Raw genomic sequence first — 68,845 nt, 5'->3', positions numbered from 1 at the left:
ATATGAATAAATGTGAATGAAATATGCCTACAACTGACCAGAAAATTATCAAAAATAAATAAATAAAGGAAAGATAAATAACAAGAAAATTACCAAGAAATTACCAAAAATGTGGGGGGGGAGAAACATTTAAAAAACAAACAAACAAAAGAAATACAGGTAAAAATAACATGAAAATGACACAAAACTTACCTGAAAATTGTTTTAAAAATTAATTAAATAAATAAAAAATTAAAATAAATAGAAATCTAGTATATTTTGTTCAGATGTGAAATAAAACCTTTCAACAGAGAAGGAGAATATTTTAATTAACTGAATAATAATCAAATGAAGTAATGTTTATGCTGGCAGGCGGTGGACCGTCTAAACACAAAGGTCATTTTCCATACTAGCAATTAAATTGAAGTCTTCTGGAAACAAGCATGTGATCAGAGCATGCACGCACTAACAAGGGAGCCGATTGGTGTAATTGGTTACTGGCTGCCTCTAAAGTCACAGGTAATTAGGTGATTGACTGGGCTAACGCTACAGACAGACTTAAAGTGACTTCACACACACACACACACACACACACACACACACACACACACACACACACACACACACACACACACACACACACACAAACACTGGATGACTCTATCAAAATGTTCAGTGATGGCAATAAGAAAAAATCTGCTGACTGATAACCACTCAGAATTAAAATGAATTTTTAAAGTTTCCAGATACAGCATGAAAATGGTCAACTAGGACTTGTAATGCAAAAAAAAAAAGAAAAGAAAAAGAAAAAGAAAAAACAATGTGATGACGTGAATGGCAAAGTTGCAGTTGTTGGCTTTTGACTTGACAGAGGTGAAATAGTTAACTGTATAAGTTTGGGCTGGGACTACTGTGCAGTGATTTCGGCACGTTGGAGTGAAATCTGAGCGATGTGACCGTGTGCCGTGTCGCCTTGACAAAATATACAACACAAGCACAATGTGTCCCACAGACTGCGCTCAGATACACACAGATGCACAAAGTTCACCCAGTGCCACACTGCAAGGCCTACAACATATTTCAGATGAAGGATTGTATTGTTTGGAGCTGCTAAGAGGTCAGGGGTGAACATCTGCAGAGGGACAGTTTCCATTGCATCAAGTGTCCTTGGGCTTCATCTCCAACCCCCTGCCAACCCCTCACCCTAAGTTCACCCCATCTGACACACAGAGAAAGAGAGAGCAAGAATAGAGGAAGAACTTGAAAAAAAAGAAAAGACAGTGTTGAAACAGAGAGAGAGAGAGAGAGAGATCATCCAGTGTATGGGTGGGTGATGGGGTTTTTCCATGTGCACATGTCCCGCTGAGATAAGTGGGACAGCTGGACAGAGAGGCGCAGTGTGGCGGCGCAGACAGGCAGGTAGGCATGCATACTGGCAGGCATGCACGCAGACAGAGAGGGAAGCCAAAGGCAAGACTTGGTCCAAGTCTGATTTGGAGCCCTGCGGCCTTTTTCAGCCTCCCCGGCACCCTCCTCCCCGCCCCCCGCCCTTAGCCCCCTTTGTCATTTGTGTTTGTTTTGTCATTTGACCCAGATAAAGACCACACTGTAGACGAACAGTTCCCAATTTCCTCAACCAAGCATCACATTGTGCACCGCTTTTTTAGCAGAGGCTCACATTAAAACCAGTTGAAGCCTCTGAGAAAAAAAAAACATTATGGCCTTTTGTAAGTGCTATGTGTAGCTCTTTAACATTGATAGATTATTATAACAAAAGGCCTGAGACATTAGTTTGATTACTATAAACAAACAAGAGTGGTAGCACTAATGCATGTCTGTGCATTTGACATCATGCGCCACTGGGTCAGGATTTGGAGGGAAATCTGTTGAATTGCTTTACAGCACAAAACAGGAAGAGGAAGCTCCTATTCCAACACAAACAAAGAAAAGGATTTAAGATTTTCTTGTGATGCACAATGGAGGAATGAGTGTTCACCCTTTTCAGAAAAAGAGAAAACAAACACACCTGCAGCAGCAACAGGGTTTATGGGAAATATTTCTTAATTTCAATAAACACTGTGCACCAACAATAACCCAGGTAGGAGGCTACATCGCCAAACTAATACCAGAGTTTCACAGTTAACCTTTAAGCTGCCAGGATGAATAACAATGACAAAATTCACTCTCTCACTCTGTGTGTGTGTGTGTGTGTGTGTGTGTTTGCTCAGCTGTAAGCACTGTTCTCAGCAAACAGCCTCTCACAGCCTCTCACACTCCTCCTTTAATGTGAATGTTAATGGATCCCAAAGGGAGGCACATTACAGGAGAATGCATTTGCTCGAGTGATCCTGTGTTGGAAAGTGACTTTAGCACTGCCAAGGAAAGGTGTGACTCTCACTCACAAAGCCTCATACAAAGAAATTAATGTTAATGTAAAGAGCGCTGGAAAAAGACACCCCACTTATACATGCCTGGAAACTGTAACCCCGTAGGTCAGTGATGTAATTCCTGTTTTTATTTGTGTTGTGTATGATGTCCTCTGTCAGACATTTGATGTGAACTGCCTGGAATGCAGGACAACCTTCAGAAAAAGCTGACAGGAAAATATTATGTCATGGGCTCCTCCACAATCACTGTGGCACAATACCATCTATTGACATCCACCCACTGAGCTCTCGCCACAAAATTCACTATTGTCCGGACGTAAAACGCTGTGCTACGCTGGGTTTTAAACCTTTTTCCTTTCTTTTTCACATCTATCCTTCCTCCTTGCATGTATCCATTTGCTGAGATTATGATTAACTAATCTGAGACTCAAGACTGATGCAGTAGTGAAAGCTCAGACTGGTCCAAATTTAATTAAATGGCTAAAATGGCTAAAATCAAGTTATCTTTTACCTTTATCAATATCTGCTGGCAACCAGTGGGAATTGCAACAACACTGATACAAGTTTAGAATTTATGATTTATGCTTTTTCACATTTTCCCCAAAACAAATGAGTGAGCTAACTCAGTAGTTTTCAAAGTGGGGTGCAGGAACCTTCAGTGGTCCTTGAGGTGCTTCCAAGAGGTCCTCAGGAAAAACAGAGATAGTTTAATTTCATTGTTATTAATTTATAAGAAATTGTTATGATTCAAATGAATGTAGTATGATATCTCCACCATTTGCTACTTTGCTACACAAACAGCATGTCAGGGCAGAATCACTTCAAATGGGAGTCTGCAGTTTAGTAAATGTCAGCTGAGCTTCAGGAACACAAAAATTTAAATACCCCTGAGCCAGAATGCCTGGTGAAAAAGTAATATATTGCAGTGCAAACTGTTGCAATAATAATACTGTTTTGCTATATGCTTTTTTAGCTGGACAATGAAGCTTTTCCATCAAATTTAGCTCACTCAGTATGGGTGAGTACGGGCCAGATCATGAGTTTTGAAACCCAGAAATCTCAGAAGATGATGAAGTAATCCTTAGCCTCTGGTATAGATCAACATCCATATGAAAGTGTGTTTGCAGCGCCAACGACAGTCACAAAACACTCGGGCACGCAGCAACACACCCACACTGCCTGAGAGAACGGGACATGGATTAGAGGTGCCATACATGGCATTTCACATGGAGCATTTCCCAGCAGCCGTTTTGACCTGAAATAGCAGGGTAAACACAGGTGTTAGTAATTACATTAATTAAGGTTACATTTAGGTGTAAGAGAGCCAGGGTCCTACTGCTGCTCATGCTGGCTCACTGGAAAGACTGGAAGGGAACCTTAATTAATCCCATTAGCAACACATGGGTTTACCTGCTATTGCTGGTCAAAATGCTTGCCGTGAAAAAAAGTTTGTTGCACTAACAATGTGAGAGAAACTGACCTAGAAGAAACAAAGACACCTGAAGATTTTAGATTCATGCCCTTGAGGAGCCATAATACACCCAGCCACCAAAGGCTAAAATGCAGTTTCTTCTCTTGGGCATGTGTCGGTGTGATTCAGTGTGAAACACATTTAGAGAAACAGTAAGCCGACTGTGTTGAAGCTGCATGGTGAGGGTATAACACATCTCATGCCACCAATGCCAACTGTGTACTCAGCAGTCTTAAAATTGCAGTAGGCAAAGCAGCAGCTTTTACTGGAAAGGTTAGGGTTTGTGGGAAATTCAATTTTGCAGTTGATTTTCCAATTAAATTACTCAGTAACTGAGAAAGTCAGAGTCCTAAAGTCCTGTCCAATCACTCCACTTGAAGAAATTCTGAGGAAATTCCACATCAAGGACTTTAAATTTGACTGGCACAGAGCACAGGCCACACCGTCTGCACATCTGCTGCTATAGGATCAATAGGGCCCTTAAATATAAGAGTTGTGAAGTTTTTACACAGGACACTTTTGACAAATAGGTTCGTGCTTTACTGAAAAGTGTGTGTGCATGCATGTGCCCATGTGTGTGCAGAGCTGTAGCTGGCTGCCTTCAGCTGCAAACAGCAGAGAGGACATAATTTTGGAAGCCACAGACTCAGACCCAACACAAACAAGCAAGCACACACTCATACGCACACACACACACCAGTATGATCTCATAAAATTTCACGAAACAAGCATTAAGTCTCAAACACAGACTACGTGTTGCTGACCCTAATTATGTAAAGACTACATTCCAACACCACAAACTGAATTATATAACAATAGCATGATCAGGAGAAGCCATTTTCAACTGTTCATCACGTTAAACAAATTAGCTCCTGGTTAAGTCCAGGCAAGTACACGAACTTTGGTTAAGCTTAAGGCAACAAAAACAACTTCATTTAGAGCCAGGCAACTGAAATGATTTGGTTAAGGCCACGGAAAGGCTTTAGTTGTGGTTTTATGAGAAACCTAAACATAGAAAGTCTGCTCACAGTAGAAATCTTGGTGCTAGAAGCTGGGAATTGAACTCTGGTTGTTAGAGTTGAATGCAAAAGCATCCACCTCTCTCCACAGCCTCTGGGCATTTACTTTCTACTGCACTGTTTCCTCCACTTCCGCCTGTGTCAGAAAATCCTTTTGTGGTGGGAATTGTTTTTTTCAGCTTTTGTGCACAGAGCACATACTTGACGGCGTGCATGCTCATTTGACAAAATTACAGATTAGCCTGCACACACACACACACACACAGGACAATGTAATTTCAACCTCCTCCTACAATTGCTGCACAGTTACTGAAGTTCAACTTACTCTGTTCACTGTCAAAATCAATTCTTGATGTTTCAAACAGACTGGCAAGTACATGACAGATCTTTAGCGCAGACGTTGAGATGATTTTGATGACCAGTGGGCCAAACTCTCAGAAAGTCGGCCCTTTAATGTTAAAGCCAGAGAGGTAGGCAAAATCAAAGTGAAACACTGTTGACATGCCCTGAAACAGACTGTCCCTGTGTGTCCTACTGGTGAGGTGATTACTGGTCTGTCTCCCTCTGTCAGACAGTCTGCCAACTAACGAGCGGCCGAGGCGGCCATTAGCTTGTATCTTGCATCTCACTTTCATCTCTGAACAGCGGAGTGCAGCGCTCACTGAAATACCTCCTGATTTATCAGTGGAAGGAGTCGAGATGCGGTGAATGACCACGGGCTACGAGGGAACATGAAAGACACAGCAGCTCTGGTACACTGCCGCCGATCATGTAGATGTGCATGTGTGTGTCTTAGAGTGTGTGTGTGTCTGTGAGAGAGAGGGGAGGGCGAGCAAGGGAGAAATGACTGACAGGGTTGGTGAAAGGTGTGACCCACTGTGTGTCCATCAGTCCATCCCATTTTCCCTCTCTCTCTCTCTCTCTCTCTCTCTGACACACACACACACACACACACACACACACACTGCACTGTACAGAAATATGTCTCTTCTTTCACTGTGGCTGTTGCCAAAACACTCTCAGGATGGAGCAGCAGCACAAGGCAGGCCTGAATAGACCTACAGTGTGTATTTCTCTACTGTTTGGTGTAAAAGGTGACTGTGTCATCAGAGGCACACAGACAAGGCTTCTTTATATATAACAATTTCTTATCTACCTTATAGGGTTGAGAGAATTTGCTAGTTTTCATACAGTAAATCAATAAAATCTAAACTGGATTATTTTAATATAAAGAGTATAAAGCATTGATTTGACTATTACTGAGTAAAGCCATACTTCACAATCCTCCATTAGCTTTATTTATTTAATATTCCAGTGATGGACTGCAGCCTCATGCATACTAGTGTTTTACTATCAACCAGGAGACTCAACTATTTGATTTTTGAGTTACCTGATGTAAAAACAAGATAATATACCAGTTATACCTGAGGCATGTGTGCTGTGTGAGCTCAGTTTCCTATAATAACTTACACAACACCGGTTTCAGATGCATGTAAATACTTTATCTGAAATAACAGCGTTAAAAACAGCATGCATGTAACACAGTGCGGACTCTCTCCCTAATCAAATGACGTTTTAGAGATGCTCTCACTACACACAAGACTGTCTTTGTGTGTATCCTGCCGCAGAGCATAGATAGAGCCGAGCAGATACACAGTGATGATGATTCATAGATGAGATTTAACACAGTTAGTTACCATGGAAATCGTTCACCCAAACAAGAAAACAGTAGCCCGGTGACCTTTCAGCATTTCCTTTTTAACAGATATTAATGCAACTGATATGATCATTTAAGATAATATAATACAAGATAAGATAATTTGAGAAAAGATAAGATAATTTAATGATGCAGTACATACGCACATGCAGTATCTGTGCATGCGTAACAGTAACAGGTGACAGTTTAACTGGGAGTGAGGCATGGTGGTGAGTGACAGTCAGTGGAGGTGTTAGAGGTACTGGGTGCTGTGGTGTTGTGGAGTCTGAGGGCTGCTTATACTTTGAGGCATGTGGCTGGATGAGACTGGCTGAACGCTGCTGAGCCGCCTCAGCTCAGCATAGAGATGAGAGGGGCTGTCCATGCCAGCTTTCAGCTTCCCTCTCATCCTCATCCTCTCTGTCAGCACCTCCAAATGACAGTAAAAGCTGTAAACCTGAGTTTCTTATAAAATTAGGTCGATCCAATACTGGTTTAATTTCCTCTGTGCAAAGCAACAGCAAAAGAAGAGAAAAAAGCGTTTATTTTCCTCTATGCAGTAAAGTTAGAAACTACACCAGCCAATCACATCATGGAAAATACGACATAATTTTCAACTGAAAAAAAAGTCAAAAGACGCTAGAAGAACTTTAAAGTTTCCAGTGGCTGATTCTTTTTCCCATAAAAATCCAAAGAGCTGACCGTTACACACATCCAGCATAACTCAATGACACCTTTTACAGTTGGCTCATTGTGCCCAACTGTGTTCAAATCAAAGTCACTCTGGCAGAATGAACGCATTCCAGTGAGGAGGCCGTTCCAGTGAGGGCGTTCAGGCCCGTAATATAACTGAAGACCTTTAGGTAGAGGCTCTTTCATACAGTAATGTGCAATGCTCCTTTGCCAGGGTCTGAGCTCATAAAACACTAAATGCAGCTTGGTGGGAGTTTTATTCCAGCGACATCAGAGACCAAATAAGGTCAACATTATATGTGCCTAATAACTCAAGCTTAAGTTGATATTGTACATGGCTGAATGCTCAAAGATGTTAAAACTAGAATATGAGGATTTGGGCAGCTGAAAGTTGTATGGAAACAAATAGGAACTGTAGAGTATCTGTGAATATAGTCGAGCAAATAAAATTTCAGGCTTTGCTGGTCATCTCAGGAGACCATGGCAGGTCAACGAAAGTATGTTGTCTCAGAAGATTACATGTTTAATATTGGGAACAGCTGAAGTTCTAGCAATTATTTAATGCAGTCCCTATTGTTGAAAAGCAAAGATTCAACAACCCATAAAAAGACAATGTGGCTGATATTGTGTATCTAAGGGAGTCATTGCCAGTTCATTGTCTAATGCAAGCTCAACAAGGACTGATATTGTAAACAGTTAAATAACGTGAAAAGGTTGTACTGTACAGGCCAGTGTCTCGCCTAAAACAGGCTCCCACTGCGCTCACCTCACAGGCCTTTATATTGGCTAAACATGGGCTCCTTTCAGAGCAACTCAACCAGCAGCAATTCAAAGTGAAGGGTTCTGGAAGCAGAAATATGAGGGGTTTTTTGGGGGGACAGGGTGATGTTTTGGGCGCAGCAGGAGTAGAAACTCAAGCTGAAGTTTAGATGGATGACGATCTTCCCAAACCGCAGAGAATTTAGCCTCGCCCTGCAACCAGCAGTCCGTGAAATGTGATGATTCTACTAGACATAAGAGACTACTAGATCTACTGTATGTCTGACCCAAGGAGATGCAGAGCTTGCTGCAGCTAAGTCCACAGATTGCACTGCTCTCATACAACGGGTCTCAATGAAGTGTTTCATTTCACACTTCATATAGAAAGCCAGAGATAAATCGAGTAAAATGTTATTAAAGCTACTGTGCTAAGACTTACCTTGGTGTTATATTTCAAATGATGATTGCAAAGTGCCTTCTGCACATCCACTGCAGTCGTGACTCCTCCTGCATGCAAGTAGCTAGCTAGATGTATACTAAAACATCATAAACATGCAGGGGAGACGTTGATAGAAATGCTAGAGCACATGAGATGCAGCTGTAGAGCAGAGCAAGAATGAGAGATGTTGTGTTTTAGGCAGAGCATGGACCTTTTTGAGGGCAGCCATCATTAATGTCATTAGTGACACCTGAGTTTACCCTGCTTTTCCATGTCAGAATGGCTGCTGTGAAAAATGGCTACTGATATGTAAAATTTTACTTCTGTTGTAGTTTCAGTGCAGCAACTTGGTGTCAGCTTCTTTACAGCACATAAGAGCATAAAATCTTGGTTGATATGCTAACCGGCATAACTTATCAAACTCTCTCAGGCTTATGTTAAAACCATGAAGAACCCTGAAAACCATGTGGGGGGAATATAAAAACAAATCCAGCCAGGGAACCCACAGCTCCAAAATGTTAACCAAACTGTAACACTCTATTAGCTATAGGTTATATCAATCGATGGAAAAAAGAAAAAATGCTGAGTTTCAGTGAGTTCCAGAGCCTTGCTCAAGGGCACATCAACTATAATAGAAACCTCTCATTCACTACCTTCACTCACTGGTTTGGGGATTTAAACTCATGACTTTCCAGTCACAAGCTCATCTTTCTAACCTTCAGGCCTCTGTCTGTCCTAAATGTGAGGAACTGTGTTCAGTGCAAATAATAAGCAACTAGTGTCAGCATCCTCCAGATACACTTTATGTTTTGTTCTGTCACTGATCACTATGAATGTCCATAATACATTGCAAATCAGTCTCTTCATCTTCTTTGACTAAGTACAAAATGTGTAAAAAAAAGTCAAATCTCTATCACACACACAGACACACACAGTTGACATCAACCCAGTCATTACTCCATGTGCTTTGGAGAAGGCCAAAATTTCAAAAACAAATCATAAAAATTGCCCAAACCACTTTTTCTCAATCTCTAAACACACTGCATCTGCATAAACTCATACAGGCACACACACACATGCAGACATATCTGTAAACATCCTCTCTATACAGAATGGGAATGGCCCTGGAGCGAGTGTGTTCCCAGCCTCACTTCAAAGCTCGCTGTGCCCCCCCCGCCCTCTCCTTCTCAAACACACACTCCACGTGGAGTGTGGAGGGAACCTCAGCATTACCATACAAACTAAACACTCCTTTTCACACTCCGGTGCAGCGTTTGACTAGTCTGCCACTTCCTACTACCTCACTGTACACACACAGCACACACACTGCATAAAGAGGATACAGGAAGCCAGCTCCATGGCCAAACAAACAAACCGTCTCTCTCCTACAGAGCTGTATAAGAAGAGCCTCTCAGCAGGGAGGAACTAAATCAAAACCACAGCAACAGGCAAGAAAATGGGTGGGGAGGGGAGGGGAGGGGAGAGGGACGAAGATGCATCCTATTATGTGACCTTAATGGGTTTGGGAAAGGAGAGGATGGCTCCTGAAATGGAGTACTGAGCCACTTTGTTGTCATTTAAGGTTGTGATATAGAGGCAATGGTGATGTGATCTTACTCTGGCCCCCACTGAGGGTGTGGTCACTCATCCCCATAGCAACAGAAGTTGGCCAGGTATCATGGGCTGCACTATGCAGCCAGTTTTCAGCTGCTGACCATCATCCTCTCCTGCCAGCTCTACAGACTGCACTGGTGACCTCTAGTTGGTCTGTTGGTAAGCAACTTTTACCTTGAAAGCCACTGGAGCTGGCAGACAACTGTGCAAAAAGGCCCTAATAGCCACCAATAACAGCCACTGACAACAGCCAATAAGCATTCAGACCAGTTACATTTTCCATTTGTGCCATAAAGCCACTCAGCAGATTTGTCCTGTAAAATGCAACTAAGGGACCAGCACAGACTGCCAGTCCTCTCAGCAATGGTCCTCTTTGTTAATGGTAACTATGCTAATGTCCAAAATTAATTAACTAATGATTTGTTGACATCAAAATACTTCAAGTAGCCTATAGCTGATTAACCAAATATCTGATTTTTGTCCATTTGATAGGCGATGTCTCAATCTGCCTTTCATTTGAGGACAAATTCAAGCTGCTTTTCTAAGGTTCACTCTGATCACAGCATGGAGACAGGTTGAGACTCAGTACTGATTCACATGAAAGACCAAAAGGACCTGGACTTTGTAAAAGCACCTAACAGTACACTAATATGTGGGCACTATATGGTCAGTGTGCTGCAAAGACTTCCAGTTTGGCTTTTTGAACTGATGACAATAGTTCCTGTCAACATTAGTCATCCACACTGCCTCAAGAAGTTGCTTGTTGAACCTTCCAGGACACATTGTGAAAGCCAAGCCATAGCTCAAGAAACATGGCTTTAAAAATTAACAGATTTCTCAGAAGTGTCCACTACGGTTACCCTTGAATTTGCATGTTAAGAGTTCAAAGTTCAGCTGGGAATCATGAAAAGTATTTGAATCCACCAGAATGAGAAAGAGGCATAGTACAGTTATGAATAAACCCTTTGCATCACATTTTTATTTGTACCCCTCCACCTGTCCCGCCATGCATGAACCTCTCAAATAGCTGTTTATTAATTTCCTAGAGCATTTTTTTTTCTCAATGAGCAGCTGCAGCAGCATGAATCTTACCTTCAATAACCTGCAGGGCAGCGGCCAACCAGCACAGCAGGACGAGATGCAGAGCAAGCGACCACCTGGACAGAGACACATCCGTGTTAACACACACACACGCACACACACACGCACACACACACACACACACACACACACACACACACACACACACACACACACACACACACACACACACACACACACACATACAGGGACATGTTAGGATTTTCAAAGATTTTAAAACTGGCCAAAAATGAATCTGTACTTGCAGATTGCATTCATTTGGAATTTATTGCCATGTGAGAATAGTTGCAAATAGCCTGAAACAGCGCGAGTATGTGTAGCCTATCTAACGTGCAAAATGTTGCGTTTATTAAGGTTAATTTAAGCCCGATCCGCCCTTCTCAGATGCAAAAGCTGTTTATTTTGCTTAATATTAAAATGATTTTACCTTTGAGTCATTGTAGCGCGCTAAGAAATGAGAATCCAGGTTTGGGAGTTATCCTCAAGTGCATGTGTGTGATGAAATTCTAGTCCTGAAATCCTCCGCTCCTCTTTCTCTGTCCGTGGTCCCCTCTCCTCTGGCCCGCTCTGCCGCCCTGCGCTCTCTGCAACTCTCTCTCTCTCTCTCTCTCTCTCTCTCTCTCTCTCTCTCTCTCTCTCTCTCTCTCTCTCTCCCCCAGTACAAAGGGTCTCTCAGTTCTTCGCTGACAGACCCACGAACTTGGGAAATTTGACTCCCTAAAAAAAAAAAAAACATAGTAAAAAAAAAAAAAAAGAAATGAAAATCCCCCTCTCATGGTCGACCGACGCCTTCGTTCTTAACCTCGCAATTTCAGTCAGTCTCTTCTTATAAAAAAAATCTCACCTCTCTCTCTCTCTCTCTCTCTCTCTCTCTCTCTCTCTCTCTCCCTCTCTCTCTCTCCCCCCCTCTCTCTTTCGCAAAATTATTTTTAATTTAGTGCTTTAACCATTCATTCATACGTTCATTCTTTCATTCAGGCTTTCTATCCTGCTGAGTGTCCACCTATATTGGCTGCTGTTCCCATCCAAAAAAAAAAAAAAAAAAAAAAAAAAAAAAAAGCTAGGCTGTGGAAAGGATGGAGATGATACGTTTGGATAAAAGAAAGAAAAATAAACAATTTTCATTGCTTCTCTTTTCTTTCATATGCGGCAGATTACTGTGGCAAATCTAGTACACCTGAAATCCCTTTTTAAATTAACCAGTGCAGCAAACTCAGAAGTCTAAAAGGTGTGATTACCTTCTGCTGGGAAGCATCAAAACCCACAAAAGGCGCCGTGAAATAGTTTCTTTCTGTTCATGTGGTAAAACTGATGCTACTGTTGTCTGACATCATTTTAACTAACTTGTTTCAATATATATTTGTTCATATATTTTTTCATTTATTATATTTTATGTAGCCTATATATTTCTTTCAGAAGTAATGTATTTTGTTTGTTTGTTTATTTTGCATGTTATTATGTGTATTGTTTGTTTAAATAAAACAAACAAACAAATAAACATGACTTGTTTCATTGTGTGAAGTCTATTTCATTTTTGCAGCAACAATTAAATGGTTGAGTGCCTTGCTCAAAGACACTCCATCTGTTCACTTTCTGTGTTTCATACTGATAACACCAGGAGGGATTTGCCTTTGGAGAAATGGCAAAAGTCTGATTACCTTTATGGAAAAGGAACTCATATTTATAGGTGGCATACAGGGCTTTCAGTGTATCTCGGCCATGTGACTGACGTTTAGTGTGTTTATCAGCATTTGTTGTCTGTTATTAATGCTCTGCACGCTTTAATCAGCCGAGCGAGAGCACACCCAAGCACACCCTGACGTCAGCACTGCCACTCTGAGAGAGGGAGGGAGGGAGATGTCTTGAAAACTGTGTACTGTATTTGCACAATAAGTTTGTAGAGACATCCCAAACATAACTGTTTTCTCATGCAGTTTCACTTGTTTCAGGAATTTTCAGGAAATAAGAGACCGCATCTTGGCACCAGACAAGAACCCAGAAAACACCCAGAAAATGTCACTTGTAGTCCACAGTGACTGAGAGGACTGCTACACTTTGTGTGTATAATGTATATAATGTTTATTTCATGTTATCTATTACTGGTACCTGGCTTGGCTGTATGAATCCATGAATCCTATTTCATATGTTTTCATTTCTTGTATCATGGTGTGTCTTTCATGTTTTTTGTTCCTTTTTTTTTTTTTTACTTTGTCATGTCTTTCTGTCCAGGCACCATGACCACAGGGATTTTCCAATTTTAGGATTCCTTTAATTTAAAGAGGGACTTGTCAGATCTCATGATTTGAAAATGAGTCAGTGCCTATCAGTGGATGGATGACTAGGTAATGTGCAGGAAAATAACTTTAAAGTGAAAGTAGCCACAGGGGTCAAGAGGGTCGGGGTTGCAGGGGGGCATGGAGTTATTCAGTGAAACTGGCCATGCTCTGATGTTAACTACTCACCATTAGCAGATGCTGGAATGATAATGGGTTCCCCTGCAAACCTGCCTCTCCTTTCCTTTCCTTTCCTTTCCTTTCCTTTCCTTTCCTTTCCTTTCCTCCTCTTTCCTCTCCTTACTCAATCATCAGTTACCACGTCTTAATCAAACTATCACACAGAGGCGTTTTGGTACATTACTGCATGTGCAGCTGATCTTAGTAAGTGAGTATAACCTGATTTGAAAGAAATGGTACATGATACAGATAAAACAGTGTTTCAGTCAAAGGGCCTCTGTACAGAGCAGGAGGCAGCAAGCTTGTCTCATGTTGATGACATCATATCTAAAAGCCCCTGTAGACAGATCCTAACCAGTCTCACAGTTGAACTGTGAAAATTACAAGCTTTTTTATGTCTTTTAGTTTGCTGGATCTGACTCTCATTCATTCAGCTTCTCACAGGAACACACACCCATGCCCTCACACAACAATACACACACACACACACACACACACACACACACATACACACACGCCCACCACATGGTACACATCACACACAAAAGTCCTCAAGAAACTCAAAACTTTCACATGGTAAATGAAACATGTAAAGTGGAAATCTTAAATCTTTTAAATCTTTTTTGGCCATATGTTTTATGAAGCTACAGTGCAAAAGCAGCAATTGTACATGTTTGGAACAAGCCTTGTTAAAAGTTTGGATGATAAAACCTGCCACATTTGCGCAGAGCTGAAGCTTCCACATATTCCTCGTGAACCCATCATTTTCCCTTCTCGTTTTTTTATATGATCTCTGTGCGAAAGTTTTTATTCAGTGACACTTTGTGGCCTTGTGTCTTTTTTATGTGGACCCTGGCTGCAAGACAAGATTCCCACTGGGCGAAACAATAAAGTGTCAAATTCAGTTAACTGCTCTGAATCTTAGTACCAGACTCTATCCCTTCAACTGAGCAAAGAGCGTATAGTTCTTCAGCATTTGGCTTTTTATAGACGGCTTAAAGACCAGCACGGAGCAGGGAGCAGAAGATGCAGGCAGCCTCGTTGTAGCTCAGACAGCAAGCGCTGATTCAGATCCAGAACATTGTTGCCCTGTGCGTGCTGACCCAGCTAACCACTCTGTGGGACAAACAGGAAGCCATTTATCCGGGGCCAAATTTCCCAAAAGCATCTTAGCTGTAAAATTGTCATTGTTCCTTTTGTAAGCCAAGAGACAAAGATGATTTTAGCACAAAATTGATTTTCTGGACGCCCGGTCCGGGCCAGTTATGTAAAAGATAACAACAACCTAGCTGCAGTGTCATCTGGGCTGGAGACGAACAAATTAGATCTAATGAGAATAGCTTATAGCAACATATTAGATCTGGGCACAAACATCACAAAGGAAAACAAATTAATCAGATGACAGATACGTGGTCAGAGTATACAGCGCTTAATTGCTTTGGATCAGAAAAAAGTACAGGGAAAATAGCAATTTATATGGAAAAAATTAACACTTTACATAACTGGAAGTGACACTTGCCAATAGCTACAAATGATGCCGTAATTAAGTTCACATTACTAAATTTTAATTAACGTTAAAGGCAAAATGATTAAAAAATAATAGAGACCAGTCTACAATGGAATACTGGCAATTGGGTCAAATGAACAGAAAGGGAAATAAGAGTTGTCTAAATCACAATGGTCTTCATTTCTCTGTTTCAGCATCATTTCCGCGATGTGCTGGCTTCCTACTTTGGCATTTCCTGCACTGTGTGTGTGTGCATGCGTCTGTATGCGTGTCTCATGGCACGTCATGGGCGGCTGCTATTTTGATTGTGTGAAAAAGCGAAGACAAATCAATCATCAACCCATTTCCTAAGTTTGGATAAACACTTCATGTGGGTCGTGACATAGAAACAGGAATGGTAATAAAAGCTCCGATGAACATCAGGTCCTCTCTGCTCTCTGCTGATTTCTTGTGTATGAAACCCAGCAGTGTGAAAAAACACTCGTGGCTTTATTAAGACGAGTCTGTCCGCTGCAAAGAATATAAACATGGTCACCAGGCGAGAATTGAATCAGCGGGAAGTGTGTCCCTGGTGTTATCGTTTTACATGTTTCCAATTCCACTGTGCATACGTCAACAGTCTAGTGGACTCACATGGCATTTGTTCTGTATCATGATAGTAATTTTTGTTTTTAAGAATGTCCTTGAAACCAACGGAACTGTATTGGGCATCAGGTGAAGTTTTTTAGATTATTTCATCTTCTGGGACTTCTCTCTTACACGATCATGCGACGATAACAGGACTAGCGTCAGGCCTTCAGGGTCCTGAGCCGGATCGCTGTTCTCACGCTGGAACATAAGTTCACACTCGGGGCTCAGTAGCTGTTAGTTTGTAACTAACGAGCAACTAAGTTTGGCCGCACCGTGTCTTCTCTCCATAAAGTAATGTGTAGTTGCATAATATTACGTCCAGCTAGGTTAATCCAATTGCCATCCTTCAGGAAACATTGACCAGGCCCGAAACCTCTACAGCCTATAGACCTTTTTTCACAGCAGGCGTTCTGATGTGAACAGCAGGGAAACACAATTAATCACATTAATGAAGGCTCTGTTCCTACCAGGTCTAACAGAGCCAGGGTCCTGCTGCTGTTCATGTTGGTTCACTGGAAAGACTCAAGAAACTTATGACTAATGTCTATTGGTAACACCTGTGTTTTCCTGCTTTTTCATGTCAAAATGCCTGCTGTGAAAAAAGTCTATTACTACTACTTATTTTCAAAAATAGACACTATCCAATGATGAATAGGCAACATTAATGTTCATCTTTGTCTAATATATTTCTTAGAGTGGTTTCACACTCTATATCAAAACTAGCTGAAATGATAAAGTATAGTTTTGACCGAAGTGAGAATCAGTGACTGACTGCCGTCCATGTCCTTCACAATGTAGGTTCAGCACTGATCCATGCATTACAAAATGCACACATCACAACTTGTCTGTTTCTGTTTTTATTACTTGAATTCAAAGCTGATACGACCAGTTATGACCGAATGTGTGACATAAGTTTCATTGCCTTTACAATTCACAGCAGAAAATGCATAACCATCTAGCAGGATGAACCTGTCAACAGTAAAATATGAGCAACAGCAAACAACATCAGGTCCATCAATCAACAGGAGTGAAAACAATGCCACTTAAAAAAATAATCACACTGAAAGAGTGCTGAGACACTCCTCAATGTGGTGTGAACCAGTCAGGGAATTGTTTAACATTGCTTAAAATGTTTAAACAACCAAGGTTACTGTGAACTGGTAAAAAAATAAAACAATACTTAAGCATTTGTGGTGTTAAAGATTCACAGTTTCAGACTCTGTACAATATTGTTCTTATTTATTTACAGTATATACTTTCCACCTGACTAACACGAGACACACTGTAAGCACTTGTATCTACTGGACTCAAAATACATTGTAGATAGTATTATGTAGCCTCCATGTTGATCATTTGTCATAAGACCCCAGTGTACCAAGGGACACTGTTTTCCCATGAAGTGAACTCACATGTGCCTTACAGCTTTGCTCAAATGTATATAAAAATGTCAAGCAAATATTACACAAACTCCATTAATATTAGCTAAAATGATAAAAACACAATGAAATTCAGTCCTTGGTTACATTTTCAATCATACTTGGCACTTTTCATGTGACTGTGATCTGGGACATTAAGGTTGATCACCACTCATCTACACAGAGCTAGAATACAGTCAATAAAGCAACTTCTACTCTCATACTGTCCTAGTAGTAATCAGTAGTAACTGAGCTTTGATCGGTGTTGCACTGGTATGATGGGAATACATGACATTATACCAATGCAATTAACAAATCAAAGCAGAAATATGCACAAACCAAACCACGGATATGAACAAAGGTAATCATGCAATTTGATCACATTTAAAACATTTTCTGACAAATGCTCTATTACAGTTTTACAGTATAGGTGGTAAGACATCAGTAGAGCACAGTAGAACAAGTTTCACCAACAATTTGGGATTTCAACAATGCATTTCATGCATATTGTCTTGTCTTGCACTGAATCTTTCAGAGGCTGAGACCAAATGTGATCATTTGGTCCTTTTAATTCGTTGAAGGGGACTCCTGACACTTTTAAAGGTCAGCGCTATTCTCGATCAGCAGGAAATGTCATGCAGCAGTAAACATTTCTGAAATGACGCTGCAGCAAATAAAAGCACAGATTGTCAATGTTAGTGTTCATCATTGAAACCAATGAGCTTAACTGCAGCTATTGGAATCAATTATATTCTGAGAAATGCTAACAATCCTAAAAACCAAATCCTAACTTTCTTTCTCCCACAAGTGGCTGGTGAAACAAAATAAACTCAAATTCAAATGATATCCCTTTAAGAAAACTGAGAGACAAATGTAGCTTTATCATTTATCTGAGAAAGGAACAAACTACAGCCACACTGTACAGACTGACAGTGTAAAGACGTGACTGAGTTATGGAGACAGCAGGCTGCAGATGTACCACAGTACTCCCTGGAAAGTGGGGTGTGGACAGCCCTGGCTGCCCCCTGATGGTGCTCAGAGCTCAGGCAGCATTGCAGGCAGACTCCCCTAAGTCTTTCACAACCAGCACAGTCCTCCAGAACATAAGGTGGCGCTGTGTAATCTCTTCTCTTGACATTTTTAGGGGGGGCATATGGGACTTCCTCTGCTGGACAGCCTTGTCCACGTCCCATCTCCATGCCATGCTCTGCTCTGTCCAATCCCCCGCCCACTGGGGTCCCGCTGTCCAATCCCCTTCCAGCCAATCAGAAGCCTCATGGCACTAGGAGTAGATGGTGATGACCTCACGACCTCCTCCACGGACCAACAGGACGCGATCGAGGCCTTCCATCAGAACCTCCAGGAACTCCATATCTGAGGCACACTGGTTAAGGACATACACCAGACACACACACACTCACACACACACACACACACACACACACGCACAGAAGTCACACACATACACCTGCCTACTAAAGGCATGGTTCACACACATAAATATACATTTACATAGTACCTAAACATTTATTTCGTTTTTACTCATGTGACTGTCTTACTGACTGACTTGACCGAGTGATTGATTGATTCAGTAAATAAGGATACAGTTCTCATCCCCTTCCTTGTTCTTCGGTGGTCCTGGCATGTTGAGCAAGACCAGCTGTGAATTCTGGGATTTGTTGACCACCGCCTCGTTCAGCTTCACCGCCGTGTGCATCCTCCGCACGTTGGACTGGTTGCTACGTGAAATCACAGACATAAATGGGACCAATGACCGAGATCCCAGCATTTCTAGCAACGTCAGATGTAAAATATCAGCACAGTACTCTTGGAACAATCTGGAAGATTTCGGCAGGGATGGAATGATTGGGGATTTGATGAGCTCATGGGCAAATGGAACACATTCAGCTTCCATATGCAAGCAACACTGCAAGAGATCTAGGCTCTGCTGGTCATCATGCACCGTAAGGATCCCTGAAGATCTCATGCAAATTGTAACAACGATGTGGTTTCACACGTGCATGGAACAAGAGAGATGAAGATGTCAAACATACATGCACACACGCATGCACACACACACACACAAAGTACATGCACATGCAATCAAATGCGGAAGGAAAAGTCACTTACAGATTCTCCCATTCTCTAGAGTGAGGGAACAAAAAGTAACACATCCATGATTATTGTAATAACTGCTCCGTTATTTAGTTATTCAGCTAGTCAGGCAACTCATTAGCTTAGTGTGTAATTTGATATATGTATATGTATTTGTTGGCATTTACTGTTTAAATGATCTTTATGCAATAGGGGTTAGGTTTCCCTTGAAAACTACAATATGTAACAGTCACATGGAACTAGATTTGGCACTGAACAGTTGTGAGGCTTTTTTTGTGTCTTTCAAACTTAATTATCTTCACAACAGCCAACACATTTAAAGGCACACTCCTCGATTTTGGTTATATAGCAAAGTAGCGTCTTCATAAACTAAACCCTCTGTCCAAACAAGGTGCTGCAACTGTAAATGAAGCTGAACAGCCAACAGGAGCAGCAGAAGGATCAGTGCGGCTTTAAAGTGAAAATGCATTTCAACAAACCTTTGTTTTAGCAAAAATGTAATGTTGTTAATACTACTACTAATAATAATGATAATCATCATCATCATCATCTCCATCATCAGAGACACATGAAGAAGAAGAAGTCATCAAACCTGTGCATTCACACTAAAAGAAAATAAACATTTTATCAAGTCAGTCTGCCAGCGGGTTGAGATAATCTTGTCTGTGTTTACTGCATTTCCACTTTTTTTTTTTTTTTTTTAACATTTAGGTTTTCTTGATACCTGTGGAGTGATGTGCCTTATTCCAAGATAATGTCCTTTAAGGAAACACGGCTTTAAGGCTCAGTGTGGTAATAAATGACTTTTGAGGATGGATTTTTTTTTTTTTTTTTTTTTTTTACAGTGGAGGTATTTCTACTTACGGTTTCATATTGAAGATGTCTTTAACCCCCACGTTGCCCTCCCTGTTCTTGGTCCTCTCATTAACCAGTTTGTCTTTGGTCCAGGTCATGTGGACGTTTTCTGGTGACGTGGTCGCAGACTTGTCGTTCAAGGCTGAGTGAGATGCCGTGTTGCGGTCGTGGATCAGCTGGGCCTGACGGAAGGCAGGGCAGGATTAACGTCAGTGGTGGAAAAGTGAGACCACTTAAAAGAGTTTGGCCATTATAGTTTCCAGTGGCAGCCACAATCCTGCTGCTTGGGAGCATAAAACATTTCACAGCTGATTTCTAGAATATTAGGCACCTGACCATTTAGACATTTAACCAGATTCAGCTTCTGGAGAAAAGCAGTGACAGCAACTTATAGGCCACCCTGACTAATCTCTATTCCATTCCATTTATGGCTATGCATTGCTACAGGAGCAGGAACAGACCAGTCCTATGATATTTGATTTTTCTAATAGAAATAAAGCTAAATTGCTTTGGTTGTTTAACTGATATGATCACAGTGTAAAAATACAAACACAGGCAAACATGAAAAAAGTTTTATCGCTTAATAGTCATGAGAGCAGATGAAAAGCAGAGAGCAGACAAAAATCTTGTCAATGTTTTTTAGGGCAATTGAAAGCTGTCAGGTGAGAGCCAATGGTGTGGACATGACAGTATATGGAGGTGGAGGTAAAAAAAAAAAAAAAAAAGAAGATGGTTTTCCATAGAAGCAGTATGGACAGAAAGGGCACCTCTTAGTCTGTTCTAATCATCTCATTTGGATGTCCAGTTTGGATGTCTGGATTTTAACAACATTTCACACAAAGAAAAGTGTAGCAGATTGACAGAGCTGCCATAGATTCAATGGAAGCTGTCTTGGTTGTTTAACCCATTTCATCTTCTGATTTTACAGCCATTTTCAGAAAGACTATCATTGTGCTTTCATTAGTTTTTCATTCCATCATCATTATCATGAAAAAAATGTAATGACATTGTGAGTTCTTCCTGAAAAACTACTGTAACAGCTCAAACTTACTACTGTAACACTACTTTCAGACAAAATGTAAAAACTAGAGACAGAATAAATGCATGTGAAATCAACACACACACACACACACACAAAAAAAAGTAAATGGATGCTTTGCTCTATGTGGCACAAATTCAGGGAAAGACATTTGCTCTGGTTGAAATTTTGCAGTTTGCAGTACAAATCTACCTGACTTACAAAAACAAAAACTTTATTATGTGAAATTTTCCTCTTCACACCTTATTGGATAAATTACCAAAATATCCACTGAACATATTTGAATAGTAACAATGACCAATTAAATCCAATGCAAAACTAATCAAAATACAAGCATGAGTGGATAAAAAATCATGCTGAAGCATAGCTCCAAATAATCCACAGCGCCTCATTATTAAACCTCACCTTTTAAAAAAGTAGTCAAGACAGATGTCAACCAAAATCAGTAAGCACAATGGCTAGAATAATTGGATTAAATATCATTTAATCCAACTTGCTGCGGGGTTGAGCTTCTACAAGTCTAACAGCTGCTGTGGTGCCTCTCATGGGATCAACGGATAGAGCAGGGAAATGCCAAATCACAAACAAACAGAATACTTAAACACCTCAAATATTATTGGGTGTGAATTCATAGGCACTCCAAGAGGAATTGGTGAATGTCTTCCTCTGGTGGCAGCTTTTGGTAGTTGTGGTTTTGGCCTGGTGAGCATCTACAGGAGGGGTGGATGGAGGGAAGAAGGCAAATTCGAGACAACTAGGAAGTGGAGCTAAATAGATAAACAGGATGAAGACGGTGTCATCATCAGAACCTGGACAGCGGGGCTGATCGTCCACACTGAACTCTACGGCCCCGCTCAGCTTCTGATGACAGCACTGTCCCAAATGTCCCAGTGGTCACGAGCGGACCGAGGGCCATGATGAAGAGAAAGGATGCAGCAATGGATGGAGGGAGCGATGGCATCATGCACGACTGCTAAGGGGTGTCTGGTTGCCGTGGCTACCTCATCGTTGGGTATGCATATCCTGGGGACCTGCAGGGTGTTGGAGGAAGCGGCCTCTAAGATCAACGACCTCTTCCTCGTAACGGAGCCACGGGACTCGTCCGTGATGCTCTGAATCTGAGCCCGTCGTCCAATCACAACGCAAGCATTAAATCGGGGGGTGGTGGGGAGAGTTCAAAGGTCAGCCACATGAAAACGGGCCAAAAGGAGGCCGCAGACCACGTTCCAAAGTTATTAGCTATGTCATGAGTGTGAAAGGTGCATAGGTGTATTACATTTAATGTCTTACCACAGTGTATAAAGCTTATTATATTTTTTATGGCATGTTTTAACCTTTTAAATTCTGAGCAAAACACCTGAAAATTAGCAAGGAATTGGTAAAAGAAAATGACCAGAATATGAAAAACAAATACAATATCAATATATATCTATCTATCAATACATATTGTACCAATGATCCTTCTTCCCCCATGTTTTACAGTGCTCATTTGTCAGTGTGTGAGTATTGCGGTACCTCTCTCTCCCTCTCGGTGCGGGACAGCTGCATCTGTCTGAGCATCTGAGACCTCTGTTCCATCACCAGGGTCTTCTCATAGGTGAAGGCTGAGATATCGCTCCCGTGCTGGAGGGAGAGAGAGAGAGAGAGTGGCAATGTCACACCATTTCACACAGATGCAAATACACTGTCATTTTTCATTTGCTGTAGATAATGTTCTCATTAAGTGACAGTAAAGTTGAGTTTCAGTGTCTTGTTTAAAAACACTTCGCATACAGTAGACTGGGGATCAAACCCCTCTAACTGCTATGCTACACTCTTAACCCATCTAGTGCATGTACACCAAATTAATTTAACAATAAATCAGATCAACCTGACCTATAAAAATGAATGAAGGATGAATGAAATCGTGCATAACTTGGCTGAATGGATACATGTTAACAGTCTCACCATCTCCACCACCTCCACCTCTGCATCCAGCCGTAGATGGTAGAGGAACATCTGGAGATCTTTCTTCATCTGGATGGAGTTGTCATCAATCTGGGCCACCGTGAAGATACGCATTTTACACTTCCTCCACACCTAAAGGCAGGGGTGGGGGAGTGAGCGGAAAATGAATAGGTAGCTGTGTGTGGACGCCACATTTAAAACCACTGATTTAAAGTGCAGGTGAAAGGTGACAGAAAAGTCAGAGGACAAACACACACACACACACACACACACACAGACCTTATGTTGCCTGAGTAAGAACGGTAGCAGCATGAGCAGTCCACCGTCGTGTACAATCCACCACACGTCAATGGTTCCCTCTTTCAGCCGCTCCTGGTTGCCAGGGAAATGGTCGATGTTCTTGGCAACCAGCAAGGCCTGGTGTGCCGAAGTTGTCTCTCTTACTGTTTCTGGAGGAAGAGAGAGAGAGAGAGAGAGAGAGAGAGGGGATCATTTCTATACAGAGAGAGGCATGTTGATTCATTTATCCTGAGTCAAGAAATCATTTTTTAAAAAGTTATGTTCACACGTAAGAGTGGAGCGATACAATCAGAATACAGCTCAGTTTTTATTCCTCCTGTCCCAACATGCAACTGGACTGCAAAGAAATTGTAAAGCTAGCCTTTTTAGCAGTGACTTCATTTAACACACACTTTATCTGACACACTCCTGTGTTAGTGTACCTATGAAGTTCTTCCATGCGTAGGAGTCCGGAGCTTGTTTCCAGCCTGCAGGCCAGGCCATCAGGACAGCATTATGCTTCATTCCTCCCAGTCCTGCCGACTGGATGAGCAGGGAGAAACCGTCTCGCAGGTTGGACGCCACCACCACGTGGGCGAAACCCTTGGTGCGCTCTGCGGACATGGCCGCCTTTAAGTTCTGGAGGAACCAAATAAACAGTTTGAGTAAAGATGCAGGAGGAAAGGAGAGGAGGCATGCACAAGTACACATGTTAATGTTACATGTTATCAAATGTTAGGAAATTAAATGAGAAAGACTGATTACTGTAAAAAAAAAAAAAAAACACCTTGCCTGCTCATGTGAATTCAAAATTTATAATTTATTAAATATTAAATATGACAGCTGTGCTCTTAAGGACATAATATTACTACTACTGCTACTCTTTATCTATCTAATCTCTCTCTTTGTATCTATCTGTGTGTGTGTAGATAGATAGATAGATAGAAATAGAGATAGACATACATAGAGATAGATATAGCCATATATAGAAACTGATATGGATATACAGTACATGAAGATAGATATAGATATAGAGTTTGGCAATGAGTTAGCTAAAAACAGTCTCTGTGTGAAAAATAGTGATGTGAAATCCTAAAAGTCCTTGGCAACTGAAACATAAACAACATTTGATTCAGGTTATGATGTCATGTCTGTCCTGTTCAGGTCAGCAGCTTCTTGCTGGTATGAATCAGCGGAAACTTTCATGGAAACACACACAACAAACACAAACACACACACACACACACACACACACACACACACACACACACACAGACACACACACACACACACACACACACACACACACACACACACACACACACACACACACACACACACACACACACACACCCTGAACAGAACTAAATAGACAGAGAAAACAAGTGAGCTGACCTCTTCTCCGGTCTTGGCATCATTCCCTCTGGTCATGTATGTGCCTTCCAGGACAGAGCACACGATGGTCAATCCCTTTCCCGCTTTGAGCTGCGAGGTGAAGGAGAGGAGACGAGGGTGTTTCACCAACATGTCTGGGTCCAGCTTGCACAACACCAGCAGCTGAGGCCTGAGGGTGAGAGAGTGAGAGAGTGATAACAGGGGGTTATTACAACATTTCCTCCACTACAGTTACCTTGTGACCAAAATCTCCTAAGTAGGGATGCACATGAAAATATGAACCCATCACTAAGACACACCTCCAGTTCTTGGTGTGTGGTGGCGACTCCTCCAGGCGAATGAGGGCGTAGCGTGCCGCATTCAGAGACAGACCTCGGATTCCATCACCCCACTCTTTCTCTGCCCTGCGATCAAAGAAACTTCACTTCTTTACACTTTACACTTTTTTATGGGGCAAAATATGCATTAAAATCTTTTTATCTATTCCATATGGTTAGCAAAAGCTTTCAGTTAGAAGATCTGAGCTGAAACCTTGATGTTTACAAGCATCTGCCCTGCAGAAGTGTCTAATAGTGTCTTACTTGTACATCAAAAACATCCCTTGCAGCTCCAGAGCTGCTGTTCTGAGCATGACCTCTGACCTCCTCAAAAATTGCGTTAGAAAAAAAGGATTCAGATAACAGGATTCGAACACCAGAACAATCCAGTGATACTGATATGAGGTCAGCATCATTTAACAAGTCCACTGAGGTCATTTGTGCTGGTTGACACCAGACTTAAATAAGTCACTAAATTATGACAGCTAGGCCACAACATGAGCCAGCCAGCTATTCAATGAAGGAACACATGACAAAACCTGTGAAGACCCATTTTGCATCAGAAAAAGGTTTACTCAAATACATACTTTCAACTGAATAATTAATGATTCAACAAGTAATTTATTCACCTCTACTGAGTAATGTACTATTCAGAAGCTCTGAATATAAAGATCAGTAATTTTAAATTAAATTCTGTGATGGGTCACAGACTGGATCAGGGCTGATTTGGGGCTGAGGACTGTCTTGGACAACATGGCATAAGACATGCCTGCTTTTCCATGTCCTTTCCACTAAATTTCCACCAAATTTGACCTGCAGTGTTTGTGCAGAGACATTACAAGGTTGGGAGGGTGCAACTGTGGACATTAGTTTTTTCTTTGCTAAATCCCAGAAGAAAAGAGATTAATGCAGACTCTGTTCTTATCAAATGGCACCCTTAGACTCAAAACTGCTGAACTCACCCTCTGTACTCAATGTACTTGTAGATACAGCCCGCTATCACCATGGCAACCAGGGCATAGTACCAGGAGGAGATGAACATGAGTGAGAGACACAGACTCATGCCTAGGAAGGACAGGGTCCTGCAGGGCACACACACACACACACACACACACACACACACACACACACACACACACACACACACACACACACAAATATCCCTTGTTATTACTGGATGAGTAATATAGCTCTTTTGGTCCAATATAAGTTGAGGCAGTATTTTTTAACTGATTCAGATTACTGTCTACAGGTGTAACAGTGTGCCAAACCAAAGCAATATTGCTATAGACTTAAATCTATTTTAGATTACTGAGTTAATCTGGCCCTTCTTATTTTCTTGATGTAGCAGGTAGGTGTTTCTCACCAGTGATAGAACTTGAAGCGAGGTCTCCAGTTGGGGGTGCGTAGCAAAGTCTGAACAGCACAGGCCAGATTGACAAACAGATAGCACATCAGGAAGAACCTGGAAACACACACACACACACACACACACACACACACACACACACACACACACACACACACACACAGAGAGAGAGAGAGAGAAAGATATGACACAGCAGCCCTAGTGGGGATTCACTGTTTTAGTCAAGGATATTACAGCAGGATTCCCATCACTGGGGCTTCAATGTGGACCCTTTCCATCCACAGTGCATTAAACTACCATAATGCATGCAATACTCAAAACTCATATGCCCTGGCAACAGGCCCATAGAGAGTGAAAGCCAAACAATGGCCATGCTGTGAGACTGAGGAGTGCAGTACAGGCTCACTAGTATAAAATGATCACTACATCTGATTCCAAATATTTATCAGTAACTGAGCAATTTCTGTAACTGTTACATGGGCCAATATTTGCAATGAAGACATAATTATTAGCTGATGTGAACTCAATGGTTGTAAAATTACTTCAATTTCAGAACATTTCCACTAGCATTAAGGCTATGCATCAAAGCACTAAATGTGTATTTTCAAAATGGTAATGGTTATCTTCTTAACCTCTATCTGTTAATTTTACCAAAAATTATTATCATTTAGAGAGCTGATTAGACCGGTTTTGGTGCTCTACATCGCCCCCTTAAGGTGGGCTCAGATATTCCTGACTCTGAATCATGAATCTGAATCTCTGATTGGATATTCGATTTGCATATTTTCTGAAGCAGTAAAATATTTACATGGAGAGGATTGGTGCTACAGCGTCCAGCGAAGCAATGAGGATTCCAATCTCACAGATCCCAGCTGTCAGCAACAAGGCCCAGGTGGGCTCACCGTTAGCCTTCCCATGACCAAACACCTGAGAGAGACAAAGAGCGGGAGGGAGGTGCTTTATCACAGAGCACACTGATTAAAAAATCTACAGATCTTCTGATGCATTCATGTGCAAGTAGGAAGATAACTATGGTGTTTCAAATCAGTGTCCACAACTATAAAATAGCCTGGATAAAAGCTGATTGGTGCAGGACACACAAGACCAACAGATCTCTCTCACACATATAAGCATGCATGGCTGCATACACACAGACCTGTAAGAAAGGGACGATGCCATCACGAGCGATGGCCTGCAGCAGCCGGGGGGCGCCGGTGAGGCTCTGAAGCCCCGCACCGCAACAGGAGAAGAAGGAGCCAATCACAATCACCCAAGGTGACGGCCAGGCCAGTGTACCGACTACCAGGTTCTTCTTTACTGAGTCACCAAACCTAGAACGCACACACACACACACACACACACACACACACACGCACACACACACACACACACACACACACACACACACACACACACACACACACACTTTGATGGGTCCACACAGTATGGCAGTATCAAGACTTTCCTCCTAGTAGTTGTACCCTCTTTGTGTATCCCTCATTATAATTAGTTTAGAAAAAAAATCATCCTGAAATTCAAGAGTCAATATTGGTGTGATTATTTAGACTATTTAGACACAAGATTATCTCTTGTGATGGCTTAGCGAGCAAGTCTTTTCAAAAGTTTTTTTTCTTTTTCTCGAACTTGAGAGTTTTCTCAGTAAAATGCTTTTAAAGCTGTATTTTTTTTTTTTTTTAATTTTATTTGGTTCAAGCACATGTTTTTGATGCTATAAAGGCTGTAAGAACTGAACTGATACATGTTAGTATGCATGTGGAAAAGTATCTGATGCATTTAGTGTTTACTGAGATGACGACTTTGCATGCAGTACAGCGGCTTCTTTACTGCTGCTGGTCCATTTGAGGATCCAATCACACAATATAACCATGGGGTGACTTGTTAGAGGGAGTGTTCATGAAGAGATGGATCATGATTGCAAATGGAAGACTACATTAACAGCACCATCACCATTTGCTCTTGTTAGTGGATTACAGTGAATAGGCAGTACTTTTAAAGCTTCACTTACTTGTCTCTCAGCACCACTCCTTCAATACAAGCTCCAAACAAGACCACACAGGAGATGTCTGGAGGTGAGGTTAAGGTAGAAGTACAAAATCCGCCATGTTTTCAATGTTACAGTGATTTGCATATTTAGCTCATGAAAGCTTTTGCATGTGCTTTACATTTCCAGCAGCACCACCAACAGAGGTTTGTTTGATGTAAAAAGAGGAACAGCTGGGTAGTTAGCATGAGCAATGATACCGTAGCCACCATGAAAACACAACGAAAACACATCACAGGACAGACCACACAGTTTGACTGACAGGTGATCCACGGGAGGTAAAGACCAGAAGCACCACAGCAATGAGCCTTTAGGTGCAAAGATGGAGACAAAACAGGCACAAGAGCTCCCAAAGTAACATTTTTAACACTTTTAACACCTAAACCCAACCAACACCCCAGTCCTAGTACCCATGGTCTTTCTTCCTGAAGTTGCCTGGAGACGCTAAACTAAACAGAGTTAAGGCATTGGAATTTGTGCTATACCTCAGGCGTGTGCAATATTCTGGTACTGCACTTTATTTCCATAGTATATTCCATATACCTTTTCAAAGGTGATGTAAACACAAAAAGCATTTACTTAATTGTTATAGAAACTAGATTTCCAGTGTATTCCTTCTGACACTGATCAGGTGTTTCACAGCTCCATCAGCTGTTTGATACACATAATGCTTCACATACACATATACAGTATATAAGCATATAACACATGTACTGTCATAGAGGATACAGATGAAGGAGGTGGTAGCAATAGCCAATATAGTTCCTATAGGGATCGACCTCTGGGCATCTCTCAGGTCCCCCGATCTATTGGAACCAGCCATTATACCTGGAAGAAGGCGCACACACACACACACACACACACACTGATTCACTGATACAACAGACTAATGTCTATGGGTGTAACAGCATGCGAAACCAAAGCACTATTGCCATTTTTGAGCGACATGGACTTAAACCTAGTTTCGATTACTGACTCAGTGTGGTACTTCTTATTTCACTGGTGCTGTATTATGTGTTAACTATGCATTTTTTTGTCTATCTTTTTAGTCTTTCATGATGCTATAGTGTGTACTTTTTGCCCCCACAATGACAACAGCCTCAGACAGACTGGAATGAACTGAAGAAACGGTTTGGGTTAGAGACAAGGCTAGAAACAAAGAGAAGCAAAGAGAACGGAATAAACTAGAAAAGACTTTACCTGTGACAGAGGGGAAGTATATTCCCACCAAAAGAGTGAAGTAGGTGGCGATGTCGTTGAAGACATAGGGTTTATAGATGTCATTGGTGTTGTCCTTGACTGCCACCGATGGCATGCTTTTTTTCTCAATCAGCATCTCAACTGGACCATAGTCGCCCCACAAGTTCTCTACAGGAGACGCACACGGAAAAATCAATCATTAGTTGGATCCAATAGATTTGAACTTGGAGACACAGACCAGCAGAGTGTAGGGTTGGACAAAAAGGTTGCATGTTGGAAGGCATATTGGTGTAACATCCCTTGATGACTTTTTTTTCCACACTTAGTTTTTGAGGATTTTTGGGCAAGTGTAAGACGCATGGGGCAAACAAAATGTCAAGTTGTTTTAAAATGTATTTTGACCCTAACCACCAGGCAAAATTTTCCTGAGCTTTCGGAACGGTCCATTTGGCAGTCTTGTCTTACTGCTTCCTGTAGGGAATTCACAACTATCTCATAACTTTTTCATTAGGCTTTTTCTTGACTACGAGGACTATAAACGGAGCCCTGAGAAGTGAGCTGATTTCCAGTAACAGTAGGCAGTGTGTGGTCAATAGAGAACATGCCAAGGGAAGGCAATGGCTTGCTCCATTCTGAAATATTATACCTAGCAGACAACTTGCAGATAATGAATCTAGTCGATCCATCCCTCCCCCGTCCTCACCTTTAATGACTCCGCTCAGCAGCCCAGGTATGCCCTGTATCTCTGTCACGTTGTTAACACTGAAGTAGTCATCGCAGGTGGCGTTGAGGTGCTTGCTTTCACAGAAGAGCGACCACAGGTCCGTTGTGTAAGTTATGTTCTTCACAACCTCTGTCTTCAGGCACTTGTCAAATTGGTCGTTCTTAAGAGTACGGTTCCCCAACAGACAGATGCTGCAGAGAAGAAAATATGATACAGTACAACATGAGACAAATGCCATCTGCTGTCCAGATGTACAGTTAGGCATCTCTGTCGGACGACAGGCAGGTACTGTAGGACATGAAAGAACAAAGATGGATGTCTGGATGCAGAGGTGTACCTTATAACCTTTTGAGACAGTCAGTAGTGTCTATCTCATAACAGTGGTTTTCTTAAAGCAATTGTTTCTCAAAATTAAGACCATGTCCTGTAAACTTTGTTGCTTTCTGTCTTAATGACAGAAAGCAAATCCTGATCCTGATCAAAATTAATGTGATAATGATTTATTGGCAATATAATGACAACGTAACACATTTAAAGATGCACTATGCGAAACTGAGTTGATCAAGATAAGGGCAGTTTAGACTCAGAAAAACTTGCCATGAGACTGTGACTTATTTAGGCCAGCTGATGATGAGAACCATGTAGAGTCAACGATCAGATGTGTTGATTCCACTTTTTTGTCAGTTGGGTCTAAAAGGTCTTCACCTCAGTGCAATTTAGTGTACCTTTAAACCACTGAGCTTCTTTGGACTACACAAGCTCTTTGTATCAGTGAGGTAAATATATATCATTTTTCAAGTGTCAATATGTAACTACTCTGTAAAAATACTGAAATTAAACCAGTTAAAACTAGGCACAGTGAGCTTGTCCAGGGAATAATTCATCATCAATCAATCATACATTTCAAATCTACATCATAAATCTAACAGTGAATGATAAAAAAAACATGTTTCTTGTGGAGTCTTGTGGAGGTTTTTTGCAAAAACATATTAACATGTGACTTACGGGAAATCTGGTGGTTCGATGACCGTCCTGATGACTCCGGCATAAATGGCCATGATTGACAGAACCACCCAGGCCAGAAACACCAGGGCAAGTTTGTTCACATACCTACAGACAGGGGGGAAGGAGTGTGAGTGTTATGAGCATGTTCTTTGCTTTTGATCCATTGCCAAGGCACTTTGTAGTTTACATCAGGAATATTATATTTACATTGCTGTTAAACATGGCAGCAATGTAATGCACACTCAGCCACTCACACTTTGAGATTTCAGGTAGCTGCACTTGATATTTAGGACTCATCGTACAAGTAGGGACAAATGTTAGACATAGACAACTCCCCATTCAAAGAGATAGGGCTCTGGTTTTATGGTCACGATCCTACTGTTTCTGAGATGGTGTGTGTGTGTGTATATGTGCATGTGTGTGTGTACTCACTTGACCCCTACGAACACCACCAGTGCCATCAGTGCCAGGCAGCAGCTGCCATACACGCGCATGTTGTTGAGCATTGCTGCACTTTCATCTTCCTTCGTAGCTGCTACAAATATCGCTGCATCAGGAACAATGTACGTCTTGGAGTACAGGGAAAATTGAAAAAGACAGAAAGCCGGGAAAGGGAGACAAACACAAAGCAAAATGAGCTACAGTGTCCATCCATAACATGGCGAGATACTGAGCATGCATGGCAACATACCAGCAGAATCTCTATGGTGCCCAGTATGTACATGGATCCTGCAAAGGTGGTTCCCAGGTAGAAGCAGAGACCCACCGCTCCTCCAAACTCTGGACCCAAAGATCTGGAGATCATGTAGTAGGAGCCACCAGCTTCACAGAGAAACACTCAGTTAGAAAACAATGTTTTGTTGACTATTTCCTCTCACTGGGCACTTATTATATTTTGCAAAAAAAGCAGAAGGCAAGGTGTAGCAGATGAGAGACCTGTCTTGTGCAAGTTCTTGCTGCATTATTAACTCTTCATATATCACACATCTGATCGTGACTGACCATAAGGAGTTTGATGAAACTAGCAAAAAACGAAACTGATTAAAAGGCTTGTTCCTCCTGTTAGGTTAAAGGAAAGATTTGGATGTTTTGCAGACTAAAAATGCTCAAAATGTAAAATGCATTCCCATTTTTACATCCTTAAAAGGACAACAACTGAAAATTTTACAGCTCCATTTCACAAAAGGGCCATAAGAAGAGGTTAAAAGGGAAGTTGGTCGAGATTATTGACTCAACAACTACTTTGCCAACTGCTGAGATTTCAAGCTTTTGAGACAAGTGTAAGTCAGTGGTGCATGAAACTACTCTATCTCCTTCTAGATTAAGTGCAAGCCATTCTATTTACATATAGCTGTTGAACTAGCAGGAATAATTAACAGAGCACTTCATAATGTACCTGGAACAACTCCGTTGGTTGCTATGGCGCTCATTGATATGGCTGTCAACAAAGTCTGCAAGGGGAGAAGAACAGTTTGCTAAGAATGGACAAGAGAGAGGGTGTAGGCACAGCTGCAGGGTGCATTGTAACTTTAGACAACATAATGTCATACTGCCTGTGTTGAGCTGGTCCAGAAAGTAATGCTCATTCACTTGTTTCAGAAGTAAAGTTATTACTTTTTCGCTCACTCACCGGTAGCAGCATTTATGCTGTTGTAATTCATGCTACTGGTTACATTACTTTTCCATTACACTCAAAAAACTGGTGAGTAAATCCTGTAATTCTCTCAGTTGGGGAAACCAAATGGAGTTGATTTCCGATGTTCTTGTTGTTATTCATCTCAGTTTAAAAAAAACAGTGGGCATACTTCTACTCAGTCAAAAGAAATAATTTATCACCAAATGATGTTCAAAATGCCTACAGAAATGCAATCCAATTTCTCAGTATCTTCTCACAGAGATGCCTCTGTGAGATCCGAGACACTCAACACAGTAAATGTATTAATCTTTTGAAACCTGAGAAAATTCACTAGATTTCTTTCTAAAACATGGGGGAAAAGGTGAGGTGCAAATTAGAAAGAAATTACCTGAAAATTTGCAAAATATAACCATTTAAAATGAAGCCTGATCATAGGCTCCTGGGTTTCAAAAGGTTAAAGATGCCCTTTTTTGGTATTAAGACATCACAAACCAGGTGGGTTGGCAAACATGAGCATGTTGTGTGATCACATATTACAGCATTTCTGGCAACTGAAGATTGAACCGTCTCCAATCGGTTCCCTCTTGCTGCCAAGTGGAGCAGCCAGGGTGCAAAGTTGCCTCGTACAGCTTAGAGTCATTTTCTGCCAACTTTGCAGCCTATCTCCTCATGAGTTCTTTGGACCTCAGGCATGGAGGTAGAGCAGCAGGCTGTTGTTGTTGTTTGTTACTCACACAGGCGCAGCACATGGAGACGATGGCGAAGGAGCCCAGGATCCCTGCTGTACCCACAATCCAGGTGAGACGCAGGAAGAGGATCACACCCAGGATGTTCTGCATGCATGGCAGGTAAACTCCAATGAACGTTCCCATCTGGGGGCCCTGGGGACACACACACACAGACACACACACACACACACACACACAGACACACACACACACACACACACACACACACACACACACACACACACACACACACACACACACACACACACACAGATAGAGGTGTGATTAGAGTTGGGAGACAGATGACAGGAGGAAGGGAGAGTTTCAGCGAAACCCAAGAACACCATGAATCAAATTATTCTCCATGTCCCATTTGCCAACTGACCTGTGAGGAGAAGAGCACTGATGCATACCAAGCCTGCACTATGATGGAGGCTTTTCATATCAGATTTGACCAAAAATCCTGCTTTCCTCCCTTCAAATCCTCCTTTTAATCATTAGAACATATAAAGCAATGCTCTGAGCTTCAGTCTACACACAACACGTCTATCAAACACAATCATCTCTGAGAGGAGTGTCAGCCTCTACTGGCCTCTACACTGCATTGACCTTCTGTGCCCCGGGACACATTTTATGGGAAATCTGATGGACTGCAGGTTTGGATTACAGTGCACTACTGGACACTGTTCTTCTAATACAAACTGAACTGAAGCTTTCAGTTTCCATTCACTCTGCCAGATGTCAAAATTGATGGAAGGATCATGGAGAAATCACTTCCAACATATTTAGTCTCTTTAGCAAAGACAAAGAGAAAAAGTTTGTCCCTGTGGCAGGAATCAGTGGAGTTTAATGGAAATGTGGTTTTCATTTTGAGCAGTACGATGCTACCAATTTGCACTGGCACATGAGAGAAGCACCTTAATATATGCATTTGCCATCTTGCTGCACATCAGATTCCAGCTGCTAAGCAACTTGATGGTGCTACCAACCTTTGAGTGATATGTTTTAGTGATTTATCTGGCAACCAGTAAAATGTAAAGTTCAAAGGTTGAGCATACATTGATTGGGGCACAGTCTGGCCTCATCTGCCCAGCACTGTGACACAGGCTTTATTAGCCTTTGTCCTGTAGGTTCTGTGATGCACAGGAGCCCTGTGTGTGTGGACAAGCGTACAGCTCTTCATTTCCCATTATTTCATTAACTAATAGGTGAAATAGCAGGTTCTGAAGAAATTGGGTCATTCTCAAGACTTTGGACAAAGAAAATAGAGCACACCAATTTAGATTTCAGCCCAAAAGAAGGATGAAGTCAGCAGGGTTAAGGCTAAAAGCCTAAGTTCCAACAGACTGCTTCATCCCCTCTTTCTCAAAAGTAATGAGTGACCAAGCAGCTCTTAAACACCAAATGTGTCTCATGTTTACCAAATGGAAAAAAAAGCTGAGCAAAGCTGAGCAAATTAATGAAACTTTCTGTCCTATAAGTTTCTGGTCCCTGGCCAGTCAGTGAGAACAACAGATTTCAGAGTTGGGGCACAAATACATGCATTTATCCTCAAACACAGGTTTGGTCCAGGCTTAGTGTCAGGACAACCAACCTCTGAGGTACACATATGCACACCCGCACACACTCACATACCTATTTCATGGTCTTCACAAGCATAACAGTTGTCATTTGTGGTTCATGTCAGTTTCATGTCAAGAGTCCTCTAAAGGATATTCTCTTACCATGCGTTGTCAGTATCCTCGATGCCACTTCATGCTAAACAAAAAATCCTGAAAGAATCCTGACAAGCTAAGCTAAAAGGAAACACCAAGTGATCAAATGCCGTGGATAAAATATATCGTACAATAAGGTAATGTTTAGAAAGCCGCAGATCTCTGCCTCATCATACTCTCCATTCTTGAGATCTGTTTATTAGCTATATTACGTCCCCACATGATAACATCCCAAAGTTCAAAGTCTGCACTGAAGTGACCCTATCCAAAGACACATCTGCAGGACAATTCAAAGTAAAAGCATGACTCAACAGGAACAGGAACTCTTTCTGCTTAACCTCATACTACTTCCTACCCTTTAAAGAGAAACTGGACCAGTGAGGGCAAGCGAGTGGATTTTCTCTAAATCCCTACATCGTTATCAAATTAATTGTGTTGACTACAATCTAATATAGCCTCTGAGAGGTACTTTCAATCAGCATGTTTAATTATTTGCCCTCCCTGCTGCTTCTGATGTCCATCTTACAGTTTACCATCTAGATCACGCACAAAGACTCCCTGTGAGGCTGATTGTTAGGGCACATTTGTAACATCACACTCACAGTTTTCTCAGTGTGAAAACATACAACTAAAACTAATTTTGCATTGAAACAATGAAAATGCCACACAGCATATTTAATCACTGGTGGGAAAATACTGCACCCATACTGACACCAGACCAGCTGCAGTCTACTGACAACTTCAGCTTAAACAAAAAACAAAATATCCTGTATTTAAAATCAAGTCCTATTGTTGACAATCGAATTTTTAGTGGATTCTCTTCTCTAGTGGGGTAGCTCAGATGAAGATGCGCCAAACAGGTAACTGACCCATGCTGAACATCTTAGGCACGCTGAACTATCCAAATAAAACACCGCCCAACTTTTAAATTCGCAGCATCCACGCATACTTAACATTGTGTCGGTTCAAAGATAACATCTGCACAGAAACTGTATCTATGAAAATCAAATTTCCCACTGGCCTAAAAATGGCATGCATACCATGACCGTGACCCGCCTGACGCCGTCCTCGTTCTCAGCTTCCTCGTGCTCTCTGACACCCTGGGGCAGGTTGGTGTAGTTGGCCAGCTTGTTGAGAAGCGATGATACCATAGGGTTGCTGTCCATCTCCTCCTGTGTACAGGCAAGAGAAAGAAGCTTAAGGATTGGCTCAAAACAGAAGCTCCACAACCCACTAGTTGCTCAAGGCAATCTGAACACTAGTTGAGACAGAGGAGCGTCATTCATTCATCTGGCCTGGGGGATTGGGACCGACAAAAATATGGTCACACACACATGTGTTTATAACCTCTGGGCTTCTATTTTTATTTAGTGAGCTGTTTTTTAGGTATTTAGACATTTTTTTAAGTAATATTTGAAAAGTCTTACCTCAAACAGGGCCATGTTCTTGCCATCATAGTACTGTCCTCTGTCATTTTCGGAGTTGATGAATGGACTGGACTCTCTTCGATTGTCATCTCCTAGGAGGACAGACATGCCAACACACACCGGTTAGGTACAGCAGCAACAAACAGATGTGTGGTGGTACAGTAGTATTAGTAGTGGTAGTAGTTGTAGTGGCAATAGTAGCAATAGTAGTAGTACTAGTAGTATAGTATCACAACTAGCAGTCTGCAACAGTGGTGGTACTAGGAGTAGCTATAAGGCTTTTGGAATTAGTAGCAGTGGTAGACTACCATTTCTGCAAGAACTACTACTGTAGTAGTGGTGCTAGTAGTTCTAGCAAATAGTATGCATAAATTTAGTAGTAGTAGTAGTAGTGGTTGTAGTGGTTTCACACTAGTGGTAGCAGCATTAATAGTGTTTATAGTATTGCTAGGAGTGGTGGTCTGGTCAAGTCTCATCTTGCAGCATGGCCAGTAAGTTAGTTGAGAGGATCCTTGGCATCCATAGCCACGTTGTATTCTTACTAATCTCTTTCTGGCTGTCAGCATTAACTGTAACTGTAACTGTATTTTTAGCTGACCTAGAGGTAATTAGAAGTCAACACAAGACATTTGGTTCACTGGCAACAAAAATGCATGGCTGCGTGTCTTGCTATCAGTTGTGCACTGATTTCAAGAAGTGAAAGAGAAGGAGAGAGAGAGACAGACTGAGTCACAAGAGGTGGACCCGAGAGAGAAGTGTTCACAGAAAGTCAAACACATGATTTCCTTGAAAAGAGGGCAGAGGAGTAACAACTCTCTCTGTTCATGTTGTTGTCCAGAAATGATTCATGAAAGGAATATATTGTTTTCATCGGAGCAGAGATGTGCCTCCTCTACTACCAGGAGGAGACATCAGCCTAATGTAATACTGAGAGACATGTTTTTTATCCATTTCTCATCATCATCATCATCATACTCAAACACAGGTGACTTCAGAGGGCATAAAAATGTTCTAGACTTTAAATCCTTTTTCAACATGAGGAATTGTCTTGGATTGTCTTGGTTGAGAGACATTTCTGAGTGATACTTGACTACACTCTTTCCAGTGTTTCAGCCCATCAAGAGAACACTGTAAAAATGTTATTGCTATAGCCAATTTTTTTTTTTGTAAAGATAGAAGAAGATCATAAATGCATTCTAGAAAACCAGAGAGTTGCTGAAATGACATGATGTGGAAAAAAGAACAGAATATATTCACGGGCAACGGCCACTTGCTAAGATATATAAATCATACACAGTACTGATATGCATGTTGCAGAGCCTCCCTGCTAATGTGGTCTATATAAGATGACGCCGGGAGCCCAGCCTAATGTATATGGTGTCACCTTTTGAAACAAAGGCAACAAATGACTTTCTACTGCTCTCTCTAACACACACACATCTCAGATTACAAGGTACACTTGGTTTCTGAATCCTGTGTCAGCGGCAGCAGTGATTACATTACATGTACACACGATTGCACTGAATTCTGAATTTCTTGAGGTCTGCTAGGTAGGTAGGTAGGTAGATACTTTATTCATCCTGCAGGAAATTCACAGTGTTTGGATATATCAATCCAAACACTCCAAACAGACTCAAAATAGAGAAAAAATACATCAAGAATTGTGCATAGCAACGCAGAACCAATAAAGCCCCCCTGATGTGATCACATCTATCATTCTCTTTCAGGTTTCACCCTCAAACAAGGCTGTCTTGGTTTATGGGTTGAAGCCCAATGATTACACCCCTTCACTTTGTACACACATGAATCAGTGAAGGTCAGTGACCCTCTTGTGCACTGCCAGTGGAGAAGGAGACTTGCTGTGTTACTACACTGGAAGGCACTCAATGGACAGGGTGTTGACTATGACCTTGCAGATCATCATGCCGTGACTACAATCCACCTAGAATTAGAAAAGCCAGTGAGTGAGCCTCTTTTTCTTTATGTGAGCATGATGTGTGTATGTTGCATTCACTGAAGGGTACAAGTTGCATGTCTACAGTGTCCTTGGGAACCAGGAAATAACTCGAGAGTAGGCCCTGCTCTCTGCCCTCTAGCGGAACTACATAAATAAACGTTCTCTGTAGCAGTTCCTGAATCTCATGTGAGGGAACAGTGCTGTTCTCCAGTGAGGTCAACAACAACTCTCATGCTTTTTCAACTCCGATGAATACAGGCATGTTATGAATCCATTGCATTACATTGGAGCATTCATTCATTCATTCATTCATTCTCCAAACCGCTTATCGTCGCAAGGGTTGTGGGGTTTGCTGGAGCCTATCCCAGCGCTCATTGGGCGGAAGGCAGGGGAAACACATACATTGGAGCAGCTGGAGATAAAACTCCATCAGAAGGCAGACAGATGTTGAACAGGAGCTAGACAAAAACTTGTGGATGACATTGTCAGACTTATACTTGACACTGCTGTCACTGGACATGCCCTTGCCTCCAGTCTATACCCCCTGTCCTCTGCAACACCTGCATAACTGACTGACTAATCAGGTAGAAACGGCAAAGTTGACAGAAAACAAGTCCCGCAGGCAGGCTCAGAGGTGCTGTTCAAGAGGGCAACGAAGTTTAGCTGAAGATTTTTGATGAGGTGGCACCTCATTCTCCTCCACTGGCCTGGAAGGTAGCGGGGCTGGGCTCTTTTCACACCTGCCTTGTTTAGCCTGACTCAATCAAACTGTGGTTCGTTTACCTCCTTGGTGCAGTTCATTTGGGCAGGTGTGAAACCAACAATCACAGTCTGGTACAGACCAAAACAACCAGGCTGAGACCCACACACACACACACACACACACACACAGAAAGAGAGAGAGACAGACAGAAAAGCTGCTAATCCAGATTATGCATCCTGATCTATGTCTGCTTCATTGATAGAACAAAGCATGCAGGACAGGACAATATGCAATAGAATAAAGACAGGAAAACCTCTCTGAAAAGGAAATGAAGTTGCTCTTCTTCTTAACAGTAATACTCCCAATACCTACAACATCCCTAGGGGTCCAGAAAAGTACATAATGGCACAGGCTGTTGGATTTATAATAAATAAACTGGGATTTATTATCAATAAATCAGGTTTTATCATAAATTAATTAGTACTGACAACAATTTCACATCACATGTTAACCAAGAAACATGGCTGTTCTTTATTATTATTATTATTATTATTATTATTATTATTATTATTATTTATTTTTTTTTTTTTATTATTTGGAAACTCTGGCAAGAAAGATAGCTTTGTGTTTCCATGTGCTCCAGGCTGGGAGTTCCTGGACTTCATTTGTTAAAGAACCTAATTGTTAAGCTTTGCAAACAAAGCAGGGTGAAGTGCGAATAATAACATAATAAAGTTGTCTGAATAAAAGCAGCTCAGCAGGGTAAGAGGATGTCGCAGTAATGCATATTTCATAAGTCATTTGATCGTTTATATATTTAGAGATGGCAAAACCTTGGGCTACCTTTGAGTGTCCCCCTCAGAAATGGGAAATAAGTAAAGATGTAAAGATGTAAAGCCACCAGGAGGCAGGATATGGTTTGACAGCAACAATAACACAGTAATTATACTGAAGCTAAAACGCTATTAATAGCTGGTTAAGCTCTGTGGAGCACTGTAAGCTGACTAGCAGCACAAAGGGATGAAGGTCACGCACACGCACACACACACGCACACACACACACACACACAAGCGCACACACAATCTCTTAACAATGGACACATGCACACAAACATGCATGCATACACATAAAGAGAAACCTCTATGTATTTCTAGAAGTATGCAACGAGCATGAGCTTATTATTGTTAGAGGGGATGCACACCTAATCACACACACACACACACACACACACACACTCTAACGCACATGTACATACACATGCATACTCACGCAAGCACTCAAGTTGTCAAACTCACCAGAACGTCGCCGGGACCCCTCCATGGTGGTTCTCAAGTGCCAAGGGGGTGAGGTCCTGGGACTTTTGCCCAGTTGCAAAAGCTGAGAGTCACTCAAACAGAGCTGACACACTGAGACACATACACACACTGCACTCACTCACACACACCTTAACCTGCGCTGACTCACTTGGCAGAGTGGTGGCATCAACTACAAATCTCTGTTGGTTGGACAGAGTGTCTGTCTGTCTCCTCCTGTCTGACTTTCCCTCTCTCTCCCTCCTCTCCCTCTTCATTTTATTCCATTAAGCCCTGTGCTCTCATTAAGCACAGCTCAACACTCGGGCATATCAGGTAGAGTGACATTTAGCAGTATGCAGGAACACCATGCACACCAGCTCAGCCTTTCAGCCTTGGTTCCATCTAACAATGTCACAGCATTGCTGAGCTGTCTACCTGACTCCGGTGTCGGAGAAACACACACTTGCACACATTTGTATTGCTATGCTTGTGAGGACCGTCATTCAGTACATTCATTCTGAAGCCCCAAACCTCCACATGCCTAAACATAACCCCTCCTTAATGTAATCACTGATCCTAATTCTAATCTAAACCCCAATTTAAACCTAAATTCCATTAAAGTGAAAAAAGTACTTAAGTAGATTCATACAAATGTGCAATTTAAATGTATGCTTAATGCTTTTATTAAATACTTGAAAGTGTATTTTGACTACACTTAAAGTAAAATTGTAATATAGTGTATTCTTGTGTATATAGTGTATATTTTCATAAAGTATGTGAGACACAATTAGCAGAATAATTTAGTGTAAGCAGCCTCTTTTTTAATATGCCGCTTCCTTATAATACATTTCATGAGTATTCAGTTGCATTTAAAGTGTACTGGAAATTCTCAAGTAGTATGTATAAATATGCTAGAACTTTAAAATAAGCTATGTATTTGTAATCTATTAATTATTACATTCTATATACACTCAAAGTGTGCCTAAATTACATTTTAAATATTTTCTAGTTGTACTTTAAATTGAGTAGGGGCACAGTTGAGCATTAAGCATGTGCAGTCATATCTTAATTAGTACATTTGTACTATATCAAAGTATACTTAAAATAGTTCCATTTTGGTATGGTCAAAAGCACTGTGACAATTAAAGTTATTGGGTTTTGTGAAACTTTTGTACAATTTAAGTATAACAAGATTTTTTTTTTTTTTAAATTATCTGTGTCAACACATATTAAATATATTGCTTAATAACCAAACTAATATTTTGTGTACGTTGTAATCTCTCCTTATGAATACTTTTGGTCCCCATAAGTACAATCTATTGAGATTTAGACCCCCACTCCCCACAGAGATTCACTGATTCATTCAGTTACTGTCATTAGACCCTAAACGATAATGAGTATTTATAGCACCCACAAACACACACATTTATCTCCTCTTCTTAAGTTTTGAATAACCTCCCAGTCATCCCAAAATTGAAATAACATGGCTATGCAAGACACTGTAGAAGCTTCTGTTACAGCAAAATCAGCAGCCCTCCATGCAATTATGATGCCGACCACCAGATGTCGATGTTTATCAAAGACAGACAGAAGAGACTCCTGGTTCAGTTCCATCAATTATGCCTCAACAAGTACAATGTACTAGTAGTAGTGTTGGATATTACTGTGATGTTTAGGGTAATATTACATGTACGAGTGAGAAACCATGTGATTGCCATATGTGCACAAATGAAATTCTGTTGTTGTGAAGTGATGAAGTGATACAGGAAGTGATGAAACAGAAACTGAATAGCAGTGAGCAAGCGTCCAGAGAAAGCTAACCTCACCAACATTAGATCTTATACCTCTCATCCTTTCGGTATCCTTCGGTATAAAGCATCACATTTGGTAAGCATGGGTGTAGCTACTATGTGCAGTTTAAGGATAGATGACGATAGATGTTACATGGTTCCTTGGAGTTAAAACTGAAAATTTTCTGCCAGTTGCCTGCCCCTCCCATTGGAGGAATCAGTGTGGAGCAATAACACAGTGTTGTCTTGTGTTGCTGGGAGACACTGTAGCCAGTCAGAAATTCAGCCCTACTCTTATCTCTACTTCTGCCAGTTTTCCCATTTCTATTCTTCACTATGAAATAGTAAAACAAATGCATTAAAATAATTTTCTCTAGAACATATGGTTATCAATTAGACTATCAAACACTGTGGCAGAATCAGAAGTGACAGGCATGGAAGAACCGAGCAGTCAGACATCTATGGTGCAAGTTCAGGAAAGATTTTAAGATAAGTCGAAGGTCAGACAGTACAGAGAGACACTTAACATACACTGTGACCTAACCCTAATGCCCTGACTATAACCTGACTGTCAAACCAGCCTGGTGAGCCATTAGACACCTGACAGCCTGACAAAAGGAAACCAGGAAGTGCTGAAGCCATAAATATATTCTCTTAAGAAAGTCCATTTAAAACAGCACAGGGCAGGGTGACAGCTCGTCTCAAACAGACTAACCAACCTCACCCAGTCAAATGCAAAGGGAATGCTGCTTCCCTCATAAACATTCTACTCCATATTTTTCCAGCAAGGTCATTTGATGAGAGTATTCGATTAAAAAATGTCAAGGGAAGGGGACATTACACCAATCCCCTTTGGGAGTTTGTCCCATTGGCCACCTCACTTAATATCTGAATAGAGGATTGGTATCAAAATCTCTGACAGCTAGTTAATGAATGCAGCAAGTTAAGCAAATAGTTACTCCAGCAGTAGTTTGATATGCTGAAACTACTGTTTTCCTATGTAAACAATACAAATTATGCCTGAAATCTAGTTGAAATAGAGTCCCTCTGCCATTAAAAGTGTTTTTTTTTTTGTCAAAGGTTGCATTCATTTGTTAATCAATCCTCAAAACAAGCCTGGCAGCTTTAGACATATAGATTATTATCAAATTAAACAGCTTTAACAGCTATAGTGATTCTCACTTTTATAACTCTAAATGCAATTTCGCATTATCCTACAATACAATAATCCACAATAATCCTTCAATGCTTACAATTGTTTTATATACTGCTTAAGTGCTTGTGAGTACATCACACAGAACTACATGCCATTTTAGTGCCAATCCTGTGGTCACATACTGGGGAAGGTGACCAGCTGTCAAATTCACTAGAGGCTTTTAAGATGTGTTAATTCCAGGCCCATCCCAAATTTGAGGCAAATGTCCTCCACAGGAACGTCCCTTTGGCTGTCTCCTCATACTGTTATAAAAAGTGGACATGTTTAAATTCTATGTTAATTCTGCTTCAAACACTGAGAAGCATTAATTACTTCAGTGGTTCTCGACCTTTTTGGTGTCACGGCCCTGTAAAATTCCACCGCCGGAATTTTACGGCGCCGGGGCCGTTGTCGCGTGTCTCCACTGCCGGAACCACCCCCGAAGGACAGAGTTCAGGAACTTTTACAGGGCTAAACAAGTCCCTGCCTCGGAGTAGGTACTCAGAATGGCCCCGAAAAACTCCTGGGTGGGGCTTGGGGTTTACCTGGTGCTGATTGGATATACTCAAGGCGCGATGTGACGTCAACAGAAAGTGACAAAATAGCCGGCATTTTTAAAACTCAGCAGATGACGAAGAGTCGCATTTTTAAAAGGAGTCGTAAGAAGATCAGCAAGAAATGGAAGTTGTATTACAGTACCTATCAAGACACTTTTCACCTCTTAAAATCAAGTTTCAAACACGTCTATCCTCAGACCAACTTAATTCAAAACCAGATTTTTGTCTGCTTGAACATTTTCACAGCAACAAAGACAAAAGGTTTCCTGAAGGCCTAATGCCAAGACCTCCAGCTTTTAACTTTGCACATTGTCTTGCAGCAGCACAGAGACGGACAAGACAGTGAAACTTGACACTGATCATGACGTGCTGTTTTGGAAAATGCTGGGAGTGATATATAGTTGTTTTTACATAGTGTATATTGTCAAATCAGCAGTGGGTGTGTGTGTGTGTGTCTGTGTGTGTCTGTGTGTGCGTGTGTGTGTCCAACACTCATGTCTGCAGGTTCTGCAACTTGTGCCTTCACAGTGAAAGACAAAACCTCAGTGACATTGGGCTCCACTGTTTTACTACTTATCAGCATGGAGTCTTTCATCCTGCTGGTAGCACACAGTAATAGATTTCCTGATATGATAACAGCCTTTTTGTTAGCTTGCTCTGCTCTCGTTTTGGGACTGGCTTTAGAAATATTGAAGCTGGAACCACTGTAGTAACCAACCACAGCAACGCAATGTATTGATAAGCCTTTCTGATTCACATCTATCTTCTTCCAGGGTCATTTATTAGCCTGCTGCTGAACTTTTGCATATTGTGGTTATCAGGGTATCATTTTAATTTCCATGAGTTGCCATGCAAAATTATTATTTAGTTACTGTAATATTCCAGTTGAAGATGTGTTGAGCATAAAAGACACACCTTGAATGGAGGAATGGATTGCCTAAAACCAAATATTTGCTTGGTGAGGTCTTGCTGTATGATTGACTGGCTGTGAATGGCTGTACATATGATTTGACTCTTATTTGACACCATAATTTCAATACATTTGCAACTGAAACTGTTTTAGAACAAGTATATTGTTTCAGGATTTTATACATTGTTTTGAGGTAAAATAACCATTTGCTTCATGGTTGTTGCACCATAGAATCCCATTGCTGAAATTGAGCTGTCACAGCATATTTGTTATTTGTTGAAGAAAACAGCCTGCAATCCATCTGCACACTTGGCACTTTTGCAGCTACTCAGCAAAGGAACTCATTTCCAGTCACGTGACAGCAATTAGCAGAGAAAATAAAAATCTTCAGATTGATGAACAGATTCAGCAGAAGAATAAGAGGAGGAAGTAATTGTAGTAACAGTCATAAACATGTAGTACAAATCATTTCTATTTAGACTGAACACATTGGACTGTCAAGAACCCTATCCCACTGAGTGTAGGTGGACTAGAATTGTCTTTTTTTTGTATTTTATTGAATGTTTTTTGCAGTATTTTGAAGTATTTTTGTATAAATTGAATGGTGCCTAGAAATAGCCCCTATACTAAAAGGTTTCAACACATTTAATGCTGAAAAGTTGTGGGATAACAAGCAATGGAAATGCATTCATGGGATAAATATCAATAGAGCGGTGTCTGTCTGTAAAATGTCTTTCTGCTGGGAATTGCCAGATGTAATAAAACTCCTGCTGTGATTATATGGGCAATAGTTTGTTAAACATTGGTTAAAACATTCTTGAGTGCATTTTTTGTTTGTTTTCATATTAGGTAGAATGACTTACAGCCAAGGTTAAGTGACACAAAAGAGCAACAACATCTTGCACAACAGTAGTATATTCTTACTCTACTCTCTAGCATGCCTAAAATTTGCTTTACTGCTGCATCTGCACATAGAGCCCTGAAGTCACTCTTTGTTCATGCTCTTAATAGTTTGAAGAAGGATATTTACATGAACACTAAAGCAAGAAGAAGAAAAGTCCAATCTAAATGAAGTAAATAAATGAGTAAATGATAAATGGAAACACCTCTGCAGGCACTGGAGCCTGCAGTCTGTCCTGTGACATTCCTATAGGTTATAAACCTGTGACATCTCTGACAGAGAACAAACTAATATACCTCGCCACTGATATACAGCCTGTTAATAGTTGACTAGGAGGAGATGACAACAGAGAAGCTCCTGTTTTGTTGTTTTCCCCCCTTGCGCTTCTCACTGGGGTCACAGGGATAATGTGTTTGACCTATTTTTTTTTTTTAGTTGTGGTGGCTTCTAGACCGTGGCTCGATCGCTTGCAAAGTTGTTGCACTTGTTTGAGTTGCAGTGAATAAAAGTAAACAGCTAAAATATAGATGTAAATATTGGGTGGAAAAAAGGTTTAGACAACGTGACTGAAAGAGAGGTGATGGATGGATTGCAAGTCGGCATGGACGTTTTAGGAACTATGTGTATGAGAGCTGGTGGGGTGGGCAGAGAGAGAGAGAGAGAGAGAGAGAGAGAGAGAGAGAGAAGGAAGTTCTCAGGAAGTGCTGTTGTTTTTGTTTACTTCATCTTCCACATCAGAGATTAGACTGCTAAAGGGTCAAAAGGTTGCTCTTGCTGGCAAATATCAAATTTCACTGGCAAATATCACTCCAAGAAATATCTGTCTAATCAGTTAGGAATGTATTTTAAGAGATTTACATGTTTATACCTCAGGTCTTTGAGAAGTGAGCCCAGCATCTGTCAAAATCTGTCAAACTACCTGTGCCACCCATATCAAACACAAAGAGGCAAACTAACGTCCCATTTTTGGTTCACTATAATAACACCCATACAGTGCTATGTTAAAGCTATGGTAAAGCAAAGAGCCCCAACCATAAATTAGTGAAGACGTAGGTAAGACAACAGCACACACACTCCCTCCTCCGCTGCACACTTTTCAAGCTGCGCTGCAAGTTCCAGCTGGTTGGAACTACGTCACAGAGTAACGTGTGTGTGTGTGTGTGTGTGTGTGTGTGTGTGTGTGTGTGTGTGTGTGTCTATTAGCCTGCCATAACATGTATCTGTGTGTATCAGTGTGCTTCATCTGGCCAGGTCACCTTGACGTGAGCAACGTATCCACTTAAGTGTTAGATTCAGTGTTGGGCAAACTTGCTGCTGAAAGTTTTTCTTAAAAAGTAACTACATCAAAATGAAAATTTGTAGCTATCAAAAGAAAAATAGGTGAAGGGTTTGTTGAATGTTAAATGATAAAAAATTGCTGATGGCAATGATATACCTAAGAAAGAGAAAGCCTGGTCATTTTTGTCGCAGGTTATGCATCAGAGAGTTAAATTAATGCTCTGTAGGTGTGGGAAAATGTATATAACAAATTGTGCATGTGTATATATATATATATCAGTATTTGTGTGCATGTTATTTGCACTGACATTAGAGGTCTGACATGGGGCCTGCCTAAGTGTGTATACACATCTACAAGCCAAAGTAGATATTTTGAAACATACAATGCCTCGGGGACTTTTCCTACCTGAGTGACTCCCTTGCAGCGGCTCCTCATCCTCTTCCTCTCTGAAAACGCTTCCCAGACTGGCCGGCTTGTGCCTGTTTCTGTCGCCTTGCACATCCTTCACCGGCACCACTGTGAAGTTGGTGGGCATGCTGGATCCCCTTCACTTGCCCGGTAGAGAAGGTATGAAGAGGCGTTCAAGTGACTCACAGGCAGAGCAGAGGCTGGATGACACCGGCCGTTGAGCCTTTCACCCGCCCACCCTCCCCACGCAGGAAACAAGAGAAAAGTCAGCAGGGGCCTTAAAGAAAAGAATGGACTCCGGTGAGGGAGTGTGAGCCGCACGGTTGTCAAACCCGCTCACACACACTCACACTCCTGTCACAAGGAGGAATTCAGTTGAACTTCCACATGGCAGCCAGTTCCAAAGAGTGCTCTAAAGTTTCTGCTTCCTCTCTGGTGTCCTCTAAACACAGGTTGAAGTGGCTCCCTCTGCACATGAGGCAGACCAAAGTCCTCCAGAGTATCTCTTTAGCCACTCACTCCCTCTCCCTCCTTGTTCCTTTCACTCCCTTCTACCCCCCCCCAGCTGCTTTAAGACTCCTGCCCCATGTGACCCTCTATTTACCATATGAAAAGCATTGTAGTCCATATATGGTGCACTGTGCAGCTCCTCCTACTGCTCTAAGAGCGTCCCACCTCCCTCACTCACACCTTGTCTGTAACACCAAAAGGTAGGGAAGCAAAACACACTACAAACTTGCTCTGCCACCAAGCAGCACCAAACTTCCAAGCGTCATCACAACCTCGACTGAAAAGAAAACCGGATACCTCTAATTTTAGGAGCACAAGTGGACACAAACTCTCTTTTCTCCTGATCCCGTGGCTTTGGATTTCTGTCTGCCCTCCTGTCAGGCTAGAAGTTTCCTTCCGGTCTCTCTCAGGTAAATAAAAAGGGTGTTACCTTTCCTACATTGCATTATGGGTAATGGGGAGGTGTTTCTAGTCAGCATGGGGCGACATCATGCGTAATTATACCAGTAAACACACACACACACACACACACACACACACACACACACACACCCATCCCACCTCCCACTGGACTCCTCAAGGGGAAAGGTGGTTGAGAATACAATAGGTCCTAAAGGATGTGCAAGAGTGACCCACACACACACACACACACACACATATATAAACAGAGTTTGTGACCAAAGGAAACAGGCTTGAAAAGACTTGGACACACACAGTTGCTCTGAGTCCTGGCTGTAACAAAGCACACCCACAGAGGGAAATGATCAACCTTGGAAAGACAATGGATACAAATAAACATAAAAATTATGTTAAGTTTATGGAAGTATGATTTTGGTGAGACCCTTACCGCCTGAATAAACATAGATTTTCCTCACTATTTAAACATTTATTTTACAGTGTAGTGCATGGGTGTTTAAACATTAGCCGAAGAATAGAAAAAGCAGCACAAATGAATAAAAAGTGAGTAAATATAACTCTGTTACTATGCTTTTTTTTTTTTTTTTTTTTTTTTTTTTTTTGCATGTCGATGAATATTTAGTAGTCCAACCAGACCAAAGTGTTGTTTTTAATGATATGTTGTGTGTGAGTGCACATAGTGACTGAATGTATGTCAGGGGCCACATTATAAATGCATCCAGATATGTGTGTGTGTGTGTGTGTGTGTGTGTGTGTGTGTGTGTGTGTGTGTGTGTGTGTGTGTGTGTGTGTGTGTGTGTGTGCATGTCTGTGTCTGCGTGCAGAAGATGTGAAAGGTTTCAAGACATATTTGTGTGAGTGTGAGACTGGCTGAATTCTTCGTACTGAGGGACATTCAGTTCATTGGTTTTTCCTCCCGTATGTAGCATCATAGCTAGTTCCTCTGTTTTAAAGCACATTCGTCACTTTAAATTAATCATTTTCAATTTGTATTAATTTTTAAACATCTTCAGAGACTTAGAAATATGGGGGAAATATGCCAAAATACAGATGCTGGAAAGTCCAAGCCAACGTCAGCTGACAAGTGTTATGGAATTCAGAGGTGAGAACATTTAAAATGTTCCTCTGGAAGACTTTTTAGAAACCCACTTTCTGTTCAAAACTGCATTTTTTCACATCACTCCAGGAAATGGTTTTAATTAGATTTGAAATCTAATTCATTCTCTAAACACAGGGAGGGAGAGAACTGCACAGAACTAGTAGACAATAAGATAGATAAATAGATAGATAAATAACTTTATTGTCATTCAAGGACACCTGTTGTGTTCAGGTTTCCCTGTATTGGCACAAAGTAATTTAATTTGCAACTTCTCTTGCCCCTGACTTTCACCCTAAAACTCTTTACCCAAATTTAATTCAAAAAGGATTTAATAGTGATAAAGATTTGCAAAAGAAAAGAAAAGAGTACAAATCATCATCTGCTGGGAAAAGAAAAGAGAAAAAGCAGAAGTTATAAGGAGAGATAAAGTGTTAAGTCGTTTTTTAACACTTTTAACACTTTATGATCAAATGAAAACTCCACTTTGTTCTGATTTAAATGAGATGACACAAAACTGCCAGCTATTTACCGTTTTTGACGGGAAAATCTGTTACAGTGCAGAGATTTTTAAATTGAGTGAAGTTTGCACAGGGGTGTTTATATATATATATATATATATATATATATATATATATATATATTTATATACTGTTATATATCTTATATATCTTATATTCTATATTTACACTTATATTTACACTTCTTTTTCTGGTCTTTTTTTCGGGGGGGGTTTTTGGCTTATACCGGGACCTGAGTGCTAATTTCGTACCACTAGCATGTAAGTGTGAACTGGTATGACAATAAAGTTCCTTGAATCCTTGAATCCTTGAATCCTTGAATCCTTTTTACTTTTATTTTGTCAGCTGGCACCAGAGGGGCTGTGTGAGTTTGTCATGGAGCTTCACTTTTCACCATGGACACAGCAACAACACAGGCTCTTCATCACCCAGGAGCACAATCGCCTCATCTTCTTCACAGGCCTGAGCTCTGTAAATCAAATGAAATTATTATTAGTAGTCAAAATGATCATATGAAGCAGAAAGAACTCACTTACGCCTACATATTTTGCCTATTCAATATAGAATGATGTCTTACTTTTCCTCTTGGGAGGTGTAGTGTAGATGCTCCCAGAGGTTTCCTCAGCAGGGCCAGTTGAGGTTGTGTCCTCTCCAGACTCGTTTCCTCCTTGGATGTTTATGGCGTTGAGGGAAACAGCATCACTGTCAGAGTTCGTGGAGACTTGATCGTCATCACTGGACTCTGTACAGGCTGCATCCTCATCATGTAAGTCAGTGGAGGCTGCTTGTTGGCCATCAGACTCAATGGAGGTTGAGTCATTTTTAACAGGGACAGTATTCCCATCCCTGACAATGTGGCTGATGCTGAGACTGGAGTCTGTCGAGTCCTCCATTGTGCAGACACACATATTCCAGGCTGAGGCCTTCGTACTGTATGAACCAAGACAATCAATCAATCAACCAAACCATCCACCCATCAATTCAATCAAGTATCTTTTCTGCGTTTTGTATTATGTACATAATATATACATTTACACACAAACATGCTCATGCCCACTTACTGAGAGCAATGGTCCTTGTAGTCTGGTCCCCTGTGTCCAGGCACAACATCCATGTCAAGAGGCATATGAAGGCCCACAAGTCCTGGTGCTCACTGTTTGTTTTTGGTGTCGGATAGAGCTGGATTTGGAGCCAAAGTCGAAAGTGGTTGTATTAAATTTATATTCTTTCTCAGAGAAATGGAGCAAATCAATGCAATTAATTCACCGTAGTTGTGAAAAAAAGAGTCACCACCATCATCAGGTCACATAGACCCGCGGTCCCCAACTTCCGCGAGACATTCCATAACAGGCCCTACAGTCTGACTGACATCCCCCCACTGGTCGATATATATCGGTCAGCTACTGCTACTGTGTCCAGGTCTCTGGTGAAGAAGGAGCTAGTCCTGGTCACCTCCACAATGTTTCTCATCTGAAGAGACAATAGTTATCACATCATTAGCCACTAGTGCACTGTGGAAAACTGGATTGGAGTGAAGGGAGGCCACGTCAGACTCAACTGACACATGTTGAAAAAGCACAACATTAGATAGTTTAGTCTGTGTGAATCTCATCATCTGACAGCACTGAGGACCATTTAGACGAAACAATGAACATAAATTTAATGGCTGAGTATACATAGTTCACTGTTGGCCTGAGATTGATAAATTACATGATTATTTTGCTTTTTTTTTGTTGTCCATTGAGTCTCAACGTTAACCAACCTTCAGTTTTGTACGGTGCACTCTCTCTCTCTAGCACTTCATAATTGCCTACTGCATTTGTTGTATTCATTGATGCACTTAAGAATATTCATGTTCTGTGTTTATAAAAACTTGTTCTGTAAATAGTTTGTTTAATATTGTGATAAAAAACATTGATCTGAAGCTCATTTCTGAGACTGTTCTGTAAATAGTTTTCTAATAAATAATAAATATAGAAACTTCTGGGGTGCATTCAACAATGTTACGATGCATAACGTTGTGTGACGTCTCACTGAATGATATGTTTGGTCGTAACGTTTTGTAACAGAGAGCAACATGCCTCAGAGGTAGTTTTCCTCCGTTTTGTGGGTGTGTCTAATCAGCATCAGCCTGTATTTAAGCCTCCGCGATTTAAAACGGTAGTGCTCCATTATGACTTCCAAGTTGCTATATCAGTGTAGCCAGTGTTTAAAATGTTACCCATCATCTAAAGAGGTAAACGCACATGTATGTGGTAAGTATGATGATAGATCAGACATAGATTATTGTTTTTCTTCAATAATATGGCAACTTTTATTCAACTTAAAACACATTTGTGTAGGCCTATGGTACAAATCTTGGAAACAGTGTTTAACAATTACTGTATTTTTCATAGTGAACACTGGATGTATTGATAATCTTGAATAACTTTATTTAAACAAGTCATTACCAAAAGTTTGTAAAATGAGTGACAAAAGTCGGTTCGGTGTAGTTAGGAACTACAGTTTCCACATAACCACTGATACGTTTACTTTGAATACGGCCCAGATCAACCCGTATCAATTTCAGTCTTAAAATAACATACTGGTTTAGCCCCACCCACTTCCGGTTTAATCCCCACCCACTCCCGGTTTAGGCCCTGTCCGCTCCGAGTACGGATATGGATACGGATAATGTAGATGGTTGAACAGATACAGATACAGATAGTGATACAGATAGTGGCTCATCCCTACTAATGACCCTCTCTACCTCCTGGCACATGTCAAACTACAGGATATACAAGATATGTCGATTAGAAATGTATTTGTGATACGTCACAAACAAATGTCACCTGTGACTGCAGTTTATTCATAAAAGAACGTAATTTTTGACAGGGTTGACAGGGAGAAGTACAAATACAATGTGTTTGTGCATGATTATGTAACTTTTATCAGAATGCTCCTGCTGTAGCTTGTAGCCTGCCCCACCTACTACAATACAGTATAAGAGAAGTTTTTTTTTTGCATTCCCAAGCATTGACAAACATTACTTTAACTTTATCCTATGCTGATCATGAGACAACCAGAGAGTCAGGACCCAAACGCACGACACAGATCTTGAGCTCAAAAAACAAATGTCTTTAATGACAAAAAGGAGGCAAACAGTTCCAAAGGGTGCAGGCAAAAACAGGTCCGAAAAAACAGGCAGCGATCAAAACACCAAAGAATAATGCACAAGAGAGGATCGCTGGAAAGCTTGACTAGAAAGACAAAGACAATCTGGCACAGAGGGAAGGGAATGCAGGGACTAAATACACACAAGGGGGGAGGGAAACGAGACACAGGTGAGACACATCAGGGCGGGGCTGGTAATCAGAGGCAGGAGACACTGGGGCAGGAAATGAAGTTTCTGAAATGACAAGACAGGTGAGTATCAAAATAAAACAGGAAGACAGGTAAGTAAAAAATGAACAAGATAAACAGAAACACAACCTAGGACATGTGAGACATCACAGTACCCCACCCTCTAGGGACGGCACCAGACGGCCCAGGTTGACTTGGGTGGCGAAGATGGAAGTCCCGGATAAGGCCGGGGTCCAAGATGTTGCTGGACGAAACCCAAGATCTTTCCTCAGGGCCATATCCCTCCCAGTCGACCAGGTATTGACGACCCCGACCACGACGTCGAACGGCCAGGAGGCGCCTGACAGTGTAGGCAGGACCCCCATCAACGAGCCGGGGAGGAGGAGGGGGCCTGGAGGCGGGCACAAGTGGACTTTCCTTGACCGGCTTGATCCGAGCCACATGAAAGGTGGGATGAATCCTCATTGAACCAGGGAGCCTGAGCCTCACTGCCACAGGATTGACAACCTTTGACACTGGGAATGGACCAACAAACCGGGGAGCCAGCTTGCGAGACTCAACTCGTAAAGGAAGATCTCGGGTGGACAGCCAAACCCTTTGACCCACTTGGTAGGTTGGAGCTGGGACACGATGGCGGTCAGCTGCCCTCTTATAGCGGGCAGAGCTTCTCAGAAGGGCCTGACGGGCCCGCTGCCAGGTGCAGTGACAACGTCGAACAAAAGACTGGGCTGAGGGGACACTGACCTCTGTTTCCAGATCAGGAAACAATGGTGGTTGATAGCCGTAGGCACACTGAAAGGGGGACAGGCCAGTGGAGGCACAGGGCAGGGTGTTGTGAGCATACTCCACCCAGATAAGATGTTTGCTCCATGAAATGGGGTTCTGGGAGACTAGACATCGCAACCCGGTCTCCAACTCCTGATTCAACCGCTCCGTCTGACCGTTGGACTGGGGGTGATACCCAGAGGACAGGCTGACTGAGGCTCCGAGGAGGGTGCAGAAGGCCTTCCAGAATTGAGAGATGAACTGCGGACCCCGGTCCGACACCACATCCCTGGGGAAACCATGGAGATGGAAAACATGTTGCAATACAGCCTCTGCCGTTTCCTTGGCAGAGGGCAACTTGGGCAATGGAATAAAATGAGCCATTTTGGAAAATCTGTCCACCACTGAGAGAACAGTGGTGTTACCTTCTGAGGGGGTTAACCCTGTCACAAAGTCCAGGGAGATGTCCGACCAGGGGCGATGGGGCACCGGTAAAGGCTGCAGCAGACCAGGAGGGGGGCGCCGTGAGACTTTGCTGCGAGCACACACAGGGCAGGCCTCCACATACTCTCCAACCTCCTTTTCCATAGATGGCCACCAAAAGCGTTGTTTGATTACAAAAATGGTCCGTTTGACCCCGGGATGGCAGGCGAAGAGTGAGGTGTGGGCCCAGTGGATGACCTGAGAACGGTGAGACACAGGGACAAACAACCGGTTCGGCGGACAGCCGTCTGGAACAGGAACATTGTTGCCAGCCTGCCTAACTCTCTCCTCAATTCCCCAAGTGACTGCCCCCACCACACAGGAACTAGGCAGAATAGGAGTGGGGAGCTTGGGGGAAGAGTTGGGGTCAAACAAACGTGAGAGAGCATCAGGCTTAGTATTCTTTGAGCCAGCTCGGTATGATAATGTAAAGTTAAATCGACTAAAAAAAAAAGGGCCCACCTGGCTTGCCTGGGGTTGAGTCTCTTGGCTGTCCTGATGTATGCCAAGTTCTTATGATCTGTCCATATCAAAAACGGGTGCTCCGCCCCCTCCAGCCAGTGGCGCCACTCCTCCAGTGCCACCTTGATGGCCAACAGCTCCCTGTTGCCAACATCATAATTTCTCTCTGCCAAGGTGAGTTTTCTAGAGAGAAAGGCGCAGGGGTGGAGTTTGTTGTCCTCAGGAGAGCGCTGGGAGAGAACAGCTCCAATGCCCACATCTGAAGCATCCACCTCCACAACAAACTGACGGTGAGGGTCGGGCAGAGAGAGGATGGGTGCAGAGGTAAAACTAGCCTTTAACCTCTGAAAGGCGAGCTCGGCCTGAGGGGTCCACTGGAATCTGGTCTTAGAAGAGGTCAAGGCATGGAGAGGAGCAGCAACAGAACTGAAGTTTCTGATAAAGCGTCTGTAAAAGTTGGAGAACCCCAGAAAACGTTGTACCTCCTTCCTGTTAGAAGGGGTGGGCCACTCAGAAACAGCACTGACTTTAGCTTTGTCCATTTGAATATGCCCCTCAGAAACAATGAAACCCAAAAAGGAGACTGTGGAAACGTGAAACTCACATTTTTCTGCCTTCACAAAGAGCTGGGTATCCAGGAGGCGCTGGAGGACTTGACGGACATGTTTGATGTGAGTCACTTCATCAGGGGAGAAGATCAGGATGTCATCCAAGTAGACAAAAATGAACAGGTTTAACATGTCCCGGAGCACATCATTCACCAGAGCCTGAAAGACAGCTAGAGCATTGGTTAAGCCAAAGGGCATCACAAGGTATTCATAATGGCCGCTGGGTGTGTTAAACGCAGTTTTCCACTCATCCCCCTCCCTTATCCTCACTAAGTGGTATGCATTTCTTAAGTCCAACTTAGAGAAAATCTTAGCTCCTTGCAACAACTCAAAAGCTGAAGAAATGAGGGAGGGGGTACCTGTTCTTAATGGTGATGTCGTTCAGGCCTCTGTAATCAATGCAAGGGCGGAGTGTCAGGTCCTTCTTCCCCACAAAGAAGAATCCAGCCCCTGCAGGCGATGAGGAAGGCCGGATGATGCCAGCAGCGAGGGAGGACTCGATGTACTTGTTCATTGCCTCCATTTCTGGAGCTGAAAGAGAGTAGAGACGCCCTCTGGGGGGAGAGGAGCCAGGTAACAAGTCTATGGCACAATCGTATGCTCTATGAGGGGGAAGCGAAGTGGCTCTGGCCTTGTTGAAAGCCTCCTTGAGATCCAAATAGCAGGCCGGCACTTTGGTGAGGTCAGCGAAATCTGAATCAAGGGAATCCAGAGGAGGAAGAGCAGGAGCTGACTCCGACCACCCCAAAATCCTCCCTGCAGACCAGTCAATGCTAGGATTGTGTTCAGCAAGCCAAGGGAAACCCAGGATGAGGATGTTGAGAGGAACTGAAGAGGAGAAAACTGAGGGCCTCAGAGTGGTTGTCATCTAGAAGCAACTGTACAGGTTGAGTGCGATGGGTTACCTTGCAGAGACGACGACCATCTAAAGCGCTGGCTTCCAAAGGTTCAGGCAGAGGAACAGAAGTCAGGCCCAGTCTCTCTGCCAACCCCCAGTCCATAAAGCTCTCATCAGAACCTGAGTTGATTAAAACAGGAAGATCTAGAGAGAGAGAAGGTGTTAACAACCTGGCATGGAAAGGGGACCGTGAGGATGTAGAAGAGGTAGTAGTTTGGCTCACCAGCGCCCTCTTCCTCACTGATGAGCCTTGGCTTTTACCGGACATGCAGAGATGAAGTGACCAAACTGAGCACAGTAGATACACCTCCCCTCCCGCAGACGACGTTGTCGCTCCTCAGGAGAGAGTCTGGTTCTCCCCAGTTGCATGGGTTCCTCTGAAACACCAGGAAGAGCCGGGAGAGCGGGAGAGGAAGCCGGCCGATCAGGACTTGAGGAGAATTGCCAGGGAGTGAGGTGAGTTAGCGCAGGCTGTCTCTTGTGGCCAGGAGGGGCAATGGCAGCCTTGGACCTCTCTCGTTCATACAGGCGGGTGTCAATTTTTATAGCAAGAGCAATGAGAGAGTCTATGTCCTTGGGTAATTCAAGGGATGCTAACTGGTCCTTTAAAGGGTCAGACAGGCCAAACAGAAAGGCATCAAACAGAGAAGAAGAGTTCCAGTCACTGTCAGCAGAAAGAGTGCGAAACTCGATGGCATAGTCCGCAACACGTCGCCTCCCCTGCCGTAGTCCCATAAGAGCTCTAGCAGCTTCACGTCCAGGAGCAGTATGGTCAAAAATCTTGCGTAAAGCCTGAGAAAAAAGCTGAACAGAGGAGCAGATGGGAGACTGTCTCCCCCACTCAGCTGTTGCCCAAGCTTCAGCTCTGCCTGAGAGGTGGGAGATAATATAGGCTACTTTAGAGCGCTCTGTGGGGAAAGCAGGTGCTTGCAGTTCAAAATGTAGCCCGCACTGAACCAAAAATGCTCGACAGTTCTCAGAGTCTCCAGAAAAACGTTCAGGCTTAGACAAATGGGGTGACAGAACAGAAACAGGAGACACAGGGGTTGCTGGTGGTATGGTTTCGTGGGAGCTGGGTGACTCAGGGGGTGATACAGGCTCAGAAGCGGTGGTATTGGCTTGGCAGTGCACCATTAACTGTTTCACTTGTTCCACAAGCTGGCATACCTGCTCTCCCATGACACGCTGAAAGCCCTCCTGCTGGTCTGACAGTTCCTTAACACAGCATTGCATTGCTGAGATTTGCTCATCAAACTGATGGAGCCTCCTCCCCTGAGCCTGGAGAGCAGCTCGCACTGAGTCTGGGTCGGCTGAGTCCATAATGCTGGCCAGATTGTACTGAGACAACCAGAGAGTCAGGACCCAAACGCACGACACAGATCTTGAGCTCAAAAAACAAATGTCTTTAATGACAAAAAGAGGAGGCAAACAGTTCCAAAGGGTGCAGGCAAAAACAGGTCCGAAAAAACAGGCAGAGGTCAAAACACCAAAGAATAATGCACAAGAGAGGATCGCTGGAAAGCTTGACTAGAAAGACAAAGACAATCTGGCACAGAGGGAAAGGAAGGCAGGGACTAAATACACACAAGGGGGGAGGGAAACGAGACAAAGGTGAGACACATCAGGGCGGGGCTGGTAATCAGAGGCAGGAGACACTGGGGCAGGAAATGAAGTTTCTGAAATGACAAGACAGGTGAGTATCAAAATAAAACAGGAAGACAGGTAAGTAAAAAATGAACAAGATAAACAGAAAAACACAACCTAGGACATGTGAGACATCACAGATCAGGTCCCTTGGCTGTGTGCATTATGGGTAGGCAGACTAGATGAAGCAAAACAAAACGGTATAGTGCTGAGGTCCAGGTATTTGATCATCTCTCCACTAGAAAACTCACATTGACCACCACAAATGAAAATTACTATTTGTTTAGTTTTTTTTTTTTTTTTCACGGAATGGTATGTATTCATTTTTATTTTCACACCAGCTGTGTCTGAGGCCAAAAAAAGAGCTGACCTTGTAAAGCTGAACAATAGGCATACATCTGCATTTTTTCCCCCTCATTCTGCTTGACCTTCACTGCAAATGATTTTCAAGTTGCTATAGTATATATATATACATATATATATATATATATATATATATATATATATATATATATATATATATATATATATAAAGTATGGAACAGTTTTAAAGTGTTATACAATGGTCATTGTTTCATTTGATGAAATAAAAACGGAAATCAACCAACTGGATTCATATTTATCCATGGCTTTCAAGCTGAAAGAAAATTGTTTGTCTAAAGACAGTAATTCAAAGAGAAAACTGTACGAGCTGTGAGAGCAAAGAGAAGTGTCACGGTGTGCTGAAATAGTTTCTGAAACTATGCACAGCCTGAAGAGAGGGAAAAGCATGAACAATGAATATTTCTTGAATGAGATTTTTTACTGGAGCATCCTGTGGTGTGCTGCCATCACCCCAGTCCTCTGTGCCATCAACATTCAGCTTCAGGTCCTTCCATGCAGTGCCAACAGAGGGCGCCCCCGGTCCATGAGGCCTCAATATTGCAGAAAGAAGTCCTTGAGTTGCAAAATTCACAGAGACTTAAAGTTAGAGGTTAGTTTTATGATATTAATCTAAAACACAATAATAATATAAATATGACTGACTGCCCTGGTGTTACTGAAATCCATTTCTGCAATTGTGCCGCTCTCTGTGAAAACCCTGTGCATCCAAGTGAGTGTACGCAGGCATACATGCTTGCTTGTGTGTGTATGTGTTGAAGGCAAAAACTCCAGTCACATTGTGCAAAAAGACCCAAAAGAGCGCTGGGCTGGAATCTGGTCCTCCAGCTTGTCATCAGTGTGGTATCACCTGGCCCACGACTGAACTGCCACAGCTTCTCCTTCCTGGACAAAACTGCTATTTTATACCCCTCCGATGGCTTGAGTGTGAATGTTGAAAAAAAGTGAAAGAGAGAGAGGTAGAGGTGAAATCAAATCCCTTTAGCAAACAGCAAAAAGGTCAGTGCTGACGCAGGCCCGGGAAAAGGCAGCCCTCCCTCAAGACTATATTCTTAAGTGGCTAGATTCTATTTGTAGCATTTCGGCGTGTTTACCAACTACCCCACTCCAAAACCAGGTACCTGGGCAAACATACTGGAGAGTTTGGACGACCTCTTGTGTCATCACATGGTGGATAAATTTCAACTGACATTAATGTACTGTCAGACCACAAAACGCGTGTTTATCAGGACAAGAGCCAGTTCACTTTCAATTCAGGAAGTGGATTATCTACAGGATCCAAATTGGAAAGGCTGGTGGTATTCATAAATAATAAAAAGGAAATTAAAAAGAATGGTAGTTTCCTACTAGAATAGACTCAACAAAGCAAGGATGCTGTGGGTTTTTAAAACTGCATGTTACCTTCTTTGCCCAGTGATGATGACGGGATCCACTAACCACCCAAAAGTGCCCAAAAGGGTTCCAATGGTTACCCAAAATACCTAAGAGCCTCAAACAATTACCCATTAGCACCCCAAATCACCCCAAAGTGCTCAGTTACTCAAATATACCCAAAGGTACCCCAGTGGTACCAAACAGGTACCAAGAAGTATCCCAAAGTACTCTAACATATACCGAAAAATACCCCCAAGTGCTTTCATAGATACCCAAAGTATACCTAGGGATTTTTTCATTTGTGTAATTTTAGACATTTTGGGGCCCTTTATGGTACATTTGCATAACTGCTTAAGCATTTAGGGTACATTTTGGTGAAGTTTTGTGCACTCATGAGTATTTTGGGGTACTTTTGGACATTGAACCTTAAAGCAAGAACATCTATGATTTGATTTTCTCATTAGGGGCTGAATTGGGTTTACAGTATCATGGCTGACATGTAGCGTAAGTCAACATCACATACAGTAGCTACCTTGTGCCTTAATCTCCTGTCTTTTTTTGGGACATGCCCACTCTACAAGCAGCAAGGCCTAGAACACCCAGTAACATTTTCATTTATTTCATGTCCCCCCCGCCTCTCTCTCTCTCTCTCTCTCTCTCTCTTCCCCTCTCTCTCACACACACACACACACACACACACACACAGACACAAAACACTGCATGTTCTCACATCGCAGTGAAGCAAAAACAACAAGTTAATGAAATTCATAAATATTCAGATGAAAATAGTCTTGTCGTTGGTGTATATGTGTGTGTACTCGGCCAGCCGTAAGCGACAGGAGGGCACCAGGCAAACGTGCCCGGGCGTCAGACAACTATTTTTGGTACAAGCGGAAAATTTCCAGGGGGATTCTTTGAGGGGGGACAAACAGCAGAAGGTAGGCTAGGAAGAAAGTGAATCTCAGAGTGAGAAACAGAGAGAGAGAAAAAGGAGACTGTGGGAAATATTGACCCTCTGCCACACTCAGTTGGCACTGGAGGTCTGAGTGTGGGTTACCAACAAAACAGGAGAAGGAGTGAGGCCAAACCCATCATTTGGACTGGGATGTGTGTGTGTGTGTGTGTGTGTGTGTGTGTGTGTGTGTAGATTCTGAGGTTCTGGTGGAGCCAAAATTCACCATATCTGGGCATCAGCCTCATAAGGGCTTCACACGGCAAAAAATAGTCTTAACAAGTCTTGTTGTCCTTAAAACAAGCCCTGATCTGCCCCTGGGGCTGAGATCATTTCAGGTGTTTCTGGTCCAGCTGCGTCTCTTTTGAGAATTTATAGTAACAAATTCCGAAATCTTCAAATAAGGCAGATCCCTGTATTGTACTTGTTACAATGGCTATTGAAGTGAGGTTATGTTTTTTTTTTTTTTTTTTTTTTTTTTTTTTTAACTTAAATGAGGAGTTTAGAGAAGGAGGAACGTGAGAGGAGGCGGTGATCAGATGAACAGCTGTTTTTTTTTTTTTCCCCTAGATCCCAAGCACTTTACCTATTACTTGGGTGGGGTGAGAAGACAGAGGAGAACATGTGTAGGAAGAAGACGCTGCTGCCAAACTAAAAGGAGAGTGGAGGAAGAGGAAATTAGAGGGAGGAAAATGAGGCGGGGGAGGAGAAGAAAGCAGTGATGTAGTGGTAAATAAAATCATGACTAAAATGTGGCCTTGAGTGCGCAATCATCCCAAGGCAAACAGCCACCAATACAGCAAAAAAATCAGACTAGTCCAAGAACTCAGGAGGGCGAGCTGGTACCAGAAATGTCCAAAGCAATCAACAGGGGCTCTGGCCACCAACCAAATTCATTTTCATATTCCTCTGCAGTATTGACATTCGGGCCTAGTGGTGACGCTGGAGTGAAGGTCAAATTTCAAGGTTCGATCCTCTAACTAGCATGAATGTTGTCACAAAATTTTATGGCAATGCAAAAACAAGGTTTTGAGATATTAGTGTGCAAGATTAAAAACTTCATTTACTGGTGGTGTTAAAGGAAACTGAGAAATTGCATCTTCGAGTCAAATTGAATGTTGTCACCAAATTTCATGGCAATGCAGGTAAACCTTTTTCAGAGTGTGTAACATTGACAATTTGGCCTCCCTGTGGCGTGAGAGAAAGCCGAGCCGAGGTGTATCCCACACAGACAGGGCACTACCTTTATCTTTCTTTTTGCAGCTAATATTTTTTGACTTTACACATGGCTTGTGGCCCTTGAGCAGGTAGACTCTACATTTATTTGTTTAATAAATGAGTACAATCTCTTCAGTGATGAGTACTAAATTGTTCCAAAGGCAACACAAGGCAGCAGGGCACCCTTGTGGATTTTTACTGTCAGGTTTAATGCACAATAAGAAAAACTTTCTCTGTAAACAGGGCTTGCAGTGTGGGCAGGCAAAAGCAGGTGAAAAAAAAAACCTCCTCTGCTGTGCCCCGCTTTTGTGATGCATTGCAACTGTGAGCAGTGGAAATCAAGGGCAGGGGGCAGAATTTTTAAAATATGCAGTGTATGACAATTACCACTAGGTGGCACAATTCATAATGCCCCATTAATTCGTCATTGTTTGTCAAGTTGGAGTCCTAGTTTGGCACCAAAAGAAGTGCTGGAGGAATGACTGAATTTGTAATAACTTATATGTAAATCCTGTCAACTGCTTGAACAGCCCAAATTCTCAAAATAAATAAATAAATCCCATATAACTCCAGATAAGTTAATTCCAAAAAGAGAACACTCCAGTTACATCCACATACTCTTGATAACCTTTTTCTTTCCATCTCTGCGTTTTTTGTTTTCTTTTTGAATCACTTACCTCAGGCAGCATGGACTTGAACATGTACCAGTTAATACAGAGAGCAGTAGCACAGAGAAAATTGTATTTAGTGTAACTTAGCTTGCAGTAGAGTGGTGCGGATGTATACAAAACAAAACATTATTACTAAATAAAAAAACAAAAAAAAACCCAAAAAACTGATGTTCAACCAACTGTTAACTTTCACACTCCAAAATAAAACTGGCAAGAATCTTCAACAAAGTACCAAGTCACTCGATCATCTCTAAAGTTCGAAGTGAGGTTGTGCTTGTTGTAGTTATGCTTAACTTTACCTGCAAATAGCCGGGCAAACTGTGTTTATAATGTCCATAAACAGGTAAATGTCCACTAATCAACATATGGGACATTAATGCCTTGATTAGGTTGATCATCAAGAGCTCGTCAATTGCAGAAGAAGGAGGAATTCAACCTAAAGCCCCTGTCTATTCACACAAAGTGTTTTGTGTCTTTGTGAAGCTTCCAGAGCGGCCTTGTGTCATGAGAAAGTGAATTGAAACAGTTCATAGTTATAAATACTATATAACCACCAGAAAGCCCTGCTATGGGGAGATAATTATTACATTCAGCCACCAAAACACAGCTGCTAACTATGTTAAAATAATAACAACGTCTAAATCTATGAGTGGTCGAGGGCTGTGAGGAGGAAGTCCAACCACACACTCAAACACTGACACACACACACACACTACCGCAGTGATTGTTGGCCTACATGCACGGTGTGTGTCCACCCAGCAGCTAACCACCTCAGGAGCCAGTTATAAAGCACCAGAGTGATTGTATAGGTCATATATAGAAACTGCCTCAGTTCTACACATGCTGGACACACGCAAGAGTGCACTTTTATCCATGGAGGTGTACAAACACACACACACACACACACACACACACACACATACACATGCTCCTGCACCAGTGTGATGTCTCAGCCATGGCCAGCTGCGTTGAAGTATCTCAAAAAGTATCTCAAATAGCCTCATAATTGCTAAGTCTGTTCCATGTTTCTGTATTTTCCTGACCAACACACACAATCAAAAAGGTTTTATCGCTAAAACTGGCTCCACATGAGAATGTTGTTATAGTTACACAAATACCAACTATGACTATTTATTCATTTTCTATGAAAAGACGTGTACTTTCCCGTACAGCTAAGTGTTATGGATTAAGTGTCCTAGGCCTGTAACTAAGATTATTTAAAGAACCTTAAGATGACAGTTTATGACTGTAAGTGTAAAATATAGAACCAAGGGGGCATAACTTAGTTTTGGTTTGGTTTGAGTGCAAACATTTTGGAGGCATTTGCCCTGGCAGATTTACTGCCAGCGTTCAATGGCTGTTAAAGAGTGTTGCCAGTTGGGGTAAAAGTGGGCATATCTCCAGCGATCCCAGACTCAGGTTTGACACATCAGGATCGAGAGTCATGTTTCATTTCTTGTCAGGAGGCCTGGAATTCCTAGCAGCACCCCTGGGTTCTTACAAATACTCTGGACCCTATTTTGCCCAATAGAAAAGAGAGGAATGCTCTGGAACCACTGTACATTGTCCGATGCTGCTTGACAATCTACATATGTACTGTATAAGCCTCTGACTTTGATCAAATACATAACATTACCATTGACTGGATTTTTTTTTTACTGAAAAATCCGCTGTTCTGATCACAGGAGTGATTTATTTTTTGCAATTTTTTTCCTCCAGTATTAACACAATAGCAATGTTTTTGGCAATAAGCTGGCTTTTCTTAAAGGTTTCTGTGAGTGTATGCATGTATTTTTTTTTTCATCTGTGTGCATGTAGGTGCTTGTCAGCCCCATCTGCATGCCTCTCAATCTTTACAAAGTTGTTGACCTGAATAAGACAAAATTCAACATCAGCGGGCAGTTACGTGAGAAGCTGGAATTCTTAATACCGTTGCATAACTTCTGCCTGAGTGACTGACCAGCTGCTTTTCTACCTGGATGGCAGGCTGAATACTATGCTGCTGGCTAAATGACTAATTGCCATATGATAAATGTTCACTTGATAACTGCCAGGCTATCTATCTGCCCTTGTCAGTGGCTGGATGGCTGACTCCCTGACTGACTGCGTGAATCTATGGCTGATACACTCTTGACTCTGATTACCTGACTAGATAATTTGCTAACTGGCTTCCTGGCCAACTGTCTTTTTGACTCAATGGCTGGCTGACTGACTGTTTTTTATGACTGACAGCCTGGTGAACTGACCGTAGCAGACCGCAAGAGTCCTGTGCCAGTGGCTGCCTCTGCAACAGGTGCGTGTGAATTTTGACAGCAGTGCGCTGCTTGCCTTTTTTCTCCAGGGAGCCTTGCCCAAACTCAGGGAGCACCTTTGCCCTGGCTCACACTTCCTTTGTGTGATGTGCGTTCAGCCAGGAGGCTGTGTCTGTTTCAATCAGTTTATTTACCCTCCCCCAGGGTTAGACTGAATAAAAAACAAAAAACAAAAAAGTTGATGTTGTCCACTGATACAATGGGGTTCCCCCCTGCCCATATTGTCAGTTTGTTTTCTTGTTTTTATGTCAAAAAGCTGACCAGAGAAATCAGTCCATTGGATAACAGGAGCTTAAAGCAGTCTGCAAGGTGATGCAATTTTATTTTCTTTGCATATTTTAATCATTTGATCTTTTGCGTGTGTGTGTGTGTGTGTGTGAATTAGCCTCATTTAACTATTCACTTTAATGCAGTGATATATCTCAAGGATTTTGCCTTTAACATGAGTTCATGAAAAAGTTTTCAGTTGGGTTTTAGTGTCAAATCATGACAAGAATTTATCTATTTTTATTTTTGTGATATGCCAGTGTATCAGGTAGGATCATTTCAGTTGGCTAAGATGCGTTCCATGTATGTCTGATGTTAAGTCTGGCTTTTGTCCTTTGTTGCATGTTGTCATTCTCCTGCTGTCTTTCTGCCCATTCAACTATCTAATTATGCAAAAAATACCTTAAGTTAATTCTTTTAAAAAATGACAACATTTCAGGTAAAAAAATTGGCGCCTACAATACAAAACTTTCAGTATTTGTATTAGCCATCAAAATCCATATTGTGTGCATGTGTGTGTGTGTTTGCACTCCTCTATGCATGTGTGTGTGTCTCCTCATGTATGTAGGGGGTGACTGACGGGAGCCTTTCAGCTGGAGCCTGACCACATCTGTGCCAGTGCAGAGGAAGGAGGGGAAATGCATCCTGGGTAGTTGTGAGATTGAGATCAACAAAACACAAAGTTGGTCTTTGTTTGTCTGGTCGCTGGCACAGCGAGTGGGCCTGAGAGCTTTAACATCAGTAAACTCTGAACCGGGACTGAACTTTCTTTGCTGCAAAAAACGAGAGCGAGCTGAAAGATAAAAAGACAAAACTCTTGACAAAGAATTCAGGTCGGTCATGTGGGCGGTTGAATATATTCTGATGAATTACTGTTTTCAATTGTGGACATCAAACCTTAAAAGTGTCTCAGTTGCACACTTTGCTAAGTCATTTCCCACTTCAGATTGTAATGAGAGAAACTGTCAAAAGCATCAATATAGTGTACATTTCTGTCTTGAACCGTGTTGAGCGCTGCAGATAATACAGGAATGTTTAAGTCTGTTTTAGCAGTTAGTAATTGGCTGATTGTAACTCATGAGTTAACATTCATTCCTCGGTCCACTTATTGTATATTGCTCTTAGACCTCCTCCCTGGACCTCTCCACTCCCTGCAGTTCCCGGAAACACTCAGAGCTTTCCAAAGAGAAATTTAATTTGAAAGTTTGATTCGCGGCTGAATATGCGATGTTGCAGAAATGTGAATGCCAGAATTCCTGAGGCTATCTGGAGCCTGGAGGGACTGATACTAAAATAGCACGGCCACTCAGCTGTAGGTCTGTAACTTATTGACTTCATGAACTAAAAAAAAACTATCATGAACCCCTGAGACAGATAGGAAGAATTATAAAACACATGATTAGGCTGTATTGTACAACTATGTTAAGCTGAGTGTGATTATATCTATAAAATAATAATTGATAGCCTTTAATACATTGATGAGTGAGACAGCCGTTATTACATAAATAAATGAAGTCTGTTTGGATTTGTCTCCACGTGTTTTAATAGTAATTCTGCCATGCACATATAATACCTGGCCAGCCAGGTTTCATTAGTGTAAATTTACTATGGACAAAAGCTGGGAAATATAGCACGAAATTAAACATCCTTATGTTACGTATACAATATTTACATACATATGAATACATAGAAACCAAGACAGAATTTGTCTTATTATATATATATAAAAAAGCTCAGTGACATGTATATGCCGTGCATGCAAGAGCCATTTTGCCATCTACAGGAGAACTCATTATTTGTTTGAATTTGTGTGGTTGGCAATGTATTGGAAATGTAAATGAAAAGAGCAACAATAGCAACGCACCATTTGATAAGACAGACTGTTCAATATTATTTACAACGACATTATGTACAAAAATATACAATCTGTATTTGGACTGCCTGCACAGCTCTACCACTGAGACTAAAGGCAGTAATACACGAGGCAACTCTTTTGAGCAACAATGCCCAAAAGAGTTGCCTTAGCATTGTTGCTCTTCCAGACAGGAGCATCCCAATTCCACAAAACATTTTTGGAATGACATTTGAATCTGTGTCTCCCTTTGTTGCCAGCTGCTGGGAGTTTCTATCCATCTACTTTATCCCCCAAATGACCTGATGTATTACTATTAAGAACTGATGTATAATACATATATGAATGATTGAGATACAACCTCAAATAGCCTGTGCCATGATTTTTTTCCCTTCATTTTTAAAAATTTTGTGAGGCAGCCCAAGTGGTGCTAAATTTGATCACATAGCTGTAGAAAAAGCGGTAAAAATATTTGTTTTGGGCTGCTGTAGTACAGGCCGGCATACTTTTGCTTTAGGTTTCCAAGGTTATCATCTACATAATGCCAGTCCTCCTACATCTTTTTCTGGGCTATTATGGGATGCCTATTCACTTATGACCATAGTGAAATGAGAAGCCTTGAATAAAGTCATGTTACAGTTTTAGTGTCAGAGGTTGGATGAGAGGCAGAATCATTTAGGTATGAATGTAATTGCAGGTTGTGAGATGATAATGAGTGGGTTCGCTGGATGTGAAGTGGCCATGTTTGACAGGTCCTTTGAGAGTGGTTTTTCAGATGACTGCAAAGACTCTGAAGGCTTTTCCACCTGTGGGGTTCGTCAGGCTGGAGAGAGAAGGACACAGAGAGAAGATGGAGACGTGATTATGTAAGCAGTATGCCTTCCAGAGCACGGACAAATTCTGATTTAAAGATGTATTTGAAAATCAACATCGAGTAGCACTGATGAAAGTCATTAAATCTATTGAAAACTTATTTGTATGTGTGTGTGTGTGTGTGGTTAATAACACAGGCCTTTCCACTTTTTCAGTACTGGTCAGTAAAAAAACATCCATTTTTGTGGCTATGTTTGACAAAAATGTATTGGAATACCTCTCTGAAG

General features: G+C 41.9%; 2 protein-coding genes across 7 annotated transcripts in view; both read right to left on the bottom strand.

Moving 5' to 3' along the window:
* Window positions 1-16,592: 16,592 nt before the first annotated feature.
* Window positions 16,593-48,841, bottom strand: LOC115375244 (solute carrier family 12 member 7-like). Of its 5 annotated transcripts, none has more exons than XM_030074645.1 (27): window positions 47,970-48,841; window positions 36,977-37,068; window positions 36,590-36,721; window positions 33,841-33,987; window positions 32,867-32,921; window positions 32,162-32,292; window positions 31,903-32,039; window positions 31,471-31,575; window positions 30,445-30,656; window positions 29,742-29,909; window positions 29,271-29,369; window positions 28,506-28,563; window positions 27,636-27,810; window positions 27,288-27,406; window positions 26,477-26,575; window positions 26,073-26,192; window positions 25,093-25,197; window positions 24,794-24,962; window positions 23,842-24,037; window positions 23,399-23,568; window positions 23,120-23,251; window positions 22,688-22,795; window positions 22,174-22,290; window positions 20,143-20,315; window positions 19,294-19,308; window positions 18,769-18,902; window positions 16,593-18,537 (listed from the first exon to the last, which is right to left on the bottom strand). In XM_030074645.1, exons 1-27 carry the CDS (start codon window positions 48,097-48,099, stop codon window positions 18,446-18,448), a joined length of 3,390 nt encoding a protein of 1,129 aa, XP_029930505.1. In that variant the 5' UTR covers window positions 48,100-48,841; the 3' UTR covers window positions 16,593-18,445. The 5 variants fall into 5 exon arrangements, with proteins under 5 accessions (XP_029930505.1, XP_029930507.1, XP_029930508.1 ...); XM_030074647.1 differs by lacking the exon at window positions 47,970-48,841 and adding an exon at window positions 40,933-41,295; XM_030074648.1 differs by lacking the exon at window positions 22,174-22,290.
* Window positions 48,842-67,429: 18,588 nt separating this feature from the next.
* LOC115374619 (cysteine-rich secretory protein LCCL domain-containing 1-like) overlaps window positions 67,430-68,845 on the bottom strand; it is a 25,258-nt gene continuing 23,842 nt past the window's right edge. For both annotated transcript variants that reach the window (XM_030073607.1, XM_030073608.1), the window contains exons 14-15: window positions 68,836-68,845; window positions 67,430-68,568 (exon numbers count right to left, since the gene is read on the bottom strand). The exon at window positions 68,836-68,845 is cut by the window's right edge and continues 124 nt beyond it. In XM_030073607.1, coding sequence (XP_029929467.1) covers window positions 68,517-68,568; window positions 68,836-68,845 — 62 coding nt within the window. In that variant the 3' untranslated portion in view covers window positions 67,430-68,516. The remainder of the gene's footprint in view (window positions 68,569-68,835) is intronic.

The sequence above is a fragment of the Myripristis murdjan genome, chromosome 17 (genome assembly GCF_902150065.1).
Source record: "Myripristis murdjan chromosome 17, fMyrMur1.1, whole genome shotgun sequence".
In the NCBI taxonomy this organism is placed as follows: domain Eukaryota; kingdom Metazoa; phylum Chordata; class Actinopteri; order Holocentriformes; family Holocentridae; genus Myripristis; species Myripristis murdjan.
Note: the sequence above shows the minus strand (reverse complement) of the source record. Positions and strands in the feature narration are given on the sequence as shown.

Bases quoted from the DNA above. Each gene is read 5' to 3' on its own strand.
- LOC115375244 (XM_030074645.1), bottom strand. From the start codon at position 48,099: ATGCCCACCAACTTCACAGTGGTGCCGGTGAAGGATGTGCAAGGCGAC. The intron at 32,922-33,840 runs GTGAGTAACAAA...CTCCCCTTGCAG, and splicing joins TCTCCATGTGCTGCGCCTGT to ACTTTGTTGACAGCCATATC. The intron at 31,576-31,902 runs GTGAGTACACAC...CCCTGTCTGTAG, and splicing joins GTGGTGTTCGTAGGGGTCAA to GTATGTGAACAAACTTGCCC.